The sequence below is a fragment of the Raphanus sativus genome, chromosome 2, assembly GCF_000801105.2.
Source record: "Raphanus sativus cultivar WK10039 chromosome 2, ASM80110v3, whole genome shotgun sequence".
NCBI classification, from domain to species: domain Eukaryota; kingdom Viridiplantae; phylum Streptophyta; class Magnoliopsida; order Brassicales; family Brassicaceae; genus Raphanus; species Raphanus sativus.
Window position 1 is genome coordinate 21,901,968 of NC_079512.1, and position 57,336 is coordinate 21,959,303.

The 57,336-nt window shown below is 32.2% G+C and overlaps 3 protein-coding genes and 1 long non-coding RNA gene across 4 annotated transcripts; 1 reads left to right on the plus strand and 3 right to left on the minus strand.

The window, feature by feature from the left end:
* Nucleotides 1-378: 378 nt before the first annotated feature.
* Nucleotides 379-1,690, minus strand: LOC130499097 (uncharacterized). The gene is made up of 3 exons (XR_008937988.1): nt 1,462-1,690; nt 1,278-1,344; nt 379-1,145 (listed from the first exon to the last, which is right to left on the minus strand). It is a non-coding gene; the product is annotated as an uncharacterized LOC130499097 (long non-coding RNA).
* Nucleotides 1,691-16,645: 14,955 nt separating this feature from the next.
* Nucleotides 16,646-18,576, plus strand: LOC108841468 (B3 domain-containing protein At5g57720). The gene is made up of 5 exons (XM_018614221.2): nt 16,646-16,798; nt 17,327-17,645; nt 17,917-18,054; nt 18,125-18,237; nt 18,328-18,576. Exons 1-5 carry the CDS (start codon nt 16,727-16,729, stop codon nt 18,565-18,567), a joined length of 882 nt encoding a protein of 293 aa, XP_018469723.1. The 5' UTR covers nt 16,646-16,726; the 3' UTR covers nt 18,568-18,576.
* A 1,403-nt stretch (nt 18,577-19,979) lies between these two features.
* Nucleotides 19,980-25,528, minus strand: LOC108837514 (uncharacterized). The gene is made up of 30 exons (XM_018610553.2): nt 25,255-25,528; nt 25,083-25,163; nt 24,924-24,994; nt 24,697-24,841; nt 24,538-24,620; nt 24,419-24,442; nt 24,246-24,336; nt 24,092-24,159; nt 23,892-24,009; nt 23,717-23,805; nt 23,570-23,593; nt 23,435-23,489; nt 23,259-23,335; nt 23,068-23,185; nt 22,890-22,981; nt 22,769-22,792; nt 22,548-22,680; nt 22,332-22,384; nt 22,133-22,250; nt 21,958-22,044; nt 21,693-21,766; nt 21,499-21,616; nt 21,297-21,379; nt 21,176-21,199; nt 21,010-21,076; nt 20,841-20,917; nt 20,639-20,756; nt 20,472-20,548; nt 20,352-20,375; nt 19,980-20,276 (listed from the first exon to the last, which is right to left on the minus strand). The coding sequence occupies exons 1-30, from the start codon at nt 25,369-25,371 to the stop codon at nt 20,195-20,197; spliced, it is 2,412 nt and encodes an 803-aa protein (XP_018466055.2). The 5' UTR covers nt 25,372-25,528; the 3' UTR covers nt 19,980-20,194.
* A 12,272-nt stretch (nt 25,529-37,800) lies between these two features.
* LOC108843335 (protein SUPPRESSOR OF MAX2 1) lies at nt 37,801-41,389 on the minus strand. Its single transcript, XM_018616514.2, has 3 exons — nt 40,000-41,389; nt 39,705-39,909; nt 37,801-39,617 (listed from the first exon to the last, which is right to left on the minus strand). Exons 1-3 carry the CDS (start codon nt 41,067-41,069, stop codon nt 38,061-38,063), a joined length of 2,832 nt encoding a protein of 943 aa, XP_018472016.2. The 5' UTR covers nt 41,070-41,389; the 3' UTR covers nt 37,801-38,060.
* Nucleotides 41,390-57,336: the final 15,947 nt, after the last annotated feature.

Genomic DNA, 57,336 nt, shown 5'->3' on the forward strand with positions numbered 1-57,336 from the left:
TTGTTTTGGTTTCAAGTCTCAGGCCTCTGAATCCTTCGTGTGTTCTGTGTCTCTGGTTCTCAGAAGCAGCAAGAAGGATACAATAATGAGAGAAAACAATTATTCCTATATTGATCAAGTGTATGTTTCAATTTTGTTCCTATAGTTGACTTCCCACTTGTCTTTAGAGATTGCAAACAAGTTCACATCTTTAAAACTCCTAAAATATGTTTCTTTTCTTTAAACAAAAGGTGTACATTTAAACGGAGAAAACATGTGGATAGCTTTATAGTGTACATGTGGATAATTTTAATGGTGTACATTATATAACACGATTTGACTCACTCATGTTTATGCTTGTTGATTTCTAACACAAGACTGACCAAGCAAGAAAAGAGGGAAAATAAACCCAAGGTATAGGCTACTATGAAAAAGATACAACTTCAAGTTGAATTACTTGGTAAGAAGATGGAAAGTAAAGCAAAAGCCAGGCAAAAACTCGAGACCAACTTCAAGTTGAAGAAAGGGTTTATACCCCATGACTTGGACAAAGAGATTAAAAGGGTCATGTGAGTAGTAATTTAGCTAAATGTGTTGTTTTTCTATAAAGAAAGGCGTACATGTGGATAGTTCTTTACAGTGTACATATGGATAATCTTAATGTTGTACATGTAGTTTCATCACAATGATGTGTACATGAAAAAAAATGTACACATGGATACTATTTTTTTATGCACACATAAACTGAAAAAAAAACATACACATTAGTCTTGCATTAGGAAAATTTAAAACCGATACAGTGGGTGTACAAGTACTCTCATGAAAACATGTACATGCCATAAGCATACACATAGACAATAATTTTTGTTGTCCATTATGTTACAAGAAGCTAAACCATTATGTTCACGTCCACATGTACATCGTCTAGCGATGTCCACACGTACACCTTGTAGACATGTCCATGTGTAACTGATGTGATTCCTTAACAAACTATCCATGTCACTGCTTGTCACTGCTGGGGTTCTTCTACGAACTGTCCATGTTTTTAAACTTCATTCTTATTGTCCTAACAAGCCGGTTCCCATTCAAATACCTCTCAAATCTTCATTCTTGTATTTCACATCCTCTGCCAAGCCAATAATCAGTAGATCCTGCAATGGGTAACCCTGCATCACTGGAAACAAATCAGCTTCGAGCACAATATCAGCATCAAAGAAGCTCTAGCATCCACACAAGAAAGCTTTCAAATCACAATCAACAAATCACGCCCTAAACATAAACTTAAACGAAAACTTTACCTATGGATTCAGCGAATCACACTTTAAGCACTCGTGATGACAAAAGCTTCTGTTGCCGAGGCATTATCTGCAAATTCAAGAAAACTCAATCACTCGGGAATCAATAAAAATAAGCAAATAACTCTGAGTGATAACTGTAGAGAAGAAATTGATCAGACAAAAGAAGACAGTTTTCGATACATACAGAAACTGACGGATACAACGACGACTGAGGAAAAAGAGGAGCTTGTTGGGACCAGAAAAAAAAAAGAAATGCTTGTGATATTGATGATGGATGAGTATCTCTCGGGCTGAAATTCTGCAAACTGGGTTGTGGCAGGTCCATCGAAATCTTAAACCAGGTATGGAAGGATGAATGAGATAGAGTTTTTGTGGTTGTTGAAGTCGTCGTCGCCGTCAAATAAAACGCGATAGTTTGAGATAAGGAAAATAAAGAGATGATAGAAAAGAAAAAGTATTAAGATAAAGACTAGATTTTGACCCGCCCTTGAAAGGGCGGGTATTATTTTCACTTTTATGAAATATATTATTTGTTTGTAATTATTGAATGCATTTATCTTAGTAAAATCTTCTTTATAATAAGTTCGACATATAGAGTCTCTCTGGTAAACTATGTGTTTTTTTGCTTTGTTTTATTCTCTCGCTAATAAATATATTTATTTGGCTTGTTGTTAAAATAAATAATTTTAGAACGCAAATGTATAATACTTTTATATTGATATTTTAAACAATGTGACATATTTCTATATTAATTAAATATTTACATTGTAATTTAATTTTTTATACAAATAAACATATTTGTGTAGTCTGTTGTTAAAAAAATGATTTTGAATGCAAATGTACAGTACTTTTATATTGATTTTTTCATGTGCAGCCATTATTTTTTGTTCAAATATAAATCATTTTCAAATACTTTCGTTATTTAAATATTTTTAGTTTCCTATACATCAGAACAAAATTCATACAAACCCGGCGGATTCAATTTGAAACTCACACATAAATTTATATCCAAACATGGTCTAATATCAAAACCAAAAAAATCTATACCCGAAAAAATTGACCAGTACCTAAATGGATACCCAAATATTTATTTCTAACGGATTCCGTAAACAAATAAAAAATATTTTATGTGTTTGGCTAAATTAAGTGAAATATAAAATTTTATTCAGTAATATTTGTAAAATATTAATAATGATCAATATATGAATATCGATTTGTTTCAATAAGTTTTGGAATTGTACTTAATGAATTTAAATTGATTTGAAATGCAGTGGTTAGAATATGTAAATAAAAAAAAATACAAAAAGGAAGTACCTAAAAAGAAATATCAAAACCCAAAAAATATATACCCGAAAGAAACGACCCGTACCTAAATGGATATATGAATGCATTTGCCTAACTGATTTTGTAAACAAATAGAAAATATTTTTATGTGTTTGGCTAAATGAAATTAAATAGAAATTTTTTATTTACTAATATTTTTACAATATTAGTAATGATCAATATATGAATATCGATTTGTTTAGATAATTTTTGAAATTTAATTAATTAATTTAAATTAATTTTAAATGCAATGGTAGAATCTATAAATAAAAAAACACAAAAGGAAGTACTAAAAAGAAATTTCAAAACCCAAAAAAATCTATACCCGAAAGAAACGGCTCGTACCTAAATGGGTATCCGAATGTTTATGCCTAAATGATTTAAAAAAAAAAATATCTATATTTTTATGTGTTTGGCTAAAATAAGTGAAATATTTTTTTAATAGTAATTTTACATATTAATAATGATCAATATATGGAGACATCAATTTGTTTAGATAAGTTTGGAATTATAATTAATTAATTTAAATTGATTTTAAATTTAGTGGTAAAATCTGTAAAAAAAAATTATAAAAAGGAAATACTTAATTTTTTATAAATGCAATGACTAAATGTGTAAATAAAAGGAAGTAAATATACTGCTATCCATGTTTCCAAACAATTCTCATTTAATATTGTTATCCATGTTTTCAAACAAACCTCTTTTTTAAACTGCAATCCATGTTTCCAAACAAACTGAATGTTTAAAATGCTATCCAAGTAACCAAACAAAATGATTTTGTACTTGAGTTTTAATTAGATAGATGTTTTTCTGTGGCTGTAATTAAATAATTAAAATACTTTGATGCTTTTGAATTTTGAAAAGATACCTTCTCACGAGACAAAAAAATAGATGGAAAAATAGATGGAAAAAGCTGTTAGTGGAGGACACTTTTGTCATTTTGCCTCAATAAACTACCTCAAGAGCAGAAAGTGACTTCCACATAACCAACTAGGCCTGCTTTCGTTTTTGACATTAAGCCCACATCCTTCTATACCTTTTCTCGTGTAAATAATCGATACATACCACACAGAACAAGCTAATCTTCCTTGTATCATTTCATTTTCTTTTTGTTCTGTTCTATTATTATAGCTATTTATTTTAGTTTCACCTTCTTAGAATCTATTTATTATCTTCAAATAAATTACTTTTTGTACTGCAGAACCAATTCAAGCGGGGGAAACCTATATAAAATATGTACATCTGCATGCATAGTTTAGTTGAAGACATAAAAATGTATAGCTTAGAACATTTAAATTAAAACATATAAACAAAAAATATTAGAGAATTTACTTTCTTTACTTGCATATATTTTCTAGATATGGAATATATATCTCTATAACTTTCTCTAAAATAAATGTCTTGTATATACAAATGATTTTTGCTCTAATGTATGTTTTTATAGTAGATATCTTCTATTTTTAGAAAGAATATAGAGTAATATTATTTTGTTTCTTAGAATTCCTTATTTAAAAAGAATATATAGATAAATATAGAAGTGAATTATTTAACATTTTACCAAAAAAAAATTGAAGTGAATTAGTAATGTTCTAAAATGTGAACACCGGTTTAATTATTTTATCTGCTTCACAAGGAGGGCAAGGAAGGTGATATAAACAAAAGAAAAATCTCATCCTATGGCTATGAGAGACGTGCGAGAAACTACTGTAATCCAGTTTTATTGTATTTAATGGTGTTTAATTTTGTGTGTGTTCAATAATGGTGTTTTATATGTAAGACGATCAAAAATATGTAAGAGGATAACAAAGAAAAAGATGCAGATGTATAAATAGGTATAACCATCACAAACTTTAGGATGTGACAATACATTGTCAACCTTCTGTCTCTTTCTCTGTTCTTCTCTCTGATGAGCTTTTAATACTGTTTTTATGTCTTGATTTTTTTCAGAAACATGGAAAGAACGGTAAGTTTTCCAAAAGGAAGAAGTAGTAGCCTTGACCAAAGAAAAAGTAAGAAGTAGCAGCCATGCCATGCTGGTTATTAGTTATTACCTATTCTTCATTGTTCAGATTGTCTTAGTCAGAGAATCTCTTATACCAAAATAGAAAGTGGGACAAGACGATTTTGATCGTCTGGTTTAATACTCTTTAATTAATCGTAAAAAGAAAAAGAACAAATCTTTTTTGTCAATTTGGAATTTCTTTTATCACAATGCAACTAGTTATTCAAGTAACAGCCCATTTATAGTTCAAAAAAAAGTAACATCCATTTTCTTTATTGTGGAAGAAGAGACCTGAATTGCTACTCTAGATCTCTGAATTTTGTTATTTATCTACAAATATCTCTAGTTGAATAGAGATTAGTTAGAGACCAGGGATTAGAGTTTTAAGCCTATTATTAAATGTATATTACAATTATTAAATGTATATTACAATGTCTAATCTTGGATTTTGGTCAACTCAATTCTGTATGGAGGGAGGTTTCTTTCGGCCTATATAGGTCCATATTCGGTTGAGCTTTGTTTCCAAATAATTCTTGGATAAGTAATAGACTCGAGTAGTCCACTTAAAGAATATTAAAAAAAATATTTATCATCATATTTCTAGATATTATTTGAAATGATTTGACATATATCATTTTTACGATCAACTTTACTAAAAAAGTGACATGGCATAATATAATTGATGACATTGTTAATATCAAAATATGACATGTCAATTATATTTAATATTGGTCGTTTACAAAAAAAAATATATTTAATGTCGATTTCTAGTTTTGGTAAATTTTTGTAATATGAAAATAACTCATAATCATCATGAAATAAATATATTTGAATATGACATAAATAATGTAATAAGTTTAAAATATTTTATAAATTTTGAAATATTATTTAGTTTATTTTTATAATCATAAAATTTTATTACTAAAAAAGATTATCAAAATTTTATACCATTTTTTTAATTTAAAATTTTAATAGAGGCTCCATTTTTTTAATTTAAAATTTTAATAGAGGCTCTTATTTGGGCAATGGAATGCATGAAGAATTTACGGCAGTTCTCAGTTACGTTTACAACGGATTATTCTCAGTTGGTGAAGATGGTTTCGGAACTAGAAGAATGACCAGCATTTACAAGTTATTTGGAAGACATTAATTTCCTGAATAGAAGTTTCAATAGTTTAGAGCTCATTAATATTCCACGGACGCAAAATAAGAGGACGGATAGTCTAGCAAGTAGTGCAAGAAAGCAATCATCATTTGTTGTCCATATGGATTCAGAGGTACCGGTTTGGTTTACAGAGTCTACATGAGTTTGTTGTTGTTGCTGAAAAAAAAAATTTAATAGTAACACCATTTATTTCCTATTTATATTAATAAAAATTTAAATTTTAGAAATTCTATTTAATTTTTTTGATAATTATAACAATTTCATATCATTTCTAAATAAAAAGGTTTATTTAATATAAATTAACCAAAATAAATAATGAAAATTTATCTAAAATTATAATTTTAAATATATGTATATATAGACATATATATATATATATTTCTTAAATATAATTTAAATAAATTAAAATGTTTATTTTATCTTAGTTTTATGTTTAACTAAGATAAAATTTATATTAAAATGTTAGTAGTAAATAATAAAATCTAGAATATTAACATAATTTTTAATTTTTATATATAATTTAAATTTAAAGTTTATATTGCTGCACAAGGTTACCAGGTGTAGAAAAACACCTTCCTACACCTAGTACTTTTGTACAAAACATTTTTACGATCAACTTTACTAAAAAAGTGACATGGCATAATATAATTGATGACATTGTTAATATCAAAATATGACATGTCGATTATATTTCATGTTGGTCGTTTACAAAAAAAATTATATTTAATGTCGATTTCTAGTTTTGGTAAATTTTTATAATATGGAAATAACTCATAATCATCATGAAATAAATATATTTGAATATGACATAAATAATGTAATAATTTAAAATATTTTATAAATTTTGAAATATTATTTAGTTTATTTTTATAATCATAAAAATTTATTATTCAAAAATATTTTCAAAATTTTATACCATTTTTTTAATTTAAAATTTTAATAGAGGCTCTTATTTGGGCAATGGAATGCATGAAGAATTTACGGCAGTTCTCAGTTACGTTTACAACGGATTGTTCTCAGTTGGTGAAGATGGTTTCGGAACTAGAAAAATGACCAGCCTTTAGAAGTTATTTGGAAGACATTAATTTCCTGAATAGAAGTTTCAATAGTTTAGAGCTCATTAATATTCCACGGACGCAAAATAAGAGGACGGATAGTCTAGCACGTAGTGCAAGAAAGCAATCATCATTTGTTGTCCATATGGATTCAGAGCTACCGGTTTGGTTTACAGAGTCTACATGAATTTGTTGTTGTTGCTGGAAAAAAAAATTTAATAGTAACACCATTTATTTCCTATTTATATTAATAAATTTTAAATTTTAGAAATTCTATTTATTTTTTTTGATAATTATAACAATTTCATATCATTTCTAAATAAAAAGGTTTATTTAATATAAATTAACCAAAATAAATAATGAAAATTTATCTAAAATTATAATTTTAAATATATGTATATATAGACATATATATATATATTTCTTAAATATTATTTAAAATAAATTAAAATGTTTATTTTATCTTAGTTTTATGTTTAACTAAGATAAAAATTATATTAAAATATTAGTAGTAAATAATAAAATCTAGAATATTAACATAATTTTTAATTTTTAAATATAATTTAAATTTAAAGTTTATATTGCTGCACAAGGTTACAAGGTGTAGAAAAACACCTTCCTACACCTAGTACTTTTGTACAAAACAAGTGACGTATATAGATCATGACTTTTCCACTCTCTGTAAATATATATCCGTTCTTGTTCAGAAATGAGGCTACATAACACAGGCTTTACGACTATGGCGACTTGTACTTAGGGACTTGGAGTTAGGGGCTTTTTTGTAATGCTGTCTCACTCGCTGCAAAAACCTTATACACAAACTCAAGCTAAACAGTTTCTCTTTGTATGCACTTGTCCAAAAGTAAAGCTTGAAGATTTCAAACTAACCAAGACGCAAAAACAAGAGAGTGAAGAAGAAGAAAGAAGATGGTTTTTACTCCTGTGAAGTGTGGTGTGCGATAATTCGAGAGCAGCTGGGCCGAGGCCCATCCGATGAGCAAACCTGAAGAGTAAAGAGTGTTAGCGGGCTTCGGGAAGTTTGAAGTGAAGCCCAGAAGGTGTGACTTACCCAATACTCCAGTGGGCTGCGTCGCAGAGGATCACGAAGTCTGTTATAACAACTTGTAACAGATCATCGTCGTCTTCATCACCTAACAAGAATAGCAGAGAGAGTTAGAGCGATTCCGCCATTGTTGTACTCTAAGAACTCTCTGTAAAACACTCTGATAGTGAATTACCAGGTCCCGATCCTGAAGGAGATGTACCTCGTCTATTGACAGGGAACTCTAAAACTTTCTCGTCTCGTTTCTATGCTTTCGTGTTGTTGAGTCTTTGTTGATTGTGTTTCGGAGTCGCGAACCTACACAAACGAGAGAGATCAAACTACGGTTAGATATAGAGAGAGAGATCACACGAGAGACGGCAAGATTCTTCTACAATTGGTATCAGAGCTACGGCTAACGGATCGAGAGGAATCGAACGATCAAAGGAGAGATCGGAGAGGATCGAGGGGAAAAGGAACCTACTGGTTCGCAAAGGAGGAAAGATCGAGAAGAAGATCAGATCTGATCATCACGATCAAAACTGAAAGGGGAGTCTAAGTCTAAGCCTTATCAAATAACTAACCTCAAAGGTCGTTGGATATTGTTTCTTTCGGTTGCTATTGATCTGTGTTCTTGCTATCTGCAGGTAACAAGAATCGGGAAGATCTAGAGCAAACAAAGATGGATCCAACGCGAGGGAAGTTCGAGATAGAAAAGTTTGATGGGAAGGGAGACTTTGGACTATGGAAGTTCAAGATGATGGCTCAACTGGAGATTCAAGGGCTACTATCAGTACTACAGGAGGCATCTACCTCAGAAGGTTATACCGAGAAGAAGGAAGATGACAAGGAGACAAAGGCAACTCCAAAGCAAGCTGAGAAGGATCTACGTGTGAGGAGTCTGTTCAGGATCAGTCTTAGCGACGTGATTCTTCGCAAGATCATGAACGAGACAACAGCACTAGGCATGTGGAAGGCATTGGAGAGAGACTACCAAACAAAATCTCTACCAAACAGGATATACCTCAAGAAGAAATTCTCATGCTTCAAGATGGAGGAAGACAAACCAATGGAGGAAAACTTTGACTCCTTCTTGAAACTGGTAGCGGATCTAGCCAGCATAAAGATAGACATCTCCGACGAGGATCAGGCAATCCAGCTACTCTCAGGGTTACCTACAGCATACGAGCAGCTAGTACACACGCTGCAGTATGGAACAGGGAGAGATACGCTTACAGTCAACGAGGTCATGACTGCAGCTTACTCTAAGGAGGTGGAGTTGAAGCAAAAGGGCTTGTCAAGTAGGAACAAGCAGCCGGAGGGGCTATACACAGAATCAAGAGGACGATCAACCACTAGAGGAGACCACAACGGAAGCAAACCGTGGTCAAACAAGAACAAAGGAAAGTTCAGGTCAAAGTCTAGAGGAAAGCCAACAGGGAAACAAGACAAGACCTGTTGGGTATGTGGAAGTGAGTCACATTGGAAGAGGGATTGTCCAGAGAGGAAGAACGGAGCACATCATGAGAAGTCAGGAAGCTCAGCAAACGTTGCAGTAAAACTACCAGGGCCGCTAGTCTTAACAGCAAGCCTTGTAGTATCGGAAGAGGAGTGGGTACTAGACTCCGGGTGCACGTTCCACATCACCCCGAGGAAAGAGCTACTAACAGACTTCAAGGAGTTTGAAGGGAACAAGGTTATGATGGGAAACAACTCATTATGTAGAGTACAAGGAATGGGAAATATCACTATCGACAACGACGATGGAACAGTGGTGATACTCAGAAACGTAAGATACGTTCCAGAGATGGGAAGAAACTTGATATCTTACGGTCAGCTGGAGAAGAATGGTTGTACCTACACTGGCCAGAACTACCTTGTAGAGTTCCAAAAGGAAGGACAGAAAGTGCTAACGGGGAGGTACACTAATGGATTGTACTATCTACAAGGGTCAGTAAGGCAAGCAGAAGCAAATGTAACAAAGGAAGTGATCGACTACACAAAGAGATGGCACCGCAGACTAGCACATATGAATGTGAGGTCCATGGAGGCGCTTGCAAGGAAAGGCTACATGAAGAAAGGAGAGATTGGAAGTCTTGGGTTCTGCGAGGCATGCACATTAGGAAAGTCTCACAAGCAGAAGTTCCCAAAAGGGAAACATGTGACGAGAGGAGCACTTGAATATATTCATACGGATCTATGGGGCTCACCCAACACGGTTTCAAGCTTATCATGGGCTCACTACTTCTTGACTCTTACTGATGATTTCTCTAAAAGAGTTTGGATCTATTTTCTGAAAACTAAAGATGAAGTATTCTCTTGTTTTGCAGAATGGAAGCTCTTGGTTGAAAATCAGACAGGAAGAAGGATTAAATATCTAAGGAGTGACAACGGGTTGGAGTTCTGTAATCAGAAGATGGATAAGCTGTGCAGGGAGTCGGGAATCAAGAGGCATAAAACCTGCTCGTACACGCCACAACAGAACGGTATCTCTGAGAGAATGAACCGTACTATTATGGATAAAGTAAGGTCTATGCTTGTTGAGACAGGTTTAGACGAGAGCTTCTGGGCTGAGGCTGCATCCACTGCAGTCTACATCATCAACAGGTCACCAAATGCTTCCATAAAGTTCGAGATACCTGAGGAGAAGTGGACTGGAGAGAGACCAGAATATGGTCATCTGAGAAGCTTCGGTTGTGTAGCGTACGTTCACCAAGTGCAGGAAAAAACAAGTCCAAGGGCAGTGAAAGGGATCTTCGTAGGCTATGGTCAGGGAACTAAGGGTTATAGAGTGTGGCTTCTGGAGGAAGAGAAAGTGGTGACCAGTAAATACATTGTGTTCAACGAGGAGAAGTTGTTCAAGGACGTCAAAGATGAGGATGATTCAAAGAAATCAAAGATGATGCACTCCGAAGCATCAAAGGGAAAGAAGAAGGTGACATTCAGAGAGGACGTGGAAGAGTATGATTCAGAAGAGGCATCAGCTGCAGGTGGAGCATCTGAGGGAACACAGATTAATGAAGAGCAGAGTAACGAGGGTCAGGTTCAGACAGAGAACGATACGGAAGACACATCAGTCACAGAGACGGAAGGTGAAAGCTCAGGGAACATCGATTTGAACAACTACATGCTAGCGAGAGACAAAGAGCGAAGGACAATAAGACCACCGTCGAAGTTTGAGGATGCAGATTTTCTAGCATATGCATTGGCAAGTGCTGAAAATCTACAAGAAGAGGAACCTAAGAGTTACAAGGAAGCGATGCGAAGTAAGGAGTGGAAATTATGGGGAGCAGCATCAGATGACGAAATGCATTCATTAGAGAAGAACCATACTTGGGACTACACAGAGCGACATAAAAATCACAAGGTGATAGGGTGTAAATGGTTGTATAAATACAAACCAGGGATTCCAGGAGTGGAAGATCCTAGACACAAGTCGAGATTGGTTGCTAAAGGTTATGCTCAAACAGAAGGCATTGACTACAACGAGGTGTTTGCACCAGTGGTGAAACATGTCTCGATAAGATTGCTGTTATCAGCTGTAGTTCAATACGATCTGGAGCTAGAGCAGTTAGACGTGAAGACAGCTTTTCTACATGGGATCCTAAAGGAAAGAGTCTACATGGAACAACCTGAGGGATATGTAAAGAAAGGGAAGGAAGATCAGGTGTGTTTGCTAAGGAAATATCTGTACGGGCTTAAGCAGTCACCAAGAGAATGGAACTATAGGTTCCATACCTTTATGATCAAGCAAGGCTACATACGAAGTGAATACGACCCCTGTGTCTACCTAAAGGGAACTTGCGTAGAGAACATGGTCTATTTACTCTTGTATGTGGACGACATGCTCATAGCATCGAAGGAAAAGAGGACGATTCAGGGGCTTAAAGACCAGCTGAGTGCGGAGTTCGAAATGAAAGACTTGGGAGCAGCAAGAAGAATTCTAGGAATGGATATCATCAGAGATCGTGCTAGTGGTGCTCTATTACTATCTCAGAATGAGTATCTAGCTAAAGTACTCAAGACTTTTGGAATGAGCGAATGTAAAGCAGTCAGCACGCCATTGGGTTCACAGTTCAAGCTACAGGCAGTTCCTAAGGACCTAGAGTTACAAGAAGCTAAAGAGATGGAGGACATACCGTACTCAAGTGCGGTTGGAAGCTTGATGTATGCCATGGTAGGCTCCAGGCCGGACTTGGCATACGCGGTTGGACTGGTCTGCAGATATATGAGTAAGCCTGCAAGAAGTCACTGGTCAGCAGTGAAATGGATTATAGGTACATAAAAGGAGCGATGAATCTGAACTTAACTTTCAAGCGAGGTGGAGACTTCAAGATCCGAGGGTACTGTGACTCTGATTATGCGTCGGACTTGGACAGAAGCAGGTCTATCACATGCTACGTCTACACCATTGGAGGGAATACAGTGAGTTGGAGCTCGTCGTTACAAAAGGTTGTTGCCCTGTCAACAACGGAAGCAGAATACATGGCGTTGTCAGATGCAGTGAGAGAAGGGATTTGGTTAAAAGGGATTTGTGAAGAGCTAAAGCTAAACAATGGAGAGTTTGAAGTTCATTGCGATTCACAAAGTGCAATATACTTGGCTAAGAACTTCGTCTATAGAGCTAAGACTAAGCATATAGCTACCAAGTATAACTTCATCAGAGAAGTGATTGCAGATGGAGTGGTAAAGGTGATAAAGATAAACACGCTGGTTAATCCAGCAGATATGCTAACGAAGACGTTGCCTGGAGAGAAGTTCGGTGGATGCTTGGCGAAGCTGAGCGTCATTGAAGCTTGAAAGAGCTTCAGGGAGAGGTCGTCTTTGGAACTGAGAAGACGGCTGATGAGGTAACCAATCTCGGAAGTCAGAAGTGATTGGAAGGAGGCGGTACTTGAGGAGTGGTTCTAAGTGAGGACAAACGAACCGGTGATTACCAGGATCGGGAAAGGAACGAGTAAGCAAGCTTGTAGGTGCGAGTTGTACAAGCTCTGTTGAGGGTTCGGGAGCAATAGTTTGCGGCGGCGACGGTATCGTCACACCAAGGTGGAGATTGTGAAGTGTGGTGTGCGATAAGTCGAGAGCAGCTGGGCCGAGGCCCATTCGATGAGCAAACCTGAAGAGTAAAGAGTGTTAGCGGGCTTCGGGAAGTTTGAAGTGAAGCCCAGAAGGTGTAACTTACCCAATACTCCAGTGGGCTGCGTCGCAGAGGATCACGAAGTCTGTTATAACAACTTGTAACAGATCATCGTCGTCTTCATCACCTAAAAAGAATAGCAGAGAGAGTTAGAGCGATTCCGCCATTGTTGTACTCTAAGAAATCTCTGTAAAACACTCTGATAGTGAATTACCAGGTCTCGATCCTGAAGGAGATGTACTTCGTCTATTGACAGGGAACTCTAAAACTTTCTCGTCTCGTTTCTATGCTTTCGTGTTGTTGAGTCTTTGTTGATTGTGTTTCGGAGTCGCGAACCTACACAAACGAGAGAGATCAAACTACGGTTAGATATAGAGAGAGAGATCACACGAGAGACGGCAAGATTCTTCTACAACTCCATACCCAGATTTCCTCATTATCTACAACTCCAAAGATGTTTTTCTTTCTCAACGTTTGGTAATAATCTATCTCTCTTTTGTTTTCTTTAAAAAAAAGATTGTAACTTTCTTCTCCAAATCACGTTTGTTGCTAGAGGCGGTAGAATTATGTAGATAATTTTGATGAGATTAGCGGTGGTTAGTTCGTGTGTTTCATGTAATGTACTGGTGCAACTTTTAACCTTTGATTTCTCAGTCAATCATATCTCTTGGTTCCGTATTGTTTACACTTTTGATTTTACTGTTCTGTTTAGCTCTTAACCTGACTCCTTTTCTGCTCAACGTATACCTTGATTTGTCCATTTTTCATATCTTAGGGTTTGGTTATGTTCCTGGTTTTGCAGTGTTCTGTTCTGTTTCTGATCTCTTAGAGTTTGTGTATGTTTTGGATTTGTTAGAGTTTGGTTAATTAGTTCCTAGTTTTAGGGTTTGGTTATGTTTGCTCTCTCAGGCTTTAGGTCATCATGTGTCTGGTCTCTTAGACTTTGGTTCTGTTACTTGACTCTTACGTTGGCTTTGTTCCTGTTTACTTAGGTTTTGGTTATTTTTTTATCTTTTAGGATGTGATTTATGTCCCTGCTCTCTTAGCAGATTTTTGGTAAAACATGACACGTAGATATTACGATTCCTCTGTTCTTTTTTTTGGTAAAATGTTGCGATTCCTCTGTTCTTGATATCTCTCTTTGTCGCTAAATGGAGCGTTTGACTTTCTGCATGGAATTTTTCAATTTCGTAGGTACTCCCAAGTGATTACAGTCAGTACTATCCAACGCCTCTCCCCCAGACAGCGGTTCTCAGGAAGCCAGAAGGAAATTTCTGGACTGTCAAATGGGCAATAAGTCCAGAGCAGGAGATTAGCTTCGGTGATGGCTGGTCTAAGTTCATCGCAGACAATGGTCCCATCGACAGAGACTTTCTGATATTCTCCTATGATGGTTTCCGAAGCTTCTATGAGGCAATATATTATACCTATAAGGAACTCTATGTAAATACATTAGAATACAGTATATACCCTTGCTAGCACATGTATGGTATCAGAGCTTGTCTAAGCTGCCATCAAATATTCAAAAGTTTTTCTTTTCTTCATCTTCTCCCCATCGACAATGTCAGAGAACTCTCTGTCTCCGGCGTCCACAAACGAGACAATCACGGTCTCCACTACGCCCACCTTACTCAACGTCAATATGCCGAATGTGACAAAGCTCACATCCACCAATTTTCTTATGTGGAAATGACAGGTCCACGCACTTCTTGATGGATACGACTTAGCCGACTATATAGATGGCTCCACCGTCGTTCCTCCTCCCACAGTTACGATGGATGATGGCGTTGCGCCAAACCCAGCTTTCGTCTTGTGGAAACGCCAGGATAAGCTCGTCTACAGTGGACTCCTTGGCGCCATAACTCCATCAATTCAACCGATTCTGTCTACTACCGATACGTCTGCTGAGATCTGGGCGATTCTCACGTCCACCTATGCGAAACCGAGCAGAGGCCATATCTTACAAGTGAAGCAGCAGATCAACAACTGGACCAAGGGCTCCAAGTCGATTAACGACTACTTTCAAGGTTTCACGACTCGTTTTGATCAACTCGCTGTACTTGGAAAACCTATGGACCTTGAAGATCAGATTGAGAAGATACTTGGCGGGCTTCCAGATGAATACAAAACACTGGTAGATCAGATTGGAAGTAGAGATACTGCACCATCTCTCGTTGAGTTACATGAGAAGCTGATTAATTAGGAAGTAAGCTTGAATCGGTTCCCACTCCGATCTCCTCTGCACCCGTAACGGCACACTACACCAATCACAGAGGATCACATCACAGCAGGCCCAATAACTCACGCCGAGGAGGATATCGAGGCAACCAGACTTGGCAACAGCAGCAACAATTCCCGGCACCTGCTCATCCTCACTCACAGCAGCACACACCCCGTGGGTACCAAGGATCTTGTTGAAACTTGATGTTTGCTTTTTGATTTAAGTTATCTATGATCTTGTGTGTCGCATGTGTACTAGAAATATGATAGAATGCAGTGGCAGATTTTGAAATTTATTTTACTAGGGACAAAATTATAGTGATATATATACTATTTTATTATAAAAGTAATAATATCTTCAAATGATTTTCTTAGCTTATAAAGTATACATTTTTAGCAAAAATAAAAATACAAAATTTTAAGCAAAAAATACAATTTGTTGAGCAAAAAATACATTTTAAGCAAAAATATATAATTTTTTAGGAAAAATATATATTTTTTTGAAATTCAAAAACCTTCACAAAATATAAGCCTAATTTAAACTCAGTTTTTATGATAATTCTCAAATTTTATTTTATTCTAATTTTACCAAATCCAGAAAATTAACATCACAAATTTTAATTTTATAAAGGCTTAGAAAAAACAATAAATAATTTAGAATACCAGTGCTATGGTATTTTTGAAATATTCGCAAAATTGTTGTTATTAAAATTTTAATAGTATTAATTTAGTGTGTCTTTAATAATTATGAAAAATAATTATGATTTAGTTATTATATACGTAGTATGTATGTTTTCTATTCAATTAATTTGAAATTTTAAATGTCAATTTTAGAGTTCTAAAATGTTTAGTTTTAACTATTAATAGTTTTTTGCTATTTTGCAAAATTTTAGATAAATATTATAAATTTAGCTAAATTTTGATGAACTCTTTGAATTTGTTTTGTCTTAAATATCCAAACCGGCCATCGATCCGTCGTATATTCGAAAATTACAGATATTTACAAGTATTATATTTATAGATGTTTATCACCGGAATAATCCAGATTCCAAAAGAACCGATGACCCAAAGACCCGCAATAGTGAGGCCTTGTTATTGGGTTTATTTAGGGCTTATAGGCTCATATAGGTTGGGCTTTGTCCAATTAATTCTTGAAATAATTAATGACTCGAACAGTCAACTTCAAGAATTCTAATTCTTTTATATTTTTGTACAAATTCCATTTTGGGATTTCCCCCTGGTACACTAAACTCTGCAAGACTGCAAATATATCCGTTCTTACGACTATGACGACTTGAGCTGACTACGAAGACTTGACCGGTTAGGGGCACTTTCGTAATGCTAAGTCTCACTCTCTCAGTGGCTTTATATACACACTCACGCTAAACACCTTGTGTGTTGTTTTGTATTCAGTTCTACAAAAGCAAGCTTCAAGATTTCCAAACAAAGCAGCTACCTATAGCTTCTTCATCTCATACCATCGAGACCTTGTTGAAGTGAAGAAGATGGTTTTTACTCCCTACCCAGATTTCCTCATTGTCTACAACTCTCAAGACCTGTCTCTTTCTCAACGTTTGGTAATAACCTTTCTTTTTTGAAAAAGATCAGTAACTTTCTTTTGCAAATTACGTTTGTTGCGAGACGGTAGAAGAATGATTTTAATGAGATTACTGGTGGCTTGTTTGTGTGTTTCACTGTATAACAGTAAATCATTTATTCTCAGTCCATCTCTCTTGGTTTAACATTTTTAAACTTTTGAATTTACTGCTCTGTTTTAGCTCTTAATCTGACTCCTCTCTCTCTCTCTCTCTCTTCTTGATATTCCTGAATTGTTCAACATCCACCTTTATTCGTCTCTTTTTGATGTCTTAGGGTTTAGTTCTGTTCCTGAACTCTCGTAGTACTGTTGGGTTTTGTTTACGGATCTCTAAGGGCTTGTGTCTGTTCCTGGTTTATTAAAGTTGGTTATGTTCCTGGTTCATAGGGGACTAGTTATGCTTGCTCTCTTAGGGTTTGTTTGGTTATCATGTGTTCGGTCTCTTCATATCTCTTTGTCACTAAGTGGAGCGTTTGACTTTCTGCATGCAATTTTTCAATTTTTGTAGGTACTCCCAAGTGATTACAGACAGTACTATCCAACGCCTCTCCCTCAGACAGCGGTTCTTCGGAAGCCAGAAGGAATCTTCTGGACTGTCAAATGGGCAATAAGTCCAGAGGAGGAGATTAGCTTCGGTGATGGCTGGTCTAAGTTCATCGCAGACAATGGTCCCATCGACAGAGACTTTCTGATATTCTCCTACGATGGTTCACGAAGCTTCTTGGTAAGCATCTTCAGGAATGGGCTCCCCGTGAAGCCAGAAGCTCCTGTCACGATACAAGAAATTTCAGATGATGATGAGGAGGATGAAGCAGCTGATAATGATGGTGAGAAAGATGGAGATCACGATCAGAACATGATGATCACTTCTCTTTCTTTGGGAAGCAGCGACGAAGAGTACAATGCTGATACAACGGTTTGTGAAGTTAACAAAGCTCATGGAAGTTTGAAGAAAGGTAACACTGCTTATCTTTATTTAAAAATGTATTTAATAGTACTAAAATATTGAACTGAGTATTATTCTTTTATTAGGAAGTTCTTCGCAAAGGAAACGTGCTCAACCTATTTCAGATGATGATGATGATGAGGATGAAACAGCTGGTGATGATGATGATAAAGATGAAGATTACGATCAGAACATGATCACTTCTCTTTCTTTGGGAAGCAGCGACGAAGAGTACGATGCTGATACAACCGTCTGTGAAGTTAACAAAGCTCATAGAACTTTAAAGAAAGGTAACAGAGAGTATCTTAATTTATATATATTTTTTCGAAATATTGAACTGTGTATTATTCTTTTTATCAGGGAGTACTTCGCAAAGGATACGTGCTCAACCAATTGGTGATCCTGAAATGTATCTTGATGATCCCAAGAATCCTTGCTTTATTGCAACGTCGTCGCCGTGTAGGCGTATGTTGGTAATAATGATCTTCATCTTAAGCTTTGTATTGCTATTCTTATCATTTTAGGATTAAATATGTTTTTTTATTTGTATTTGTTGCGTGCAGGTGATTGCTATGCAAGTAATAAAGGACTATGACTTGAAGTTTGATGGCATAATCAAGTTCATCGATGGATTTGGTGAATTAGAGGGAAAGATTGGAAACTGGAAGGATCGTGTTGTCGTTTACCCGTGGCAAGTAATCTATAGCAGAAACGATGCAAAGCCCGGAGATGTAATCATTTGTGAGATTCTACGTGAAGGAGATGTTGTTCGATCCATCAAGGCCCATTTCGTTAAGAAGTGATGTTTTATTTATGCGTCTGAAGACTTTTAAGTTAAGAATTGGTGTTTATGTAGTGTTAACCTTAGTCGTTTCAATCTTAGGCTGTTGTGTTATCCTTTGTGTCTCAGGATCTTGTTGAAACTTGGTATTTGCTTTTGGATTTAAGTTGTTATCTTAAAAAATCGTTGGTGTCGCAAGTGTACTAGAATTGATGGAGGGTGTCTCAATATTACATTTTAAAACTGGATTTGGTATGCACAAATACACACATGAGTAAAAATAGATTGAAGTAGGAATCCTATTTTTTGTTCTTCTCGAAATTAAAGTAGGTTACTAAATAAAATAGATGTTCTTTTTTTTTTATCAAAAAAAAATAGATGTTCATATAGAGATAGAAAATAGAGGAACCACACTTGAATCCTTTTCAGGCTTCGAAATTTGTGGACACTTTCACTAAAAATTCATGTTACATATCCAAAATTCTTTTTTGGGCTTGAAAATATGGACACTTCCACTAAATTTTCAAGTTCTTTTTACAATGACATAAACATTTCTATGAATATGCTCTTTTTATTTATTAAAACTTCTTAAAAGAATTATAAAAAGTAATTATCTTATATACACTACATATATTATATTTCCATGCATTATTTAGAAATATTTACACCCAGAAATTTACAAGTACATCCAACATAATTACATTAAAAAACGTTACAGAAAAAGATCATAGCATTTAGTCAAATCATAGCAATGAACTTTAAGTTACAGTCAAACACTAAATCATAAATTCTACAATGGAGGTTTTACAAACCAGTCTCCATTGCTGTTTACTTTTCTCTGTAATTTTTCTCACATTTATTTAGCATACATTATTTAATTGTTTCTTAAAACTACACATTTATGAAATCTTGTCTTACTCGATCAGCTAGAATCGGTTAAAGTTTTAACACTATTGTTTTTGTTAATTAGTTTTTGTTATCAAGAGTCTGATAAATCAAAGAAGATGAAATTAGGAAAAGGGTCATGTTTAGTATTATTATCAATGTACTATATATTTTTATTCATTTTTAGTATATTAAGATACTAAACATTCTGACCTCATCTTATCTTAACGTTAACAAACAATTAACCTTTTATTTATAGGTTAGAACATATTAGTTTTTATTCAAACAGTATTGAATCTGTGAGACTTTTGCGTCATACCTTTTTGTAGTTGTAACAGCCTAACAGGCAAGCTCTAAAGATGTAACCACTTAACACTAGTTATTGTCTGTAAGTAAGGAAAAAAAGAGAGAGGACGAGGAGAAGGTCAATAAACAAACAATAACTAAACAAGAATATTGTTAAAAAAAGAAAAAACTGAACAAGAATATATTGTTGACTTGTTGTTCGTTGACTGCTAACATGTAGTCAATCTGAATTCACTTCCTTACAAATCAAGATATCGGTGTATAATTCAAAAAAAATATATATGTTGTTGACAAGAAAAACCTAAATAAGATTATATAATGAAGGACGAAAACATTATCCAGTGAACCAACATTGTTTTACTTAGATTTCCATAGTCCCATTAACAAAACTCTATCTCTGTTTTTTACTCATTCAAATTGCCAAAGTAACACTTTTATCAGACTCTTGATAACAAAAACTAAAATTGCATATACTTATTCACATCCATCATCAGATTCGGGGCGGTCTTCAAATATTCTCGTCGAAGCTTGTCTTCGTACCTAGAATATATCAAACCCCCTTTTATCAGACTCTTGATAACAAAAACTAAAAATGTACACACTTAAATCACATACCAAAGCTTTTCTGCAAGGTTGTACCTAATTAACAAAAAACAAGTGTTAATACTTTGTTATGGCGTCAACACAAAAGCAATGCGTTAGCGAAATAAATCTACACAGGGAACATTAATTTACTTGTGTCGGAAAGGGTACGTAGCAGCTATTTCAGCCTCGTAGAAAATAAGCTTAGATCTTTTCCAGTGACGTAGCGCCTGCAGGATAAGAAGATTTAATCAGCATATCTTACTTTCAGATATTCTTCATCATAAGTATAAACTATTTTTCATCAGTAGTCTCATCACCTTCTGTGCTTCATCAGCAGAAGCAAACTCAACAAACCCACAGCCCACATGCTCACCACAGTGGTCTACAATAAGTCGAACACGAACAACTTCTACAACATTTTTGAAGATTTTGTAACTGTAAAAATGAAAGTTGTAATATCATTCATCAAAGGTGCTACTTGCTTCAAGAACGAAATAAGTAATTAAAGGTGCTACTTACATCTTTGAAATCAGCAATTTGTTACTGCCGTGAGAAAGATTGGCAACAAAGAGTGTCTTTCTTTGAACGGCATTTTCCTGTATTTAGCAACCAAATGTTTTGTGACAACATTTGTGTTATTAAATGCCTACGAGCAGGACATAATTTGAAAGATAACAAGAACAGGTACCTCAGCAAAATCAGGAGTTTCGTCAGCTCCTATCAAAAGGCTTTCTTGTCGAAGGTAGTCTTCGTACCTAGAATATATATATATATAAAAAAAAAGTGTCATCTATCAAGGTATAGAAACAACTATAAACCAAAGTGCTCATAACAAATTTAGTTAAATTCCTTACCAAATCTTGTGATCAATGCAATACCTAATCAAAAATAATAATAGCATTAGTTTTCTGTATCAAAAAATCAAGCAATAAGTTAGAAGAATCAGGTTTGCATAAACATGGAAAATCAACATACTTGGGTCGGCCTCGAGCCTTCTCAGAAACATCAAGAAAAATCTTGCGACGGTGAAAATGTTCACCGTTTTTCTTTTCCAGCGCCTAAGTAAAAAAGAATTTTATCAGCAAACAAACTTTCAAAGAACCTACTTGTATGATTTCATCACAAGTAGACATTACTTTTTCAAATGACTTTTAAATCATTAATATAAACTCCTCACCTTCTTCGCTTCATCAGCAGAAGCAAACTCAACAAAGCCAGTGCCCACATGCTTGCCCATGCGGTTGCAAATAAGTCGAACATGAACAACTTCTCCAACATCTTTGAAGAAATCGATGCTGTCAGGATAAAATATTAGTAGTCATGAAAGACTTGCTCCGAGAACAAAAGAGGAAATTAAAAAGTGCTACTTACATATGTGATATTTCAGTTTTTTCGCGAAGGAGATTGGCAACATAGAGCGTCTTACTTCTTGAGGTGGCAACTGCCTGAATTTAACACAGGCTAGTGTGTTAGCACGACTCAATAAGGAGAAAAGCACTTCAATTGCATCACAAAAAAAGAAGACTCATCTACAGAATTAAGTCATCTTTAGACTTTGTGGCAACTGTTGTACTGCTATTAAACGCTAAGCAGTTCTTTTAAGCCTGACATATTTGAAGATCATAAGAAAAGCTACCTCAACAAAATCGGGAGTTTGATCAAGTCCTTTCATCAACATGATCTTATGATCGTCCATATATGCACCATTCATCATTTTCAGCGCCTACAGTTAAAAAAAAAAGATTTATCAGCTATCGTACTTAAATTAGTTCTAATACTTTTTCACATCATTAAAACAAAACAAGTCTCACCTCCTGTGCTTCATAAGGAGAAGCAAACTCAATAAAGCCATAGCCCACATGCTTACACTCGCGGTTAACAATAAGTCTAACACTAACAACTTCTCCAACATTTTTGAAGAACTTGATGCTGTCAATGTAGAGGATAAAACATATCAGTCATGAAAAACTTAAGCCACTAACGAACATGGAAATTTATGATGCTACTTACATATGCCATATTTTAGTTGTTTGTGGAGAGAGGTTGGCAACAAGGAGTACGTTCTGAAATTAACAACCAACTGTGTTAGCAAGCACGAATCTTTAGAGGAAAAGGACTTGAACTGCATAACAACAAACTCATCCCCAGACTATGTGGCAACAGTTGTGTTACTAAACGCTAAGTGTTTCTTACATATCATATTTTGAAGATGATAAGAAGAGTTACCTCAGCAAAATCCGGAGGTGTCTTATCTTCTTCTATCATAAAAATTTCATTTTGAAGTAAGTCTTCATTGTCCGGAGGTGTGTTATCTTCTTCTATCATAAAACTTTCACTTTGAAGTAAGTCGTCATTGTACCTGGAATATCAAAAATAAAAACCCGTGTGAACTCTCCAGGTGTAGGAAAAACGTATGTGCTCTTTAAAACAAGTGGTTAAACCCTTACCAAACCGTGTGATCTATGCAATGCCTAATTAACAAAAAAGAAGAAGATAGCGTTAATGGCATCTAAACTCAAGTAAACGGTTTTACAAAAAATAAAATCCTTAAAACAGTAATCAATTTACTTGGGTGGAAGGTTCTCTGCAAATTCATTATTCGCCACATCAAGAAAAATGCTGCGGTTGTGCAAATATTCACCGTTCTTTTGTTGCAGCGCCTACATGATAAAAGATTTAATCAGCAATGGTTTGTATAATTTTCAAATGACTACGTAAATAAATTTTACATCATTACTACTCTCACCTTATTTGCTTCGTTAGAAGAAGCAAACTCAACAAAGCCACAGCCCGCATGCTCACCACGCTGGTCTAGGATAAGTCGAACCCGAACAACTTCCGCAGCATCTTTGAAGAAATCGATGCTGTCGAAATGGAGGCCAAAATATAAGTCATGAAAAATTTACTCAAAGGGCGAGAGAGGAAACTTTTGCTTACATAGCTGATATCATAGTTTTCTGGTGTGAGACTGAGAGATGGGAAATAAAGAGAGTCTTCTTTGGTACAGAAGTTGCCTGAATTTAACAGCTATGTTTGTTAGCAACAGATTTGTTATTAATCGCTAAACGTTTCCTCTGAGCTTGACAAATTTTGAAGATAATAAGAACATGCACCTCGGAAAAATCGGGAGTTGCATCAAGTCCTTCAACCGGAACGCTGTCTTCGAACCTGAAATATTATTATCAAAAACTTAAACCAATGTGCTATTCATAACAAACTCAAAGAGGTACATAGTTAAAAGTCCTTACCAAACCTTGTAATCTAGGCAATACCTAATTATATATACAAAAAAAAAAGAAGGCGTTAATCTTCTGTAATGGTATAAAAACTCGAGCAATAGGATAAACAAAGTGTTACAGAAACAAGTGTACATAACAAAAAAAAACACAATTTACTTGGGTGGAAGGTACGTCGCTCCATTTTTAGCCAGTTCAAGAAAAATTTTACAGTCATGCAAATATTCACCATTCTTCTGTTGCAGCGCCTGCAGTATGAAAGAGATTATAAGCAATCAAATTCAAATGACTAACTAAATACTTTTATCATCAGTACTATAAACTAAGCTCTCGCCTTATTTGCATCATTCACAGAAGAAAAATCAACAAAGCCATAGCCCACATGCTTGCCCGTGTGGTCTCCTATAAGTCGAACATAAGAAACTCCTCCAGCATCTTTGAAGAAATCGATGCTGTCGATAACGGAGGATAAGATATGAGTCATTAAAAAATTGTCCAGAGATAGAAAAAAAAGAAATTAAAAGAGCTACTAACATATCTCTTGGTTTAGTTTGGGGAGAGAAACGGCCCACAAAGAGCGTCTTTTTTGGTATGGCAGGTTCCTGAAGTCAGCAGGAAAGTGTGTTAGCATGACTGCTACAGTTGTGTAATGAAAAGCCAAACGTTTCTTCAGAGTAACAAGAGGTACCTCAGCAGAAGAATCTGGAGTTTCATCAAGTCCTTCCACTGCGGCAAATTCTTCTATCAGAAGGCCTTCCCTTTGAAGGTAGTCTTCGTACCTGGAATTATCAGAAAACCTTGTGAAATTTCAAATGTATGCCAAAAACTCCATTGATAACAACAAATAGTTAAAACCCTTACCACACATTGTGATCTATGCAATACCTGATAAACAAGAATAAAAAAAATAGCGTTAAAACTTGTGTAGTGGGCATCAAACACCAGCAGGCTGTAAGTTACATAAACATAAATCAATTTACTTGGGTGGAAGGAATGTAGCTTCTGGCACTTCAAGAAAAACCCTGTTACGGCTCCAATATTCACCGCTCTTCATTTTAAGCGCCTACATGATTTCATCATCATAAGTAGATATGCTAAAAAATAATTTTAATCATTACTAAAAACACTCCTCTCATCACCTTCTTTGCTTCGTCAGAAGAAGCAAATTCAACAAAGCCACAACCCAGACGACTTTCCACACGCCTGCCCACACGTTGGCCGCGCTTGTGGTTCAGCATAAGTCGAACACCAACAACTTGTCCAACATCTTTGAAGAAATCGATGCTGGCAAAAAAAAAATGGAGGATATATCAGACAGTCATGAAAAGTTTAAAGTCAAAGTGTGGAAACTGAAGGTTCTACGTACACATCTGATATTTCAGTTTGGCTAGAGAGTTTGTCAAGAAAGAGCTTCTTATTAGGTCCTCCTGCAGCTTCCTGAATTTAGGGGATCAAAGCATGTTAGCAGCAAAGACTATAAGGAGAAAAGGACTTTTAACTTGCGTGTAGATTACGGAAATTATACCTTGGGTGAGTTTAAAGCTGACTCATCAGACTTTGTCTCCAGCAACTCGACCTCAACAAAATCTGGATCAATATTTGTCTCCTGTTACAATGAATAAGAGCCAAGAAGATTAGCTGAACACAAACTTGGTATACACGAGATATAAAAAAAAAGTATATAACAGAAATTATACCTTGGCTGAGTTTAAAGCTGACTCATCAGACTTATGTCTCCTCAGAACCGGTTCAGTGTCCAAATCATCTTCCGGCTTTCGCTTACCCGGTGAATTAGCTTTGCTAGAACTGGCCATTTGGAAGTTGATACAGCGCCGGCTTATTTCCCTGGAGAGTTGAGAGAAAATAACCCTACAGAGAAGAAAGCGAAGTTACGATTGTTTTAGGTTTTACGATTGTTGTGATTAGGTTTAGGTTTAGGTTTAGGTTTAGAGGGCCGGCCTTTTATTGGTTTAGGTTTTAAGATTGTTGTGTTTCGGGGATGGTTGTTTTATTACTAAAAGGAAAAAACAGAAATAAGTAAATTGGATAACAGAGAATCTGAGTTGTGACTGATCCTGTCACATTATGTTTCTGATCTTCTAGAATGTGGTTTATGTCCCTGCTCTCTTACCAGAACTTTTTTATAAAACATGACACCGTAGATATTACGATTCCTCTCTTCTTGATTTCTCTTTTGTCACTAAGTGGAGCGTTTGATTTTTTTATTTGTTTGACAGGTACTTCTAAGTGATTACAGACAGTACTATCCAACGCCTCTCCCTCAGACAGCGGTTCTCCGGAAGCCAGAAGGATGGAGATTACGATCAAAACATGATCACTTCTCTTTCTTTGGGAAGCAGCGACGAAGAGTACGATGCTGATACAACGGTTTGTGAAGTTAACAAAGCTCATGGAAGTTTGAAGAAAGCTAACACTGCCTAGCTAGCTTTATTTAGAAATGTATTTAATACTAAAATATTGAACTGAGTATTATTTTTTTTTATTAGGAAGTTCTTCGCAAAGGATACGTGCTGGTCAATCCATTGGTGATCCCGAAATGTATCTTGATGATCCCAAGAACCCTTACTTTTTTGCAACGTCGTCGTCGTGTAGGCGTATGTTGGTAATGTTTAGTACTATTACTATCTCTATCTCTATAATATTATTTGAGAAGTCAGTTTCTTACGTGTTGCATTCACATTAATTTTCACGGTGGTTGATTACGATGACACCCTTAATGAATTAAAAATATTACATATAATTACTATATTAAAATTGATTTTCCCTTTTTAATAATTTCTATTAATTAGAAATTTCCTTTTTAGTTATCATATATAATTAAAAACATTTCTAAATTAAAAAAACGAATTTAAAATCAAATAATATATTTATATATAATGTGATTTCATAAAAAAGGAAAGTCAACAAAAATAATTTTGATATTAAGAAAAAAAAAATTTCCTTTAAAACATAATCTTAAGCAATATAAATATATTTTCAAAGTAATAAAAATATTTTCCTGTCCAGAACATCATGGCCCAATGGTAAGGACGGGCTCCTTCCTGCACCCAGGTTGTGAGTTCGAACCCTGCTGGAGGGAACTAAGTCATGATTTCTGGACACCAACACGGATATGGGCCTATGCTTTAGGGCCCATTTGCATACCCAGAGAGAGGGTCTATCCGTGGGCTGCACCTCCCCTTGGGGATTAGTCTGGGCCATTCCATAGGCCCGGGATACCCCCAGGTTAATCAAAAAAAAAAAAAAAATTTCCTTATATCGATATATTTTCTCAGATAATTAGAGAAAATAAATTGATTAGATAAACCAAGATAACTTTAGTTGAATAATAATATTTTATAATTAGTATTATTGAAATGGTTTATCATTATTATAATATTTTTTGAATAATAATATTTATAATTAAAACAAAACAAAATGTCTATTAAACATTTTACATATATAAAATAGTTTCTCAAGAAAAAAAATAAAAGAACTGGTTTTTAATTAAAACGTTAAAGGATACTTTTATGAAAACTAATTTTACCACAAGCATACTTTGAACAAATAATTACAAATATATTTTTAAATAACATAATCCTAGACATTTTTAATGAACTAAACATATTATATTTTTCTACAATTAAAAATATATATTTTACTTAATATTTAGTTTTTTTTTTGTTTTTTTCCTTTATATTTGTACAATCAAATATACCTATGATAAAAGTACATAAGAAAATCTGAATTATTATATTTTAAGATTATTTTAAATAACTTTCAGTTTAATTTTATAAATCTAAGGTATAATATTACTTAGAGCTTACAATTTTTAATTATTATTAATATCAATATGCATTTATGAGGTTACAAAATTTTTATCTGTTATTTTCTTTTATGAAACTTTCTACTGATCATCGATTTATTTTTTAATATAAAATCAACAAATAACAAATTATTATAAATATTATAAAAATATATTTACACATTTAAGATGAAAAAACTGAAACTGATGCAACAAATAAAATCAATCTTATTTGGTTTAATAAAAATAAAAATAATTATACTTCAATACAAATGAATATATGTCACCCTATTCACAAAATGAATATATACTAATCATTTTTATTATATCTAAACTCAAAGGTAAAATTAAAAATATATTATTTAATAGTAATGTTTATTTATATTTGTACATATAAATTACGGGATGCTTCCAATCATACCAATAAACTAAAATAAAATATTAACTAAATTTTACTATTTATTTATTTTGCAAAACATATATGGATGAGATTTCAAATATTATTTTTATATTTATTTTTATATTATGAATCGATCAACAGTTAAATTTATTTTTCTATTTGCTTTTCAAAACAATATATATAATACGTCCTATTACTAAAAATATATTTAAATATCTAAGAGAAAACAAACTAAATGAAAATCACAAATTATTCAAAACTTTAATCTATTTAGAACCAAAAAAATCATGGTTGAATTCAAAAAATTTGATGTTATCTAATATACTAAAGTGACATCAAACTAATCATATATTACATATCCAAAATCACATGTCTAACTAAAATAATATAATATTATTTATAAAAATTAAAAAAATAATTGAAATTAAAATTAAACTATTAATAAATTATTATAATATTTTTACCTTATAAATATTTATCCCGTGCATGAGCACGGGAGAATCACCTAGTGTTATTTATTTAATACTAGATTTTGACCCGCCCTTAAAAAGGCGGGTAATTTTTTTGTTTTAAATTTAATTTTTGATTTTCTTTTTCTTCCTGATTATATTTGTATTTTTTTGTAATCATATTTGTGTATAAATTTTAATCAAAATATATTTAATTACATAATAGAAATTTAAAAATTGATCCGGTATACGTATGGTTAAGGCTGGGTTGCGGGTCAAACTCGTCCTGCTGACCCGCTAACCCACGGATTTTCAATTTTTTAAGTTAAAAAATATGACCCGCACAATCCGCAAACAAATAATTTTGTACCAGCATTCACTCCGCTTAATTTTGTGGTTATCCGCTGGTTATATATTTTTTAAAAAATCATTATTTAGTTTAATTATTATAAAATTATTTATATTAAAAAAATTATCATTGATTTAAATTTTGAATTATTATTTTCAAACTTCTGTATTTAAAAAAATATTTACCTTTTTAAATACTTTACGGATCGACGGGTAGTTACGATCCAAAATTCACCAGCCCACACTCAACCCGTATAAAATACTCATAATCTACACCCGCAAATCGATTTTGTAAATATAATCTCAATAGGAAATACTATCAGAATATAGTATGATAGATTTGGTTTTGTGAAAATAGGATTTGTTATGTATGTATTGCTTAAAATAGGATATTAGTGGTTATGAAAATATTTTTGTTATTTATATGCATGTGTATATAAAAGAGTTGTATATTTTTGTTTTAGACTTTACCAAAAAAGTAGGAATGATAAGACGATCAGGTATAAAAATTGTTAGTTATTGTATCTTACGGTTTGTAACCGTGAACAATTATTTTTTCTTTCCAGATAACGTTATATATACACACATAAGCAGTTATATATAGCAATGATTTTTTTTTTTAAATTAGACCCAACTAATATCAGTTGGTCATGCTTCAACTTTAATAGTATTGATTTTTATGTTTGTGTTATTTTTTGTAATCATATTTGTGTTTAATATTAATTTAATATTTTTTTGGTAATTATATTAAATATGTCAAATTGCATAATTATACACTTGTGTCATATGCATTTTAGAAATCATTTTAAACTTATTCCTAAATTTTGCAACATATTATATTTTCTTAGTAATTATTTAACATAATTAGTCAAGAATATTTGTACCCTAAAAACCCGACTCAGAAGCGATATGAAAATCAAGGCTCATGCTCTGTTAGACATGGCTTATATACTTGAACGGTTCTTAAAGTGATATCCACAAACCAATATCAAATACAACTTGCATCGAAAATCGAACAATTTTTTACTTTTTAATATATTCTGTTAAATATATGTATACATGTAAACGGGTTAACTTGGTCTTCAATGATTTTAAGTAAAATCAAATTTATAAAATATTTTTAATTGAATAATCTATTTAAAACCATTACACTAAATAAGTTTATATCAATATTTATTTCTATTAAAATTCACTTAAAGACTGTTACCAAAAACACAATAGTGGACACGTTTAATACTGTATATGGTTGAAACTTAAAATAAGAGCACCGATGATTAAAAATCATGTGGAAATTTTGTAAAAGAAAAAATGATTCGTCGGTTATTAAAAGGGAGTCGGGCTTTTATTTTTGATAGTCCACTAAGGCAAAATATATCAAACGGTTATTAGGGCATCATTAACCCAAAACTCCAAATAGGAGTGCTTATTCTTTTTTTAATAATTTTAAGTTGTAAAAGTGATTTAAGATGCAACGCTAAGCACTCCGAACATTTTTGTGCTTCAATGGGAGAATCTTATTTTGGGGTTCTTAAAAACAATTCAAAATATTATTTTTTGAAAGATGCAATTTATTTTTTAAATAAAACATAAAAAAAACATTTAAAGATAGATTCTAAAATAAAAACATAGATTTTACTTTTTTATCTTTAGGTGTCATTTTGGTTTTTTTTTTTTAAATGGTGTTAGTCAGGTCATTTTCATATTTGGATATAATTTTGGTCATAAAAACAGTATTTCAAAAAAGAAAAAAAAACAAAAACAAAAGAAAGTTTTTTTCTTTTTCATCTTTGTCATTTTGGTCATTTTCAAAAAGTAATTGGTGTTAGTTAGGTCATTTTCATATTTGGGTGTCATTTTGGTCATAAAAACAGTGTTTGAGAAAAGAAAAAAAGAACAAAAAGATTTTTTTTTCTATCTTTGTGTGTCATTTTGGTCATTTTCAAAAAAAAAATTGGTGATAGTTAGATCATTTTTATATTTGTGTATCATAAAAAAAATGTTTGAGAAAAAAAATGTTTGAAAAAAGCGTTAAAAAAAATTGCCTAATGACAGCTCCACATGTACCTAATCACCTGCTCTTGTGGTGCTTATTTAAGCACTGATGCTTCCTCTTTCTTCCCCTTTTCCATATTTTTTTTTTTTTTTAGAAAAGTAGTTAAGCACCCCCGTTAGTGATGCTCTTAAAGTAGTTATAGATATAGTGGATGATTGGTTGGGCTTTATCTCTTTACTTTAGCTTTATTTATTTTTAAATCATCAAACTTTACCAATCATGTTGTAGTTTTAATTTTAGTAATTAAAGCCTACATCAAGTTTCTATAATTTTTTTACCAATCGTGTTTTGCTTCATTTTAAGGCTACAGCAAAAAAGTTAAAACAATTTTTTTTCTTATGTGTTTTAAGTATAAAATCTAAAGCTCTTTTTTATAGACTGTAGAATCTATAAAATAAAACAAACAATCTATTATATAAAATAAATTAGATAATCATAATTAAACTATCTTTAAATGTTTTATTTAATTTTGGGTGTTTTTAAATTGATTGAAATATTTTAAATAACATTGTTATTATTTACATATCACATTTTAAATAATAATAAACTTTAATTGATAAAAATTAATTATTTTATATATACATTATATATTTCACATATTTTATTTTAAAAGGTCTACAGTGCATAACCAGTGGCGGTCCCAGCAAGAAATTTATGCGGGTTCACAATATATAAAAAAAAAATTTAATGTGTCAACTGGTTGAATCGAACCTAGCATCTGTGTGTTCAGTACTGCCATTTCCAACCACTAAGCCACAGTTTCATAATGAAAAACAGCTTACAAACTGAAAGTTATATAGTACTTTTGCGGTGTCAGTTGACCCCACAACCTTTCAAGCTGTAACAATTGTACAGCTACAGCTAAATTTGTACATCTAAATTTTTAAAACCACAGCCGAACCAATCATCACCATAGTTTACGACTCAAAATAACTACATATAAAATAAAAAGATGGATGCAACTAATATCAATGGGACATACTTCAACTTTAATAGTATTGATTTATGTGTAGAGTAGTATTAGTTTATTTTCTTAATTTCAAAACCAACCGATATTACAACAGGCTCAAATTGAATAATCTCATTATTGAAAAAGCGACTTGACTCCAATGAAAAGATAACTACTTGACTACAATGAAAAAATAAGATTAGATCGGAGTGAGCTATAGCATCAGATAGCTATTATAGTACTCTGCAACCACCATTTACCAAATTACTTGAAATTTATTAAAGTACAGACCAGAGAGCAACCGACTCATTTCCCATCTCAATGAACTCCTTCTTTCCTGTGATGGTTTTGGCTTAAGCACCTTCTTAGAGTGTATTTAACTTGACAGAATGAATGAAACTGAAAGCTTTATAAACCCATCCAGAACCATATATGAGCACTCAAAAAGACCAAGTGTATAGTTTGATAAATAAAGGCCAAAAGGCCGTAACCTAGAGCAGACCTTAACGTGACAACTCCAATAACTTACATACTGAGATTCACTACAGATAAACCACTCCACAACTATATTATTCCGAGCAACTACAATATATATATGTTCCATTCTAAAACAACAACCCATAACCATAACCGACCTTGTATGATTCTTTTAGAGAACCCAGACTCGTATTGAAACATTCAAACATCATTTGTGTTTACCAGAGTACAATCCTGATACATCGTCACATCTACATCATTCTTTCCCAAAAATAGCCAGATCCAAACTAAAGCTCATGGATTTTGACTTTGTGTCAAAGAAACCCAATCTTTATGACTTCTAGCAATTAAATGTGTACCTTTCTTGTTCCAGTAGTGAACTCTGAATGTTTCCGTAACGTAGTTTCAGTAGCTCTGTTACTATCACCACCAAAACAGAATACAATTTATAAAAACTTTGAAAACGATCTCAACCTACAAAATGAAGAACATGAACTTTCACCCCTCACCAACTTGAAAAATACCCAATAACATCTTGTTCAAATAAATTATGAATAGCAAAGTCAAAGGTAACATTAAACCACGGACTGAAAAAAAAAGTTCATCATAACTGATGATCGAGGAAGAAGCACAGACTTTTGCAGATAGTTGAGACCTGCGGCTTTGGCCGTTTCTGGCAAAGACAGAGTGTGAAGACCTCTGTTCCAAAACCGTTTACAGAACTTCGAAAATAACCAAATCCTGCGAAGATCAAATCCCCAATATCTGCATAATGAGGCAATAAAAACCAGTCAAAATGTAAACCAAAGTTTGAAAATCCAATCAAAATCTTTCTGGATCCATAACATCAAACAATGAAACTTCCTTGATGGTTCTATGGCAACAATGCATGAATCCATAGTAAGATGACCTGAAATCGAAATCAACATCTTGATCTGTATCACTCCTTTCCTTGGAAACAGCCGTTTTTGATTCTTGCCGTTTTTGATTCTTGATGTTATTTCCTTTCATCGATTTGTAAAAGAAGACAAATCGATCGCATCTTTCTCAAACATACGATCCTTGGAATTCAGATCATAACGGAGAAACCTAATTGTCGCAGCGAGAAAAATAAAAGAAAAATTAGAAAATACAGAATTTAATAAAAATCATAGGTTTAAAATATTCCAGTGGCAAAGATCTGTAAATATGGTTGAAATAGAAGGGCACCTGAAAAAAGAGCCTTCTGTTTTAATAGTATTGATACTTTATTAGAAATTAGATATGAGCCCGTTGCGTTGCAATGGTTTTTGTTTGATGTTTTAGTTTAATAAAAATATAATAAAAAATCATTTTATTATAGTTTTATGATTTTTGTGAAATTTATTTTATAATTAAAAACCCTTTTTCACACATAAGTTCAAGTTAATATTTATATTTTATAATCATTGTACATAGATCAATGTTGTAAATTTTGCAATTAGGATTAAAGAATATATTATACCTAAACGTTTAAACTCAACACAATCAAAAATAAGAAATTGAATAAAAGGTAAAAAGGAATAAAAGTCAAATACACCAATCGAGTCAAGAACAAAATTATACATGTTCTTATGTACTAATTTAATGCTTTATTAAATAAGTTTTTAAAATTTTATCTTGTTAGGATTTTAAAAAAGGAAAAAAAATATTTTATAAATCTCCTATTTAATTACAATTAATAAATTAAATAAAAAATTCAATACTCTTTTACATTTTTTTAGATTTTAGAAAAGGAAAATTTGTCATATAACCTATTACAATTATATTCTCTTTAGAATTTCAGAAAAAAATTGCTATCAAATAATTATTTCTAGTTATTAATAAATAATCTTAAAATTGCTTTTATTAACAATTTGTATCAATACCACTTTTACACTTCTTTCGTTAATTAAAGAATTTTTAATATTATGTTCATCATCACATACTCTCTTTAAATATTATAAAATAATTTTTTTTACAATTCTCTTTTGGATAGGACTTAGAAATATGATACAGATTTCTTTTGTTTAGGATTTATTGTAGAAAAAAAAAAAACTATCAAATATTCTTTTACAGCTTTTAGGGTTTTAGAAAAGGAAATTAATATTACTTAATCTTTTACATTATATTTATCTAGGATTTATAAAAAACAATTTCTATCAAATAATTATTTCCAGTTAATATTAATTATTTTTAAAAGATGGCATTTTTTATTGTCATCGACTTTACAGACTCAAGAAGACTCTGTATGCCAAACTGGTAACTCCGCATCCATATACACGACAAATGTCGGTTGATTCCTAGTACATCTGGCGAGGCTGTCGGCCTTTTGATTCTTCGTGCGAGATACGTAAATAATATCTGAACTATGAAAGTTTCCTTTCAAAGTCTTGATATCTGCTAAATAGGTTGCAAAAGCAGGCCATTCTTCTGGTTCCGAAACCATCTTCACCAATTGAGAACAATCTGTCGCAAATGTAACCATGTACTGCCTCAGATTCCGCATACACTCCATTGCCCAAATTAATGCTTCTATCTCTGAGTGAAGAGGAGATAGAGAAGCTCTGACTATTACTAATGTAAAAGATGGCATTTTCAAAATAGGGTTTTTTCAATATCACTAATGTTTTTTTTTCAATTTGTATTGTTAATTAAATAATTGTTAGTATCATGTTTATCATTAAATTTTTAAATTAAAATTTACTATTATTATTTTACAATTCTCTCCGGTTAGGATGTAAAGAAAAAGAAAAAAAATCTTAATTGGTTAAGATTAGAAAATAATTTTTTTTAGAAATCTCTTTTATTTAAGATTTTATGAAAAAATTATTTTCACATAATGTCAATTTTGATTGACACATTCAAAATCTAATTTTTAGTAATTGACACATGTCGCAATCATATCAGGTGAAATATTTTAAGTTATTTTTGCTTTATATTTTTTAACACAGAATTATTAAAAAATAAATTTAGTTAATTATAAGAAAAATAAGATTACTTTACCTTTACATTTTTTTATAGTTTTTTTTTTAAAAGGAAAACTAATTATTTTATTAGTTTTTCCTTATGATTTTTATGCAACTATTTTATTTTTAATAGAAAAATATCTGTTTAATATATGATGTAAACAACAACATCAAAATTGAAAGTTATGTTATAATAAAATGTAATAATGATAGTAAAATGTTGAGTTGTATCAAGAAATTAAAAGAAAATACTCAGGTAATTTTTATGTAAATACTATTGTGTTTTGTAAAAATAATATGTGGAAGCTTAAACTTAAATATAAATGTGAAATGTTTGTAGCTATTTTTGGTCATAATTTTTAAAATATACAATTATGTATTAGAAAAGAAAGTTAGTTACTTATAAGAAAATAATAAGAGTACTTTTACAATTTCTTTTAATTAGGCTTTTAAAAAGGAATAATATTTATTATAAAGTTAGTTTTTCTCCATGTTTTTTATTAAATAATTGAAATTGTGGAATTTTACAATTCGTTTGTTTAAAAAGTTGAATTTATCTTTTATAATTCTCTATCTTTAGTGAGTTTAATAATAAACATTATATTTTTTTTTAAAGAATTAACTTTCTAATACCTTTTTGCAATTATTATTTTTTGTTTAGTCTTTTAAAAAAAGAAATTACTATCAAATATTTTATAATATAGAATTTTAAAAGACTATGTAATAGTAATTTTCCTTTTCTAAAATATATAAGGATTCAAATATATATACTAAAAATAATACTGAAGAAATAATTCTAAATTTTATTTAATAGTGAAAAGTAATTATAAAAATTATTTAATAGTAATTGTTTAGAAACTTTCCTTACTTTTAATTAGGCTTTTAAAAAGGAATAATATTTATTATAAAGTTAGTTTTTCTCCATGTTTTTTATTAAATAATTGAAATTGTGGAATTTTACAATTCGTTTGTTTAAAAAGTTGAATTTATCTTTTATAATTCTCTATCTTTAGTGAGTTTAATAATAAACATTATAATTTTTTTTAAAGAATTAACTTTCTAATACCTTTTTGCAATTATTATTTTTTGTTTAGTCTTTTAAAAAAGAAATTACTATCAAATATTTTATAATATAGAATTTTAAAAGACTATGTAATAGTAATTTTCCTTTTCTAAAATATATAAGGATTCAAATATATATACTAAAAATAATACTGAAGAAATAATTCTAAATTTTATTTAATAGTGCAAAATTAATTATAAAAATTATTTAATAGTAATTGTTTAGAAACTTTCCTTTTTTAGAAGATTTTTCCTTTTCTAAATTTCTATTAAATAATAAACAAAAGAGAATTATATCATATTTCTGACACATGTCACCATCTTTAAAATTTATTGATACATGTCACAATTATGTTAATTAGTAACTTTGAAGAACCAAGCTTTATATAATAAGATATCAAGATACTAAACATTCTGACCTCATCTTATCTCAACGCAAACAAACTATTAAGAATCACCATCTTTTCTTTTTTTTTTTCCATCTGATATATTATTATTAAACCCAAACCAAAAGCCCAACAAAGGGTTATAACATGGATATTACAAACATAGGCCCACAACCAGGACAAACCAAAAAACACACCGACAAACATGGGCTTTAAGCCCAAACCCGAGCCACCCACTAAACACGCGTCCAAAGAAAACACATGGATGTCCACGTGTTCACTACACCGAGACTCTGAAAACACGCGTTTCGCCACCGCATGACCGCTACCCTTCGCCGGAAACTCTCCGGAAAAAAACCTTCAACACCGGTGAACTCCGCCCAACAATTCATCCCTTCCATCTCGGAAACACAATTTTCTCGACTTCAAACTACACCATCGAATCATAACAAAACGAATTAATCCCGGAATCTGCCGGGAACCTCATCCCCAACCGCCAAAAACCCCACCTCCGACGACTGTATCGGACGTTTAGGGGTTCTTAGCTACGCCACACATCTCAAACTTTGGAGAGCCTCCATCGATATAATCGAGAGCTCATCCAACCTCTCATCTTTGTTACAATCACAACAGCGAGCTCCAACCGGTTGAACATAAACCGCCGGAGTATATGAAAGCCGGATGATTCCGTCGATGAAAAACGCGAACCACCGGAGTCAGAGCTGGCTACACCATGTCAAGGAGACCACCGTGCACCAGAATCACCAGTAGAAGAGGAAAGAAAGAAGAATCGGGACCACCGCGAGTTTCTTTCTCTCTCAAGAACTTTTAGAGAGAAGAAAAAGCTTTACCATCCCTTTTTTTATTGTTTTTAACGTAAATAGTGCCCATAAGAATTATTATCTATACGTTAGATCGTATATTTATACTTATTTAATCAAAAAGTATTGAATCTGTGAGACTTTTGCGTCATACCTTTTTGTAGTTGTAAGTTTGTAACAGGTAAGCTCTAACGATAAATAATAATCTAAAACCAATTAGTTATACCTAACCGGAGAAATAAAGGAAAACAGAGGATGAGTAAAAGGTCAAAATGCAGATGGAATAAGAATATAAATACATACTTAATAAAAAATACTTTTATTAACATTCTTTTCGTTTTGTGTAGAAAAATACAAGCAACCTTAATAAATTACAGAATATCTGCAATTAAAAATACTTTTACATCCGGCTTAACTCGAGGATCAATGGTCCCCCGGGGCTAGTCTTAAGTGTATCGAATGAAGACTAAAGGCAATGCAATTCTTTCACGCATCTAATCCGTTAATAAGGTTTTCTTTTAATTGACTAGAAAAAATACTTAAACTTTATTAATAATTCATTTTATACCTATCAAATAAATATATATAATCTAGAGTTCTATAATCTATCACCCCTCCTTACATTAACACAAAAACTAGACTGTCGAACAAAAAAAACTATAAACATCTTTCTAACAGTTAACTGTTTTCTTTTACTCCCCGCCAAAAACCAGTTGAGACATATTTACATCTCTACCCTTCCACAGTCCCATTAACAAAAAACTCAATCTCTGTTTTTTTTACTCGCTCACATTGCCAACGTAACACTCGTCGGCAGTATATCACAACCGCTCCGTTCACAAGAACCTTCATCTAGCTCCAGCCGAGCAACCGTACGGTCACCGTAAGTACCGGAAGTAGTCACTCGAGCCTTAACCTGGCTCAAAACCGGAACAATCACCTTCTCAATCCACTCCCCTAACTCCATCCGCCCTAACCATACACTGCTCAAGATTCTCTGAAGCGCCTCCTCCTCCACTTCCATCGACAAAGACTCGCCTACAACCGCCGTGAACCTCTCCGACAACGTATCCGAGATCCTCCGTCTCACAGCTCCGAAATCAACCGCCCTGAACGCCACCGCATCGTCTACACGGCTAACCAGCTCGTGGAACGCAAACGGCACGCATTGCAAAGACAGCTTCCCGCTAAAACCTTGCTCTTCTTGATCGTTATCCGTCGTTAGATCGCTGGTACTGTCCGTTGTATCAGCAGCTTGGTTTAGATCGAACGATAAACCTTCTTTCTTCGGTTTAGTCGCCACCCTCTCGTCCTCGCTGCTGCTACACAGCCAGCTGGCTCTACGTTTCCCGATCTTCTCCCGCATACACAACCTCAAACTCCACCTCTCACTCGCCAAGTCACGTAGCTTCTCTTCACTATCAAGGGAACACGTTTTCGTAGAAAGATGCCAGCTCGCTGTCATGACAAAGATCACGTTACCTAAACTGATCTCACGGCCGTGAGAATCGGTTATCCTCCCTCTATCCATCGCTCGTTTGATGCTTCCACGCAGCAACATATCAGCTTCATCGATATCTTCAAGCAATATAACGGAGAACGGACTCCTCTTAACGGTTTCCGCGATCCTATCCACCACGGTCTTACCACGGATGTTATGGTTCCCATCTGTGCCGTCTTGTCTCGAACCGAGCGGGATCGTTATAGGATTGGTCCCGTATACGAGAGAAGACAGAACAGACACCATTTTTCTCTTACCGACTCTGTCTGGTCCTGAGAAGAGTAACCAAACATCTCCTTTCGATAAAACACCGCGTCGTTTCCCGTTACCTAGCTTGCACTGACTAACGGTCGCCGCCACCGCAGAGGCTGCGTCGTGCTGCCACCAGACTTTCTCTGTCATTCCTTTCAGAAGCTTCTTGAACAAATCAATGTCTAGAGAGTTCTCAAGTACACTGATCTTGTCGTTGTTCAGTACTACTGATTCGGACGATATGCAGCCGAGGAAGTCTCTCACTTGCACATCCTCTGCCTTCTCCGAAACCTCTGTCCGTCCAAGAACAAGATCAGTCTGAACCGGACTCCCGGGAGGACTACTCTTCTTCTTTTTTCCTTGTTCTTCCACCAAAGAGCTCATAGGTTTCAAGGGTACCCTCTCACGCAACTCTCTGTTAGGTTGGAACTTAGACTGAAGAAGCATGTTGGGACCGTAGGAGCTTGTTGTCAACGGTATAGGAATCGGAACCGGGACCGGAACGATCCTCTCGGTCTTGTTGTGAAAGCTAGGATGAAGACGCGCACACGCTTCATTCCATTTCTTCTGCACTTCTTCAATCTTTGCTTGCTATTTAAAAACAAAACAATAGGAACTGATCAATCTCATACATTTTATACACAAGACAATTCTCAATATCATAGACCGTAAACTTACCGGTTTAACACTCAATAGCCATTGTGGCAACTGTTTCGGCTGAGCTACTTCTGTTTTAACTTCTTGAGACAATGAATCAACTTCAGACAGCTCTCGCTCGCAACTCTGCGAACACTCCGGACAACACTTCACTGTCCTGTTGGGAGGCACGAAGCTCTTCAACGGCGTGAATGATTGAGCCGACGATCCCAAACTGTTCCCAAGCCTAATGACAATGAATTTTATTTAACATAAAGCTGAGATCTTTTTTTTTAAGGCATAACCAAAAAAAAAAAGACAAAAACACACAACTCACCTAGAGAAAAGTCCTGACGACGGAGATTTAGAAGCCAACGAAACAGCTTGAAGATCCCAATCACTCTCCATCGACGGATGATAAACTTGACATCTTAGATAAGTCTCGCACGTCGCGGTTCCTATAAACCACAACCTTCCTTCGTATTTCTCCAGAAGCCTACGTAGCTCCCCCACCGCCGAGCTCGGTTGCCCCTCCACGAGCCATTTCAAGTCTCCAAGATTGAGAACCACTCCAGTATCCGAGTTCTTCTCTATCCGGGTCTCCAGCAACCCGTCTAGCTCCCTGATTCTCACCGAACCAATCTCCTCGAAATTCACAACCTCTGAGCTCTTCACCACCGCCGATGCTTCCCCGCTCTCGATTCTCTTAAAAACCTCGCGGGTAACCCGACCCGGCTCCGAATCACCGACTAAAACCGGGTTCCTCTTCTTCCCCCTGCCCAATATATCCATCACCCTCTCAACGTCGTCGTTTTCATTAACCCCTGATCGTTGCAACTGTGTGTTGCCGCCATACGTGTTCCGCGTCATCAAAACGCTTCGACTCGGCGTCGTTTTGCTGTTATTACTCAACGACTGTTCTATCGTCGCTTTAACCGCGGGGCTAGAGAAGCTAGCTTCCCGCATGACCCGGCTCACGCTCGGATCATCCAGAATCGATAGAATCAACTGCTCCAGCTCCACTTTAACCGCCAGCAACGGCTGCTGCTGCTGTTGCTCCGGATATCCGCGCCGCTGATGAGCCTGCGCTCGCTTCAGCGCCGCCATGAGCGCGTTGGAGATCGGCGGGTCGTTCCCCGGAGCCGTCGTAGAGGTGGGGAGACGCTCGAGTGCGACGCTGAAGCAGAGCTCGAGGGCTCGGCACTGGAGCGGGTGCGAAGAGTTGGGATGTGATCGGATGCAGGCTCGCCGGAGGTAACCGGAGGGAGAGGCGAGGAGAGTGGTTGCCACGTGGAGAGGTGTTGTTTGGCCGTGGCTGCGACGTGATGCCTCTGAGATTGATTGGTTTAATACGGTGGCGGCTTCCGGCGTCAGAGTCTGTTGGATGGTACTTGGGGCAGGTCTCATCGTTCTCTGTTGCTTCCACTCTGTCTCTGTCTCTCTCTCTCTCTCTCTCTCTCTCTTTCTTCAATTATATATGTTGGGAATTAAAAAATTAGGAAAAAATGTGTGAAGATGGAATCTTTAATTATATTTTTAAGGGTGAGAATGAAGTAAAGATTGAATCTTTTTAGTTGGGTTCTTAATTATTCAGACAGGTTTTATCAACTGTGTTTCTTCGATTTCTTGATCAGGAAGAGAGAAAAAAGAAGAAGGGATCATGATAACGAAAACATATAAGATTTGCCTGAACTCATCCACCAGGCAGAAAAAAATGAAAAGGCCCTTGATAGGTTTTATAAGTCAAGGAGAAAAAAGGTAGTCGTTTTCTGATTTTAATGTGTGAGAGAGAGATCTAAAATAATTAATTATTGGGAGAAGTAGACAAATTGGAATTTTAAATGAATAAAATGCTTTTTAGAAAAAATATTTATAAGAATAAAATAATTAAAAAGGAACTTTTGGATCTAGCAAATTGAAGATAAAAAGGTGAATATGGAAAGGTGGGAGTAGACAAATTAAACTCAAAACTAAAAGAGGAAAAGGGATAGAAGAAAGTGAATAGGAGTATTACTTGCTCGCTTTCATCATTTTTAATTACATGAGTTGTAGTCGCTGAAATGAATAACAGTTGTGGATGTGTATTACTATGATTTTTTCTATTGCTCACATTCCCATTAGCGCCTATGTTTGCAAGGCTGAGGATTCATATCGATCATATTCTTTTGTTTTCTTTGCGAAGAAAAACGGTTTAAGTTTTAGTTTCTTTTTTATAAAAACGTTTTTCTCATTCCTATTAAATTAGTGTAGATTATTGACTTACTTTTATAACCATTTTTCAATGATTCCACCATTTAGATAACAAAAGGTTAGTTAGTAAACTTTTTGTGGTTCTAAAATTAAAGTTGTATCTAGAAGCATGGCTTTATCCAACATTTCTTCATATACTATCAACTTTTTCAGAATTCAACATTTTCTCCGTGATATATATGTTAGAATCAGAAATTAGAAAATAAGAAAACATGTAGTTTTGCATGGTCTAAAACAGGCAACTTTGTTCATGAGATGTCCATGGCAAATTCACGTGATATATAACATATAGTTACACCTTTTAATTAAGAACAGTTATTAGATGGAAGTGGGTAGTAATAATAATATTATCACAAGACAAAGATGTTAGCGCCTTAGCGGTGGTGGAGGCGTTTAAATGGAAAAATATCTAGTGGTTTAGAAAGTTATTTGTGGAGATGTGGTTTAGAAATCTTGCGATGATAAGAAAACAACAAAAGACTGCATGATTCACATAACTAACATTTCAAAAGGCGAACAGTTGAAAGATTCTTGTATGAAAGTTTCGAATCTTTACTGGAAAGTCAGTGATACAAATGTGTAAGGAGATGAAACAAAGTCAATACGCGTTTTCAAAGTAGGCGTGATATTATATGCGTTTACTCGATTTGAATAAAATTTGAGCTTACTTTTTTTTTTGAAAAAGGGCCTAAAAATTGAGCTTACTTTCAATGGTTATCTCTCACAGTTATATCAGCGTTGACTACCTTTACTTTACTGGAAAGTATTTTAAAGAATAACTGAATTTGTGTTGGAAAAGTATAACTGAATTTAAAACGTGGTTAACGGACTCAGTAACTGAAATACAATTGAACACTTTCTTCTTCTTTTTTTTCAGAATAAAACATCGTTTTAGCATCTATACTATTAAAAGAAAAACATTTTAAAAAAATCTACTTAAACAAGGTCGTTAAACCTATTCATTAGAAACTTAAATATATTATTTGAACCATTTAATGTTGCTGAAATATTTTAAATAAATCATGTTGGTAATGTTAGAGAAATTTACGGTCACCAGTACAAATATTTATTTTCCAGCTCAGAGTAAAACCAATAATTATCCCAAATGGTTGATAATACGATTACAATTTCTTTTCTTTTTTTGATAAATATTATGATTTCACAACGTACACTAGAGCTTTCGCAAAGACATGAGAAGCTTGACCAGACAGCCAATGCCTGAGTACCAGACAACTCCACGCGCCAAGACTATCCTTTGAGCAACATGCACCATGGGAGAATAAAACCTGACACCGCCAATCTCTTTAAAACTGATGCACGCCTTGAGAGCCAACCCCACATTAATGCAGTCTGCTTACAGATCTGAACCGATTGAGCCATCTTCGGAACTCATGCGCCTCCTGAACTGGCTAAAGAAGAATCACACCAGAAAAGTCCGAAAGTCGGTAGATTCTAAATCCTAACTACCCTAAAATCCGACCCCGCAACTAGTCACACCTCTAGGAACCTCACCGTCCAACCAAAGCCACTGTTGACAACATATCTGGAAGAACCATCATGGTCGGACCCCGAATCAATCATCAACAGTACCGGTCTAATGTATTATACTGCCCCAAGCTAAATTTATAATTATGCAATTGTACAAATTTTATTAAAAACTTCAATAAGTTTTCTATAGATTTTTGTATTATGATAACAATACTCATTTTCCAAAAAAAAAATCAAAAACTTCAATAGTTTTTTTAACTCCCACAAGTATTGATTCTCGGAAATATTTAGTTTCATAAATAAACCATTAACTATGTTAAGTAAGGCATCAAGAATTTAACACAGTTTTCTAATTTCTATAAAATATTGGCAAAAAACAAACTAGTCAGATACCTTATTACAACAAAAATGATGAATTAAAAACCAAAGCAATGGATTACAACTAAATTATATAATCAATAGACAAGAAGGTAAAGGAAAAAAATTGGATATAAAAGTACAGAATAACTAAAATGTGAAATTAGAACAAGAGAAAAAACTATTTTGTGACTGTTTTTTATTTAGGATTTTAATTTTAACTATAATTTAAAACAGAAATATGATATTTCTTATTAATAATAAATTTAACTTTAAGAAATTTATATAAATATTTTTGAGAAGTTCATAAACTTTATTCTTACTAATAGTGATTAGTAAGTAATATTTAGCTAACTTTTTTTTACAATTTTATTTGTTTATAAAAATTATTTTTTTTCAAAAATTATGCCCTTTTCATTTGGATGCCCTAATCGTTGGTTTGGATGGTTTACCCTCTGGACTGGTCCTGATCATCAACCAACGACATCAGTGCTTCAGCATATCGGCTAGGAAGGAAATGCTAAGTAATGAAGCAAAAAGAAAATAAGAGGAGAAAAGGAGGCACCAGCACCAGCGGCAAGCTGCCAACTCCGACGGAAACGCAGCGGAGTTCATGTGGTTGTAGAAAGAAGCCAGAGGATTTCTTTCTATAGTTGATCGAACAGGAGACCTCATCACCCCGATCTATTATATACTTTCTAGTAAGCTAATAGAATTTTGATCAAAAAAAAAGTAAGCTAATAAATTAATCAATAAACAATTAGTTAATTAATAGAATACCTTAAAGGTCACAAAAATCATGATGCCCCCATATTGGTAACGCATGCTCCTCCATTCCCTTTCCCTTTACGCATTTCCTTCTCCTCGATATATCTATTCTAAAAAGTAAGTTAAAAACTACAGAATTTAACATATTTTATCAGTAGTTAGAGCCAATATCAAACCTAATTGGCATTTATGTATAGGTGCAGTATCAGAAGGTAGGAAATTGTTAATGTGAATGGTTACATGAGTATAATAAAATGTGCGTCTATGAAGTGATTATTATTTTGTGCACTAGAGTGTTTAAAAGTATTTTAGGTTTTTAAATTCTAAAAAGTGATCAAAGGTTATTTTGGTGGGTGAAAAAGGCCAACGCATGATATTGCTTCTTCGACAATCACCTTTTCCGTAATTATTAGCATCAGTTTTTAAGCTTACATATATCTTTCTCGGTTCATTACAATGTGAAAAAAGATGTTTAGGTATCTCCATTCATATTTTTCTAAACAAGAAAAAGTAAAACAAACCCTTTATGCACGCTAACACTTTGAAAATAAGTTTTGTATTTTTGTACGTAGTCCCATGCGTGTGCATATATTTTATTGCATGAAACATGTAAACTTCGGGTTAAGTTGCATTGGTTACTTTAACAAAAGGATATCTTGGATCAATTTTCTATAATTTCTTTGATTAATTGGAGAATAAAATCATTTTTTAGAAAAATAGATTTGTCAAAGATATATGTATGATCCTTTTGGAAGCAACATTTGGATGTTATGATTATGGAATACATTATAAACACCCTGATCATACCAGAAAGAAAATGAAAAAAAAACTAGAATCTTGCTTTTCGCACACGAGTTCTACTTTTGTTTTTGAAGTCAAAAACGCTGTCGGTGCGCACTGAGACGATAAAGGAAATGGATTATCAAAAAAGATGAGAACTACTTTGCTTTTAAAGACTTTCTCACAAAGACTAATGATAGATGAATAGAAGAATGATTTCACGCAGTAGGAAGAAAACAAAAGTAAAATAAAACAATCATTTTGATTATGTTTAATTATTTTACTTACACATGCACTTGTGTAATGTGTTTGAACATTTTGAGCAACATCGTGTCATCTCTTACAGGTCAAGCTTTTACCCAACACAACCAATCACTCGAAACAAAAGTGTTCTTTTCATTTCGCACACCCACTAATTTCATTTCTTTCTCTCACTTACTATTCTAGTTCATCAAGAAGTCAATATCCGGACGTTATAAATTCCAAATATTGTTCACAATGATTAAGATAAATAAGAATTGTGAACCGGTATTACATCGGATTTGAAAATAATAGAAGGCTTAAAGAGTTTAAACGACTCTTCTTTCTCAATATTTATTATTTATCATTCGTTCTCGTATAGTTCTCTTATATATATATATTAGGGATATTCCGGCGCTACGCGCCGGGTTCAGACGTTTTATTTTTTAGTTGAATTCAATTTATTTATTTGTTTCATTTGTTAGTTGTTAGACATTTATGTTAATTTGTTTGATTCAGTTAAAATAGTATAAGTAAGTGGTAGTTGCACCAAAGTAAGTATTCTTGAACTTTAAACATAAAGTAAAGTCTATGTTCCGAAGGTAAAATATTGTAAATGCGTGTGTTTGTTTTTCAAGTATCTTGTTTGAAAGGAGTTTATGTGTCCGTTTGTTTTTGTCAGATTGTTAATATTTATGTAAAGTATATGTAATATTTTATATTGTGTGTAGATTAGTGCCTAACCAAATTAATATTCGTTATTTATATTGATGTTGCATTGTATTAATAATTTAATGAATTTTTTTCATTAATATTGTTTTTCTAATTAAGGGAAGATATTTGTATATATTTTTTATAGATTTCTTTGGGTGCACAGTTTCTAAACAGTTGACATATAATCAAGTGTTCTTGACAATTATAAATTTCGAGTCCTGACTTATAAATGGATTTTATGAGTACATGTTAAAAGAACGCAGAGTTGGGGTCCTTAGCTTTGCACGTCATGTTAATGCATTTTTGACTCCTGCTGAGTTAAAATGGAAGAGGTTTTACTAATGCTAGCGATGCAATTTGTATTTTTTAACTACTGTAATTGTTTTACGGTTCGCATGTATAGATGAATACCTTTTATGGTTTTATCTTAAACAGAAACTTGATAATAGGAGTCGATACATAAGGGAGTAGTAATCATTTTAAAAAAGTAAAATTAACAATAAAATACTTTTTTTTATAGAATTAGTGTAACTTTCTCTTGGTTTTTAAAGAGTAAAGTAAACAATAACATAATTTTCTATCTATGAGCAATGTAATCGACAAATGGCACTTGGAGTAAGAAAACAGTTTAAATGGCTTTTGGATATATAGCTTTTGAATACTCGTAATGACATTAAATACAATACTCTGATCTAGTTAGCGAGACATTATGAGCTAAGAAATTGTATTGGAACTATATCCTCTTATTTGTTTTTACAATGGCAAGAACAAACCATTATGTCTGTTACATTTCTTTACTGATTCAAGCAGTTTAAGCACATAAGATGATCATGGAAATGAACAGAACTCTGTGAACCTGCACATAAATGCATATATATGACATGCAAGCAGAGACCGAAATTTTAGGTGCAAAATGATCAGGACTGCAAATGATGACTAAAGAATCCTGCTCTGACAGCAAATTATCTGTTCAAGAGATAAAGGGAAGAGGAAACCAGAAGAATTATATAATCTTTGTAATTCATTGGGCGAAGATGATGAATGCAAGCATATACTATCCGGCCTTACAATTAATTGCAAAGCAATAGCACCCAGCTGTGTGGGTTGTGAGAGTGTCAAGTGGAAAAAGATCTGAATATTAAAGTAACATTTTGGTGCAGAAAAAATAAATAAAACTAAGCTAGGGAATTGTGTGTAGGAAAAGATTAAAATTCTAAACCTCACCAAGTGCAGTAGTCAAGAAGAAATGATATCCTGACATGTTCCAAGCAATTTTATTAACCAGTCATAAGAAGAGGAAAGCTAAGGAAGCTTTCCATACACCGCTAGAAAATCATTTTCCAAGCTATAGTACATATTCCAAAGCATGAACTAACTTTCACAACCAAAATGATTGTTACATGGAAGGAACGTAGATGAAATATAACCACATAAGCTTGGAATAAACATACCAAAAAGAAAGCCATAAATAAAAATTAACGATTAACATGAGTCTTAGCTTTCTTGACCTCACACAACTCATTTTTTTCATGTCAGCCTACAGTAACAAATTTGAACAATTTGTACCCACAGCTCAATAACTGCAAGTGGCTAATGACAAAGACGACTCAATATGCATCAAAAACTCAATCTAACACCGATAAACTCACCTCCTTTCTCCACATTATCGCAGAAAGAGATAGTTCGCATCGACTGTCTCAGCATAAAGGCTTATTTTTCAAGTCACAGAAAAGGAGCTGAAGGTTGCCATGCCCATTGTTGAACCTTTGGGTTTCCATACGGTCATACGGAGAAGGTGCTTTATAGAAAAGTAACAATTGAGGAGATGGATGATTTTGAGTAAGGCGTAGTGGAATGAATGGTGTAAAGTATGGTTATGGCAATCTTAAATACTTGGATTCAGTGTTGACGGGAAGCGTTACACAGGGGCGGTGGCGAAGGTGTAAGGTCAAGATAGCCTACCGGCTATGTCTGGTAAGAAAAAAGAGTTTGGTCTGGGTTTTGTCAGCAATGGGCCAATTTAAAAGTAAGGCCCAAATAACAGAAATATAAAACACGACAATTTAAGATACGATTTTAGGTGCTGACGTGGTGCAAAACTCCCTATCCTTCTTGACGACGTGGATGGCTTGAGGTGCCAGAATTGTCAACTTTATATATATATAGATTTGATCATGTTCAGTACGTTCAGAGCATTTCCAATGTACACCTCAACTGTTTTCTGAAATGATTATAAATAATACTTTATAGAATATAATAAAAAATAAGGAAAAAAAAATACAGTCATATATGTAAAAAATCTCTACGCCAGACAATTTTTCAAGTAACCTAACTCGAGAAAATCAACTGAAATATATAGGTCATGATAAAATAAATCGGTCGATATGTAACATTCGGATTGGGTAGCTAAGTCTTGATGTTAGATATGCTAATGCGCATCTAGCGTATTGTAGGTTCAAAGAGGATGTAGCGTATATGAGGAAAAACAATGAATTACTAGAGCTTGATCCGCACGCCCGTGCGGGTACTTATTTTCGTTTATATATATATAAATATTATCTAATTGTTACCATATTTTGAAATGTTTATAAACACAAAAATTAAATAGTTTCATGTTGTAAAAAATATTAATCCTTATGCCATAAAAATATTGAGAGTTTAAACTTTTTACATGTTGTAGAAAATAATTAACTGTACGCCATACTTAACCTTCAACAAATATTTACCGACCCATATGCACAAAAAATATATCCTTTAAAATGAAATCAATTTCCAAATGTACTAATATTCTAAATAATTTGATTAGATATATGCTATATGGTGAGATTTAGATATATCGTAAAAGGAATATTCAGTTATAAATATTGATCTACAAATAATTCAAAAATATTTAAATCTTAAGTATAGATAAATTTTATTATTGAAAATAATTATAATAGTAACTGAAATGGTTAAACATACATTTAAAAAAAACAAAAATATATATTTTAGGCGAGATTTAGATATATTAAAATATGAATATTTGATTATAAACATTTCATCTTTTTCTAAAAGAATTCAAAGATATTTAAATCTTAGCATAGATAGGTTGTTGAAAATAATTAATGATAGCCATAATGGTTAAACATATTTTAGAAATATTTGAAATATCAAAATATTACAAGTTAAATTTGTGGAATTATATGATACTTGAAAAATATTGTTAAAATTCGTTTTCAAACATTAATATTCCTAAAATTTAGCTAACTCGTTTTAGGAAATATTTTGAACACGAAAATTTAGATAAAATTGATTTAGGAAATGATTTAATTAAGTTAGGAAAAGACATTGATAGCTTAAATTTAGGTTATTTAATGCTTCAATGGCATTCTATTGTAAATAAGTAGTAAATCTTAGGGTAAATCTATATTTGTACTTCTCTTTTAATAATATAAGATACTTTACGCTTTAAAAGGCCAAGTTTTCTTTTGGTTCATTTTTCTTCGCTTAGAAAATTCTGGGAAAGAAGAGTACTCCAAAAACGAAATTAAATCAAGCCAGAGAAGATAATTATTGGCTCCTTTCCTTTCACATTATCTAACGTGTCTTCCATTGACCTATTTGATTTTTGATTTTGTTTTTAATGCACTTTAGCTATAAAATATTTTTCAAACCATCACATTCCATCAAAACAACTGCGAATAAGCCATATTTTCATAATATATATACATATACTGGTATACATATTCTTCATAAATGATTATTCTCATACTAGTTCGATCAATCAATAAGCCGGAGATTTAGGTGTGTTATATGAATTTAGTAATTTGATTTTTGAACGAAATTATTTATTGAACTACTCGGCAACCGTTATTCCCGGAAGTTAATACAGTATAATTATATACATATACATTATAACCTCTTTAAATTAATACTCGATAAATTAATATACACTAAAAATCTCTATAAATTAATATAATTTTATAGTTCCAAATTAAATTTTTGGTTCAATTAGTATTAATACAGTCCAACATTATTAATTTATTAAGGTTTCACTGTATTTGTGTGTGCGCGCCATTTTGCTTTTGGCAAGCTTATAATATATGCATCACTCATCAGTGCTCTCCACTAGTAAAAAGTAATTTCCGTTGATAATCGTCAGTTATGCAAGTGACACACAAGTGATAAATTGATTATACAAGAACAGCGAGTTTAAATAAAGCATACAAAAACGTAGTCAAGAAAACAAGTTAAGTGTTTGGAAGGATTATTTTTGGCAAGTGTTTTGAACGATTTTGTCAGGAAATTTCTTTTGTGTTCATATATTTGTTAATTAGGGATGTTTATTTTTGAGTGGAATAACAGATGAAAAGAGGATAGAAATCTATCCAATGAAGCTATGAAGAGTGATTTTTTTGTGAGTGCGCATACAAGACTCCTTGGTATCGTCATGTATTTACATAAGTTGAAAATGCTGTTAGGAGTGATGCAGGTTCAGGGCACGAGCTTCGTTCATATAACAAAAGCCTAGCTTCGTTCATAGTAGTAATTTGAACTGATTCTGCAGCTCAGTTGGTTAAATCCTTCATATTGCCCCCACTGGTCTCCCACTCGATTCTCCATCACATCTCTTAAATGTGCTTTTAATTATATAATGACTTTCCTTTTCTAATTTTTTTTTTCTTTCTTGAACACCTATTCAATTTTTTTTTCTCACGTAGTCACATTGACTTTTCCTTAGTCCTTTTGTTTCTTTTTGTTCTTTTCACATATAATATTTTCTTTTGTCATTCAAACTTTCAATATTTTTTTCTGAGCAACTTATTTTACTATTTTTGTTTCATGTTTTTTTTTGTTTGTGAATTCATCTTATATTTCTTTTCAAAACAATTATTTTAGTTGCATTAGTTTAATTTTACTTTTCAAACATATATAAATATTTAGTAATATTAAATATAAATATATTTATATATTAATTAGTTAATTTATTTGCCCCCACTCTAATTATTTTCTAGATCCGCCACTAGTTTCACATTCCTAGAAAGTAGTGAAGATGAAGCTGATTGTTTCTGGAGATGTTTATCGAAGATTGAATGTTCTATCTCTCTTGTTTTCTCATATTTTTTTGCGTACATCCTCTCTGATGACTTCTCTCTATGTATAGAAAGAAATCGTGTGATATACAGTAGAACCTCTATAAATTAATACTCGATAAATTAATAATCTCTATAAAATAATAAATTTCGCCAGTCCCAACTTGGGCTAGTGTAAAATATGATACAAATCGATAAAATAATAAGATAATAAATTTTTTAAAACTCCTATGTTAATATATAGTCCCATTAAATCATAAATTAATAGTCTATCAATATATATTTTTTATATAAGTACAAAATAAACATTATATTGTTGGTTACAATGAAAATAAATCTATTTTCTTAATATTTTAATATATTTTGATAGTATTTAGTAAATATATCAAAAAATCACATAACAGTTCTATAAAACATAAAAATATACACCAAATAAGACAATAAAACCATATGAAAGTAAAATTTCTAAAATTTAAATAATGTATATATGGTAAAATCAAATATTTTCTTATTTTATAAAAAAATAGAAAAATATAAAGAAAGAAAATCTAAAAAATGAAACTTTTACAAATTAATATCTCTATAAATTAATAAAATTCTAAAGTCCCAACATTATTAATTTATAGAGGTTCTACTGTATACTGATTGATTTCTATACATTTTTGTCATCCCCCATTAATCATGACTCTCGTCTACTGCGCTACAACTGTTTCACGAAGTTTAATTTAGTCTATATATATTTTAATCTGTTTATATGTTTTACAATAGAAACAAGAAATGTTTAATCGTAAAACATAATGTCCATTCTAACATCTTTACATCTTTTGGAATTGGAATTTGATCGGAAGCCTCTTCATCTTAACTGATTAAACAAATCATGCATTGTTCATCTCGGCTTTCCTAACATCTCGCTTTCCTAGCGTACTCCAACAGATAACATCAATACTCGGCGCTAGTCTGGACCCACATTGATTGAGACCAGAATACACTGGGTTATACAAAAAAATAAAAAATAAATCATGCATTGTTTGCTTGTAAATCATAAGTCTCTATTTAAAGATTGGTTAGACGGAGGGTCAAACTATGATAGCTATATACACGTCTAAGAACTTTCTATAAATCTGTCTGTTTTAGTTGATGGATTGCTCGAAAAAGGAAAGTTAGAATCAAAGGAGGCAATGTTCTTCGCATCATGGAAGTAGTGGAGAAGTCTATCTTGTCTTTTGTCCCCCCAGTAAACTCTACTACCGCTCTCTTGTCTTTGCTGTTGCTGTATCTTACTGGATTACTTCAGAAGGAGACGCTAATTAAAAAACCTATAAATTCATTTGTACCATTCCCTCGCCATCTTTTTCTATTATTATTATCTAGAAGTGACCATGGCTGTTAATCTCCCAGGTCCGGGATGCAGCCGACACTGATACCATCACATTCCATGGTGGATCGAATTCAGAAGCACAACAGCACCAACGCCCTCGTCATCTTTTGAAACATTAATTTTCATACGCTTCAAATCATATATAGCATAGCAGAGTTAGAACTTAGAAATATAAGATACTAGGATTTGACCCGCCCACCAAAATAATTATTTGGATAAAATTATTACATATCTAAAAATATTATCAATTTAATGAGTCTTTTAAAATGTTAAGGTTATTTTAAATTAAAATAATATTAATATTCCTGTACATTTTTGTTATTCTTCTTATAGATCATGTTTATCTTACTATTTAAAAATGTTCAGTAATACATAATAATTTCATATGTTTTTAATGTTTACTCTACTTTAATTATGGTAGTTATGATAATAAGTAGATTGTAGATTTTAGTATAAAACATGGATTACATTTTCGTTCTTATATGTTTTTTTCTCGATAATTTATTTTTCTATGTGCAAGTTGAATACAGATCAATTTTAGAGGTTCAAATACTTCAAACTACAATTATAATACAAAATTTAAATTAAATATGTAACTAAAATACTTAAACTTACAATTATATATTTGAATATATTATTTATTTTTTGATAATTCTGTTATTTTGATTGAATACTTGAAATGTTAGTAGAAGATATGATTTTTTACTTGTGTTAATGGTTTTTTGCGCTATGCACGGAATATTAGTTTTTTTATGAAAAAAATTGTCAACATTATTTATAACATTAATTTTTATATTGTAAATCAATTGTGTAGTTGCTTATTGTAGATAAGCTCTTGTTCTTTTTTTTTTGGTTAGTAGTACTCAACTTATGAATATGGTAGTCTTAGAGATGGAAGACTATTTTATGGGCAATAGATTTTTACTTTTGTATTTGAGCTATGTTGACAATTTACTTGTGGTTGTTTTCTATTTGATTCCCTTATGTCATTAAATATTTTATTATTTAAACGCTTAATTATGATTTAATATATTAGTTTTAGATTGTCTTACTCAAAGTATATATATACAGTACTCTTGAAAGTGCCTGCAACGTAACGTATAAATTGTTTAGAGGAGCTTTAAAAGTTATGGATAAATTGTTTTGGTTGTATATGTACTTGTTTTAATAATTCGGTAATGAGTCATAGAGTAATAATGTCATGTAATTTCTTTTTGATATTTGTTTGGTATTCTGATGTGGACATTTCATAATTATTTATTTACTATAAATTTTTTAAAGAGATGTTTAATTTAGTTTTCTCACTTCTTAATTGTATGTTTATTTATTGTTTATTTTTTATATTGTATATTTACTCATTTTAATTTTTTTCTTTTATATCAGATGATAATACTATGATAGATGCTTAATATAATATTTCTATTTCTTATAATGCAAGCTTGTTTTTATCATATTATATATTTACTTATAAAAATATTGGAAATAATAAAAATGTAAAACTATACATTTTTGGTTAATGTAGGTTTTTCCAGTCTTATTTTGTATATTTACTTATTATTTATTTTTCTTATATTTTATATTTACTTATTCTAATTGTTTTTATTTTTATCAAATTGTAATATTAAAATAAATGTTTATTGTGATATTTTTATTTCTTATATTGTATATTTACTTATTATTTTATTATTATATATTTTCAGATATATGTTCAATGTTTTTTTATAATTTTTATTGTGTATTTACTTAGTATTATTTTTCGTATAATTTATATTATTTATTCTAATATTATAATTAGTGTAATATTTTTATTTCTTATAATATATATTTACTTACTATTTATTTTACTATACGTTTTCCAGGAAGGTGTTAATTTTGTTTTCTATTTCTTATGTTGTATATTTACTTATTGTATATTTACTTATTATATATTTACTATATATTTTTCAGATAGAAGTTTAATTAAGCTTTCTATTTCTTATATTGTATATTTACTTTTTTCTTATATTTTATATATACTTATTATATTTTTCTTTTATATCAAATGATAATGTTATGTTAGATGTTTAATGTCATATTTCTATTTCTTATATTTTATTTTGACTTATTATTTATTTTTTCTTATATTGTATATTTACTTATTCTAATATAATATTAAATGTTAAAAATAGTATTTCTATTACTTATAGATGGTTAATATTTCCATTCTTATAATATAAGCTTGTTTTTCTTATATTATATATTTACTTATATAAATATTGGAAATAATAAGATAGATGGCTAATGTAGTTTTTCCGTTCTTATTTTGTATATTTACTTATTATTTATTTTTCTTATATTGTATATTTACTTATTCTATTTTTTTTCTTTTATATCAAATTCTAATATTACAATAAATGTTTAATGTGATATTTTTATTTCTTATATTGTATATGTACTTTTCTTATATTTAATGTTTACTTATTCTATTTTTTCCTTTTATATCAAATGATAATATTGTTGTATGCTGATGACAAAAAAAATCACATGATAATATTATGTTAGATGTTTAATGTAATATTTATATTTCTTATATTTTATTTTTACTTATTAATTAATTTTTCTTATATTATATATTTACTTATTCTTATATTATATATTTACTTATTCTAATATTATGATAAATGTTAAATATAATAATTATATTACTTATAATGTATATTTACTTTTTATTTATTTTACTATATATTTTTCATATAGAAGTTTAGTTTAGTTTTTATTTCTTAATTGTATATTTACTTATTATTTTTCTTATATTGTATATTTAATTATTCTAATTTTCTTGCTTTTATATCAAATGATAATATTACGATAGATATTTAGTGTAATATTTTCTTTTCTTATATTGTATATTTACTTATTATTTATTTTCTGTTTTTATAATAACACTAGTTGCATAAGTATTAATGTAAAAATTTTTGTTTTTTAATTACTTTTCAGATAGATGTTCAATGTAATATTTTTATTTTTTATATTGTATATTTACTTTTTAACTTATATTTAATTATTCTAATTTTCTTACTTTTTCAGATAGATGTAATATTTTGAAATAATTAAAATATAAAACTATATGTTATTTCAAATATATGTTTAATGTAATATTTACTAATATTATAATGTTACAATTTCTTTAAAATATTTGGAAATAATTAAAATGTAAAATATACATTTTTCAGATATATGTTTCATGTAATATTTCTATTTCTTATATGTATATTTACTTATTATTTGTTTTTTCTTATATCGTATATTTACTTATTAATTATTTTCTTTTTTTTTAATAATAATGTCACGTGTCATCTTTCGGGAGAATTTTTTTTCGCTGATGTGGATGCTCCATGGAGCCTCAAAAGCTACTTTTATTAGTATAGATGTGCATATCAACGAAAGACGTATGTATCGTTTTTGTTTTTGACTTTTAACTACTTGCTTTATTGGCACTGTATTTATATGTCTTCTAGGTGATGCAGTAAATTATTGTAAATTCATATAATAATTTTTTATATTTTACTATTTTATTATTAATATTTTATTTGAACATAAAATTAAGATAAAATAAATAATTTTTTAATTAAACTATATTTAAGAATATATATAGATATATATATAATTATAATTTTAGATAGATTTTATCTATTTCTTCTCGATAAAGTGTATTAAATCAACTTGTATAAAATTAATAAAAATCGATATAAAAGTTGTATAATTATCAAAAAGTAAAAATAAACAGTATTTCTAAAAATTAGATATATAAAATAAACTAATAATATTACGATTAAAAATTAAAATTTTTTAATTGTAAAATATTTTGAAAATCATCTTAGTGATAACTTATACAATCATCTTAAACAATATTTTTTCAAGAATATGGATCTTTCTGAAATGGAAGGAATATGTGTTTACCATGTTTTGGGCCTTATCAAGGATTCCGTCTGCCCCGGGAGTTTTTCCCTCGACATCAGTTTTTACAAGTTTGGATTATTTATTTTGGAGGCTACCGAAAGAAGTGGATTCAAACTATTTTCCTTGGATTATGTGGTATATTTGGAAGAACAGAAATAGTAAGATCTACACAAATAGAAATGGGAATCCCCAGGAGATACTGCGGATAGCGGAACTCGAGGAAACACTATGGACAGAGGCATAATTATTGGTACCGGAACCTCATGGAAATGTCAAGTCTCCCACCGATTGGCAAACTTTGGGATCAACCAGGGTATGTTTTGTCGATGGATCTTGGAAGGAACAAGATGTATTTACTGGACAGGGGTGGTATTGCCGAAAGATAGATTCAGAGGACAAGATGATGGGGGCAATGAATCTCCGACGTAGCCTATTTCCTTTACACGCAGAGTGTGAAGCGCTGATTTGGGCAATGGAGTGCATGAAGACCCTGCAGTTCTCAGATGTAGTTTTTGCAACGGATTGTTCTCAATTGGTGAAGATGGTGTCGTCACTCGAAGAATGGCCAGCATTCACTACGCATATGGAGGAATTTCGCCAAAGTAAGACTTTCTTCCCTAATTTCAAGATCCGACATATTCCAAAGGCGCAAAATACAATGGCGGACAAGCTTGCTCATGGGACAAGG

Bases quoted from the DNA above. Each gene is read 5' to 3' on its own strand.
- LOC108841468 (XM_018614221.2), top strand. From the start codon at position 16,727: ATGGTTTTTACTCCCTACCCAGATTTCCTCATTGTCTACAACTCTCAA. The intron at 16,799-17,326 runs GTAATAACCTTT...CAATTTTTGTAG, and splicing joins TGTCTCTTTCTCAACGTTTG to GTACTCCCAAGTGATTACAG. The intron at 18,055-18,124 runs GTAACAGAGAGT...TCTTTTTATCAG, and splicing joins TCATAGAACTTTAAAGAAAG to GGAGTACTTCGCAAAGGATA.
- LOC108843335 (XM_018616514.2), bottom strand. From the start codon at position 41,069: ATGAGACCTGCCCCAAGTACCATCCAACAGACTCTGACGCCGGAAGCC. The intron at 39,910-39,999 runs GTGAGTTGTGTG...CATTGTCATTAG, and splicing joins TCGTCAGGACTTTTCTCTAG to GCTTGGGAACAGTTTGGGAT. The intron at 39,618-39,704 runs GTAAGTTTACGG...GTTTTTAAATAG, and splicing joins GGCTATTGAGTGTTAAACCG to CAAGCAAAGATTGAAGAAGT.
- LOC108837514 (XM_018610553.2), bottom strand. From the start codon at position 25,371: ATGGCCAGTTCTAGCAAAGCTAATTCACCGGGTAAGCGAAAGCCGGAA. The intron at 22,982-23,067 runs GTGAGAGTAGTA...TTTATCATGTAG, and splicing joins CTTCTAACGAAGCAAATAAG to GCGCTGCAACAAAAGAACGG. The intron at 21,767-21,957 runs GTAGCTTTTCTT...TGTTAAATTCAG, and splicing joins AAACTCCCGATTTTGTTGAG to GCAGTTGCCACCTCAAGAAG.